Below are 72,089 nucleotides of genomic sequence, written 5' to 3' on the forward strand. Positions count from 1 at the left end.
TAAGAAAACAGACAAGATGGCTACCCGAATATCCATATACCCATCTTTACATGTAATCTGTATGAAGGCTTTTATAATATTGATTCCTTTTCTGCTCAATATATCCGACAATTCAATTTTTTTCTCACTCCCATTAATAGAAGGGGCTATAGGACCTGGAGTGATACTCAAGGATCAGGCGCATAGACAGTGAAAAAATGGGGCATATGCTCTTTGACTTGTATGGCTCTGTTATATCTGTAAAAAAATTAAAATAATATATATATATATATATTCCGATGTAGTAGAGTTAACACTCACGCTTTCTGAGATGTGTTATCTAAACTAAGAAAACATCTTCAATTGCTTTTCAGTGGCTTTTGTTTCAAGATAACACAATGATTTAAGAAATTTGAGTTAAGAGTTTGAGTGCTATCCCTGCTACATCTGTATATATATATATATATATATATATATATATATGTTTGTTGCTAACCCATCTGCACCTAACAATCTGAACGCTGTAAAGATAATGCAGCTCTCATGTGCCGTTAGGTTGCCATGTAGCTGTCAGTGAATGAGAACATTCTGATTCTGTGACAATGCAGATGATATTATTATGTACAAAAGCAAACACAAGGCAACAGCACCCTGCAAATACTGAGTAATGCTGTATTCACTATATAAATATATGAGGTATTAGACAATATATTTTCATCAAAATCATTTGTGCCCATCCAACACGGTAAGGTGACTCCTTTCAGATGGGACTCTTCTCTACTGTATCCATCTACCACAGTAAGGTGACCACTTTCAGATATATAGTACCCATTCACGAGGGCAATTTGACATCTTATAGATGGGATTCTACTCTATAACAGCTCCCCCTTTTGTGCTGAATGGCCTCCAATGAATTTAGGCTCCAGCTACACACTGCACTAATTAAAAACAGCCTGTGGGAAGGAAGCATTTGTTAGGAGTGCAGAACCAAGATGGAGGCAGTCACATCTTCAAATGCATACTGTACTGCAAAAACAAGAGACAAAGTTAGTCAGCAAATCCTGTAAAATGAAACAAGTGCGCAGGTGTGTGTTACGCAAGATTAAAGCGCTCTATGTGACGCTGGAGAAGCATGGAGGAGATTCTGAGGATGTGAGGTGGTGCTGTGCTCTTTCACAGTGGGTGTGGCTGGGCTCCTGAAATGTTGGTAACAGCCCCTTGGGCTTATACAGTCAGGTCCATAAATATTGGGACATCGACACAAATCTAACATTTTTGGCTCTATACACCACCACAATTGATTTGAAACAAACTAGATGCGCTTTACCTGCAGACTGTCAGCTTTAATTTGAGGGTATTTGCATCCAAATCAGGTGAACGGTGCAGGAATTACAACAGTTTGCATCTGTGCCTCCCACTTGTTAAGAGACCAAAAGTAATGGGACAATTGGCTTCTCAGCTCTTCCGTGGCCCGGTGTGTGTTATACAGATAAAAGGTCCAGAGGTCATTTCCAGTCTGCTATTTGCATTTGGAATCTGTTGCTGTCAACTCTCAAGATGAGATCCAAAGAGCTGTCACTATCAGTGAAGCCATCATTAGGCTGAAAAAACACAACAAACCCATCAGAGAGATAGCAAAAACATTAGGCGCGGCCAAAACAACTGTTTGGAACATTCTTAAAAAGAAGGAACGCACCGGTGATCTCAGCAACACCAAAAGACCCGGGAGACCACGGAAAATAACTGTGGTGGATGACCGAAGAATTCTTTCCCTGGTGAAGAAAACACCCTTCACAACAGTTGGCCAGATCAAGAACACTCTCCAGGAGGTAGGTGTATGTGTGTCAAAGTCAACAATCAAGAGAAGACTTCACCAGAGTGAATGCAGAGGGTTCACCACAAGATGTAAACCATTGGTGAGCCTCAAAAACAGGAAGGCCAGATTAGAGTTTGCCAAACAACATCTAAAAAAGCGCTCACAGTTCTGGAACAACATCCTATGGACAGATGAGACCAAAATCAACTTGTACCAGAGTGATGGGAAGAGAAGAGTATGGAGAAGGAAAGGAACTGCTCATGACCCTAAGCATACCACCTCGTCAGTGAAGCATGGTGGTGGTAGTGTCATGGCGTGGGCATGTATGGCTGCCAATGGAACTGCTTCTCTTGTATTTATTGATGATGTGACTGCTGACAAAAGCAGCAGGATGAATTCTGAAGTGTTTCGGGCAATATTATCTGCTCATATTCAGCCAAATGCTTCAGAACTCATTGGACGGCGCTTCACAGTGCAAATGGACAATGACCCAAAGTATACTGCAAAAGCAACCAAAGAGTTTTTTAAGGGAAAGAAGTGGAATGTTCTGCAATGGCCGAGTCAATCATCTGACCTGAATCCGATTGAGCTGCATTTCACTTGCTGAAGACAAAACTGAAGGGAAAATGCTCCAAGAACAATCAGGAACTGAAGACCGTTGCAGTAGAGGCCGGGCAGAGCATCACCAGGGATGAAACCCAGCGTCTGGTGATGTCTATGCGTTCCAGGCTTCAGGCTGTAATTGACTGCAAAGGATTTGCAACCAAGTATTAAAAAGTGAAAGTTTGATTTATGATTATTATTCTGTCCCATTACTTTTGGTCCCTTAACAAGTGGGAGGCACATATGCAAACTGTTGTAATTCCTGCACCAATCACCTGATTTGGATGTAAATGCCATCAAATTAAAGCTGACAGTCTGCAGGTAAAGCACATCTTGTTAGTTTCATTTCAAATCCATTGTGGCGTGTCGATGTCCCAAAATGTATGGACCTGACTGTATATATAATTTTTTGACAGAATAAAAGCACTCAGAGCTATAGAAAATGTATATTGTGGAAGTGCTAGTGGCCATCTAGCAGCACATGTCCTCAGCTCTATAGACTAAACCTAGCTGATAGAATCCCTTTAAGTGCAACCTCCGGCAGCACAGGGCGATATCAAGATTGGCCTTTGATAAAAGACCCCCATAGTGTTTTTAAGAAAACATCTGCTCAATCAATAGGAAATTATGAAGCGTGATACAAACATGGGTCCATGTCTCTGTGAAGGTTCTCATTCTAAGGGCTCATGCACACAACCGTATGTATTTTGCGGCCCGCAAAACACGGATCCGCAAAAAATACGGATGACATCCGTGTGCATTCCGTATTTTGCGGAACGGTACAGCTGGCCCCTAATAGAACAGTACTACCCTTGTCCGTTATGCGGACAAAAATATGACATGTTCTATTTTTTTGCGGAAAGGGCATGCGGACATACGAAAATTAAATGCACATGGGGTAACGTTCATTTTTTTGTGGACCCATTGAAATGAATGGTTCCACATACGGTCCGCAAAAAAAAACAACAGAACAGACTCGGAAAGAAAATACGTTCGTGTGCATGAGCCCTGAGTCAAAACTGGACTTTTTCTTAACCACTTCCCGACCGCCCATTGACTATAAACGTCCTGGGCGGTCGGGTGTATCTCTGATCGGACATTTTTAAACGTCCTTTCAGAGATGGCAGCTGCACGCTAATCGTGCAGCTGCTGAGCAGGGGCCTGGATTCAGTGACAGCAGGGCACCCCAGAGAGAAGGCAGCGACCATTCCTGGGTGTCCTAGCTGCGTAGATCGCTGTATACACAACGCTGAATGAGCGCTGTGTATACAGCAAGGAAGCGATGTGCTGCTTCCTGTCCTGGATCGGTGGTCATGTGACCGCCGAGGGAGTGCAGGAGCTGCAGGGTCTTTCACAGATCTCGATCAGCCCTCTGGGTTACAGGATAAATCAATAGTGTTCCCCAGAGGTCTTGTATGACATTATGGGGACAGAAAGTGTAAAAAAAAAAAAAAAAACCTAGATAAATAAAAAATAAATTGTGTTTATAGTTAAAATAAAAGTGTTTAAAAAAAAAAAAGTTTCACATGTAAAAAAATAAAATTTCCCCAATTAAGTAATAATTTTTTTTTAAATAGAAAAAATAAAATAAAATAGACAAAAATATTGCATGATCTACTCTATCAAGTGAACGGTGTAAAAAAAATATAGAAAATGACATCAAACAGCTTTTTTTGTGAGTTCACCTCCCAAAAAATGAGATAAAAATCTACCATAAAGCCAAATGTACCCCAATGGCGCCAATAAAAACTACAGCTTGTCCTGCAAAAAATAAGCCCCCACACAGCTCAGTGAACAGAAAAATTGAAAAGTTATCGCTCTTAAAAACCATGACAAAAAATTTGATGTTAGAAAATCCAGATGCCGCTCCCTCCCGGGCCCTGGCGTATCCCCAAATAACAGTTTACGACCACAATTGGGGTGTCACTGTATTCAGGAAAAAATGGGTAGCAAATTGTGGATGGATATTCTCCTGTTATCTTTTGTAAAAAAAAAAAAAGTATTCTTAATTTTTACAGCCAAGGGTTATAAATTCTATGAAACGCCTGTTGGGTCAAAGTGCTAACTACACTCCTTAAAAATTCCTTGGGTGGTGTAGTTTACAAAATGTAGTCACTTTTTGGGGGTTTTCACTGTGGGGGTGCCCCAGGGTCTCTTCAAATGCAACATGGCGCCCTAATACCATTCCAGCAAAATCTGCCCTCCAAAAATCATATGGCGCTCCTTGCCGTCTGAACCCTGATATGTGCCAATACAGTGGATTACTGTGACATATGGGGTGTTTCTGCAAACTGCAGAATCAAGGCAATAAATATTGAGGTTTGTTTAGTTGTTAACCTTTGATGTGTTACATGAAAAAACATTTTTACAATGGCAAATCTGCAAAAAAATGTGAAATTTTGAAATTTCACCTCTATTTTGCTCTACTTCCTGTGGAATACTTAAAGGGTTAACAACATTTCTAAAACCAGTTTTGAATAGTTTGAGGCGTGTCATTTCTAAAATGGAGTATTTTGGGTTGAGAAATTTTCTTAAAAATTTAAAAAGTTGCTTCTAAAATCCTAAACCTTCTAATGTCCTAAACAAAGCATGCGACAAAAAATGCATGTGACAAAAAATACCGAAAAGGCTTGTAAAAAAAAATGTTAAATAAATTTCAGGCCGCCCGCAGGATTATTGTCCTGCACTCATAATATCATATAAGTGCAGGACAATAGTCCCGCGGGCGGCCCGATGCGCACAGCATCGTAGCAACCTATGATACGGTGCGCTCCCGTCCCGTGCACGATGTATGCCGCACCGGGACATATGGCCCGCTAAGGGACCGTATGTCTCGGAGGGCATACGGTCGTGTGCATAAGCCCTTAAGAGCACAGAAATGCAAATTTCAAAAATTGCTAATTTTTCCAAATCTTCCATAAATGTTGGATTCTTTTATAAATAAAGGTAAAACATATCGACTCAAATTTACCATTAACATGAAGTACAATGCGTCACCAGAAAACAGTCTCAGAATCGGTTGGATAAGTAAAAGCGTTCCAGGCGGCTCTGTGAGGTAAAACCAGAAGCTCACCGCCTGTACACATCCTGGTTTATGCCGCAAAGCCAAACCACACAGTTTTACGGCAAATCGCTGCGATTTTCAGCCATGCGTTATGTACATGTGAAGCAACTGGATTAACTGCACAAACCGCTGCGTGTTAAGGCAGCGGAAACGGTGGAAAATATTAGACATTTCTATTCTTTAATATGACTTTAGCGCCAGATTCTCCTCAGGGCTTTACTATTGATTCCGTATTTCAGTGGGCGCCGCAGGGCTGCTGCCTGCTTCTCCCTGGTGATATCGGTCAGTACATCGCTGCGTTGTCAGGGGAAACCGCCACAAACCGGTTACCCACAGCAACCAGAGTGCTGCTTTCATTTTACCTCAGGCCCTAGAGCTGGAAGCTGATTGGTTGTTTGAGTCAGGTCTGAACCAGTGTTTAGAGCTCACAATGTGGGCCGTTGTCCACAGCAACCAATCGGCTCATTTCTTTCACAACGTACCGTTCTGTGGTGAAACGAAAGCTGCGCTCTGATTGGCTAGCATGGGCTTTGCATTACCTTTTATAGGCGGCCTGCTATGTTACAAAGTCCTGTCTAGACTCGGACACGCTCTGCCTATCTGATCTCCCGCCCACACATCACGTGACCGTCTGACACCCCCCCCTCCTGCTGTGTCATGTGACTGCTGACACTATTTAACCCTTGCGCGTCTTCTCTTCCGTGGTCAGAGGGAAGGACGATGGCGAAGCTGTGGTCGCTGCTGGTGGTTGCGCTCCTGGCTGTCTGGAGCCGGCCTGGGGCCTCTGACACCCCGGCCAACTGCTCCTTCCCAGACCTGGAAGGCACCTGGGAGTTCCAAGTGAGCCCTAGTAAAGGAGGGCGCCGCTGCCGGGACATTGACTGCTCCCAGCTGGGTGAGAAGGGGCTGGGTGCCGCCTGACCTGGGCCAGGAGGTTGGGGTGCCGCCTGACCTGGGCCAGGAGGTTGGGGTGCTGCTTTATAGTGGCTCATGTGTAGAAGTAGTAGCCCAAACTCCTGCCAATCTGTGCACTAGATTGTAAGCTCTGTGTTCTAGCCTGTCATGTGATCACATAGAATGGCATGCACTAGATTGCAAGCTCTGTGGTCCATGCTGCTGCTGTGTCAGGTGATTACTTCCTTGCCCATGTGTTATCCCTACTTGCTTTGATAGATTGCTATCCCTGTGGGCATGATCCTTGTGTGATCAAAGTCATTGTGGTTGCTGAAGATGTTCTGCAGCAGCTGCTCCATGCAGTGAGGTGCTGATCTGCTCCCATAGTAGCTAATAAGGTGCTATAGGTTGTGAGCTCTTTGGGTGAGGCTGTTACTTCAGAGTCATGTGATTGCCTGCCTGCTCATGTATAATGGCATGCAATAGATTGTAAGCTCTGCAGTCCGATCACATGTAATTGTCTGCACTAGATTGTTAGCTCTGTGGTCCGGCCTGGTGTGTCGTCATGCGAGTCCTTCCTTGCCCTTTCTCATCTGCTATGATAGATTGCATGCTCTGCAGCCCAGGGATCCTGCATCCCGTGATCACTGTTTCTTGTGCAATCTCTGTCTTGTGATGAGGGAAGTCCCTTCCGTCTTCCTCAAGTCTCAGCGGTAGAAACTGACTTGGTGCTGAAGATGTTCTGCAGCAGCTCTGCTGGGGTGCTGCTCAGTTGCTTCCTCCCATAGTAACTAATTGGCTGCTATAGATTGTCAGCTCTGCTATCCTGAAAAGCTTGGTGACCCCCCCCCCTCCCCCCCCCCCCCCCTTGACCCAGCTGTAATTCCAATGGATGTGCTTGCTCTCTGAGGCTGTGTTGCTAAAGATGTTCTGCAGCAGCTATGGACAAGGCAGCGAGGGTGGCTGGGTGCTCTGCCTGAGCGGGTAGTGTGCTGGGGCCTCGTACTTTCGGTTTGGGATCTGCTGCTACTCTCCGTGTCGTGTTACAGGACATGGCTGCAATGTGGATATTCAGTTGCAGGGATGGGTTACGCTGCAGCCTGTGTACTGCCGGGAAATGGTTAATCCTGCAGCGTTTAACAGCTTCCGGTATGGTGCAATGGGCTTCCAGTAAACTGCAGGGACTGGTTATACTGGTGGGACACTGATCGCTGTGTGGGAGGATGGCTATAGGTGATCTGTGTGAGGTCAGGTGGCTGCTGTAAAGCCTCATCCGCACACCGGCTGTAGACGCCCCGTTCTTCTTCCTCATACCACCCGTTGGCGAATCTTGCTTCCGTCTGACAATGGTTTGGACCTAAGGCTACTTTCACACTTGCGTTATTCTTTTCCGGTGTTGAGTTCCGTCACAGGGGCTCAATACCGGAAAAGAACTGATCAGAATGGAGAGCAATCCATTCAGGATGCATCAGTTCAGTCCCTCTTATGTTTTTTGGACGGAGAAAATACCGCAGCATGCTTCAGTTCTCTCCGGCCAAAAATCCTGAACACTCGCTGGCATTAATTTACATTGAAGTGTATAAGTGCCGGATCCGGCGTTGTGTTCTGGCAAAACAGAACCGGCTCTCCGGTCTGCTCATGCACAGACCTTTAAAAATGCAAAAAAATTAATACCGGATCTGTTTTTCCGGATGACACTGGAGAGACGGATCCGGTATTGCAATGCGTTTGTGAGACAGTTCCGGAACTGTCTCACAAATGCATCCGTTTGCGTCCAGATTGCCGGATCGGGGAGGCAGTTCCGGCTATAGAATCCTCTGCTGCAAGTGTGAAAGTGCCCTTAGTCAACATTCTCCTTGTGTTGCAAACCGGTTGTCGCTTGCTATCCGTCAAAATGCGGGTGCCAGTCCGGTTGTCGCTCCTACCAGATTTTTAGCCATGGCTCTGGCTTCTGCTTTACTAACAAGCCAGCATAGGGGCTCTGTCATGATTCTGTCTCTTGACCTGTTAAAGGGGTATTTCTGTCTCCTCTGGATAGGTCATCAGTATCAGATGAGTGGGGGTCCGACTCCCGGGACCCCTGACTATCAGCTGCTTGAGAAGGAATCGGCGCTCGCAGCCTTCTCACAGCTCACCAAGCACAGCGCCGTAGATTGTATAGTGGCTGTGCTTGGTATTGCACTCAGCCCCATTCACTTCCTCCAGACCTCACTGGCCTAGAAAAGCTGTGAGGAGCCTGCGGCCCAACTGCGAGCACCAGTGCCTTCTCAAACAGCTGATCGGTAGGGGTCCAATACCCAGGACCTCAATCGGTCAGATACTGATGACCTATCCAGATGATGGATCGTGTGTGTAAAAAAAAAAATATAAAAAAAAAATTGGGGAGAACCCCTTAAAAAAAAAAATATTGATGGTCTTTAATAGGAGATTGGTGGGGGTCCGACAGTCCAATTGAATGGGGCTGAGCTTTAATACCAAGTACAGCCGCTATCCAGCATATGGCGCTGTGCATCGTGGGCTGTGAGGAGTGCCGTGGTCTCCTCAAGCAGCTCAATGGTGGAGGTGGCAGGAGTCTATTCCCCCAGTGATCACATACTGATGACCCATCCGGAGGCCTCATGCATATGACACTATGTATCTTGCGGTTCAGATTGTCCACATCAAAAATACAGGTCCTGTCTGAGTTGCCTCTGTATTTTTTGCCGACCCATTGACTCCAATGGGTCCGTGGTCTTGCAGTCAAGTATAGGATATTCTATCTTTGTGGAACGGACATGTGTATGTGGAAAGTACACGGATAAGGCCTCATGCACGTGACTATTTTTAACGGTCCGCAAAACAGGGTTCTGTTGTACCGTGATCCATGCCCGTATTTTGTTCCGTGTGTCTTCCTTGAGTTTTGGAGGATCACCAGACCAGAAAAGTGAAAAATCTAAGTCAAGTTTGCCTTGAAAATGATAGAAAAAACAGACACAGACGCGGATGACAATCTTGTGTGCCTCCGTGTTTTTTCATGGACCCATTGACTTGAATGGGTCTGCGAACCATTGTCCGTCCCAAAAAATAGGACAGGTCCTATTTTTTTGACAGACAGGAAACACTGATCACGGACGCGGATAACATACGGTGCATTTTCAGAGTTTTCAACGGACCCATTGAAAGTCAATGGGTCCGCAGAAAATCATGGAAAACAGAACGGACACGGATGCACACAACGGTCGTGTGCATGAGGCCTAATCCTTGTGCTTCCACATCAGTTTTTCTGCTCCACAAAAAGATAGCGCATGTCCTATGCTTGGCTGTAAAATGCAGACCACGGACCCATTTGAAGTCAACGGGTCTGCCCCAAAAAAGGTTATGGCCTCATGTACACAACCATATCTGAACTTTGAGATGGGAATTGCGTTTGACATAAACATTTATTACATGGCCGTGCATTGACTTCAGTGGGTGCCATGATGGTGTAGGACAAAGATGGGGAGCAGCACCTGTCACCCAGCACCCGCACACCACAGTCCTCTCGCTATGTGCCGATGCTGCCACAAGACGTCTTTAGATAGACAACCCCCTTTGTGTTGGGTGAAGTAAACAATGGATGTTCCTGTAGAAGTGTCTGACACCGGAGGGTTTAGATTTCCAATGATCTCTAGGATGAAGCTGCTGTAGTGCCCAGTGCAATTCCAAAGACAATATGGTGCCACCTAGACTTCCACTGTTGGTCTTTGTTATTGAATGTCCTCCTTTAAGGGGTTTGCCCAATAACATGTATGGCCTTTGCTCAGGATAAGGCCTTGTGCACGCAACCGTGTCAATGGTTATTGCATATTGTACAGACTGCACTGAGATGTTATCGGCAGACGTCCTATTGTCTGTATTGCAGATGGTCATCTCTACTGGAGTGAGGTAAATGCACATGGAAGGTATCCGGAACTTACAGACTGCGATTCATAAACGGTTGTGTGCGTGACCACTGAGTGATCAATGTATGATGGCTGAGCACTGTACTTGCCCATCCTGTAGACAAAGCAACAATGGTCACACATGCACGCTACCACTCCATTCACACAGAAGACTCTGGCACCATATTTATGTTTTTGTATTTTTTTGATTCTCGGGTAAATCTACAGATGCCTTCCTTGTGCTAACATCTCTCGGAGGTGAAGGGAGCGGTGGTCATGCATGTATACATTGGCCACCCCCAAGAATTGGTCCATGGTTCCTTGGGTCATGTTCTGGTATAAAGGGACGGACTGAGTGCAAGGTGGCCCTGGAAAAGATAACCTATAAGTGGCCCTATGTTGTAGACTAAGGAGCAGAAGTAGATTGGGCCAACAGTACCACAACACAAAATACCGCCCCAGCAGAACCTAATGCCACAGTGCAGCACACAATCTCACCCTTGCCATAGTATTCAACTGTAGGGTCTATCACCAGTTTGCCTCGGCTGGTATGTGGTTGAGCAAGAAGTTACATTGGGACTTCTTTTTTTCTATTTTCTCTAGGACCGGTGGAAAAGACTGTAAAGTTCACCATCAAACAGCTTGACGTTGCCGAGGATGCCTGGGGAAACGTTGGCTATGCTACCATAATCTACAATCAAGGCTTTGAAATCGTAGTGAATGGTTACAAGTGGTTTGCCTTCTTCAAGGTAGGTGTGGACTGTCCCGGCTCTGGCTTTATATTAGAGAAGGCTCTGAGTGGGGAGAACCTCTATTAGCCGGAAGCCACTTCCAGTGCTGCTCCTTGTGCCCATGGTTTGCAGGAAGGTGTTCCTACCATGAATGGAATGTAATCTGTTGCCACCACCACCATGTTGGCTGACCTGGAGTAGTAAGAGCCTGTGGTAGGTTGGATTCACACACCGCGTACTTACTGCAATATCCAAATCCCATTCACTCGCAGCATAAACAAATCTGCTGTGGCTCCTCAGATGCATGTCCTCTGGGAAAGTCTTGCAGGTTTTCACCTCTTAAACTTCTTTCATTGTGATGCAGTGAGTAACATCTACACAGGTAGCTTATGGATTTCTCTGCACATTCTGGTGCAGGTTTCTAGGCCGGACAGCGTAGGTTTGTTTGATGTATTCACATACCCGTAGGGGGACCTGCAATATAAAACAAGACTGCCCAATCTGGGCAACCTACGGCCACGCAACGGACACCGCAGATCTGACACCACCTTTCCGTACCGGCAAAGGGGATGACATTTTAGGAAATGCCATTCTCGCGGTGCAGCATAAATTGACCTGAGTGTCAGTGTCCACTGCGGCTTTTACACTTTACAATGCAGAAGGAGAAACCCACAACAGCTCTGCAAGTAGCTTGAGCAGATTTTTCCACTGCAAATTATGATTGTTGTAGACAAGCCCTACTGGTTTATTCCACTGTTTTTATGCATCTGAAATCTGCTTTATTAAAAATCTATTTTGTCTTCTTGGTAACAGACTACAAACAAACCTTGTGTAGTCTAAGGCGTCATGCACAGGGATCTGTATTTTGTGGATCTGCAGTTTCCACGAAATGCATGGTTGTGTGCTTGTACCCTCAAGCTTATTTCATGCATCATGTTCGATCTTCTGTTTCCATTTCATCCACCATGACGGCCCACATTGACATTGAGATTGACCCTTGACCTCTGTAGGGGCAGGAACACATAGAGAGTTTAAGAACCCCCCACCCCTCCACCTCCTCAGTCATACCGCGATGTCTGAGACACCTGCTCCCCGCCAGGAAGGTCCCGATCCTTCTGCCTCCAGCACAGTGAGTCCCCTTCGGGGGGGTATATATTTCAGTTTCTTGTAAACCTGATTTACTGATGCTGGGTTATCTGGTTGCTTCCTTCTGCAGGGCAGCAAGGAATTAAAATCTAAAACAAAGCCCTTAAAATGCTGTGCTTGTTCCAAGCGTCTCCCCGAAAATTATAAAAAGCGACTATGCAAACCTTGCACTTCGGAGATTTGGAAAGAGGAGCAACCAGATATACTCTCGGAGATGAAGTCCTTTATTTCTGACGAGATTAAGTCCTCTTTAGCCTCCTTATCTACTCCTGCCAGCGACCCCATCCCTTCTAAGAAGCGCAAAATATCCGTTATTTCTTCCTCTGAGGGTGAAGAGGTTGAAGTGGCCTCTGCCTCGTCCAGACAATTTCCTAATGAGGAACCCTTGTCGGACGGAGAGATTCTGGAGGAGGATAAAAGATACTTCTTTTCCGCTAAAGAAATGGAAGAGCTGCTCCGAGCAGTCAGGTCCACTATGGGTATTGAAGATATTCCTAAACCCCGTACGGTTCAGGATGAGATGTTTGGGGGCCTTAGAGCTAGGTCTCCCATTGTTTTCCCCATCAATGAAAATATAAAGGAAATGATATTAGAGGAATGGTCAGATCCAGAGAAGAGACTTGGCGTTCCTAAAGAATTCAGGAATAGGCTCTGCTTTGACCCGTCTGAAAGTAAAATATATAACCAGACGCCTAAGGTCGATTTACAAGTATCCAAGGTAGCAAAAAAGACCGCCCTACCCTTTGAGGATTCATCTCAACTAAGTGATCCTATGGATAGAAAGGCAGATGGCCTTCTTAAGAAATCCTGGGAAGCGGCGATGTTTGGGGTAAAAACTAACATCTCCGCTACATCCGTTGCCAGAGCAATGTATATATGGCTTGGAGAACTAGACGAACATCTGAAGAACAAGACTCCAAGAGAAGAGATCAGGGAATCTCTCCCCCTTCTCCGCTCCGCCACGGCATTTTTAGCCGATGCGTCGGCAGAGTCAATCAGATTTTCCGCCAAGGATGCTGCCCTTTCTAATGCTGCCCGTCGGGCTTTATGGATGAAAGCCTGGTCCGGAGACAAGGCATCCAAGGCCAAGCTTTGTTCTATCCCCTTTTCAGGGGAATTTGTCTTCGGCCCCACTCTGGATAAAATCCTAGAGGGCGCAGCAGACAAGAAGAAGGGTTTTCCAGAGGACAAAGAACCAAAAAAGAAGCCCTTTCGGCAGTATCAGCCCCAGCAGAGATCCTACAGGGGGAAAGGGAAGTCTGGCCGATGGAGTTATCCAAAAGGGGGGAGAGGAAGAGGCTTTATCCTCAATCCCCAGAATAGGCAACCGAAGCAGCAATGACGCCAGGGTAGGGGGGCGACTGATGGGTTTTCTATCCTCCTGGAGTCTGGTAACTTCAAATCCCTGGGTGCTAAATATAATCTCCCAGGGCTACAGGATAGAGTTCACATCAGTCCCCCCAAAAAGATACTGCATTACATCTCAGAGCAGATCAGATCTCCCGAAAATCTGGCAGGGAGTCCAAGACCTCTTAGAGCTAGGGGTAATACGAAAGGTTCCTATCCCGGAGGAAAGAAGAGGATTCTATTCCAGTCTTTTTTTAGTAAAAAAACCAGATCAGTCCTTTCGCACGATAATAAACTTAAAACCCCTAAACAGGTCTATCTTATACAGGAGGTTCAGGATGGAGACCATCCCATCCACAATCCCTCTGATTCCAAAAGGGGCATTCATGTCGTCAATCGATCTGAAGGACGCTTACTACCACGTCCCCATCCATCATCTTTCCCAAAAGTATTTAAGATTCGCTCTAAGAGGACCAGACAGGTCTATACATCACTTCCAATATGTCGCCCTCCCTTTTGGTATCTCCTCGGCCCCCAGGGTCTTCACAAAGATCGTAGTAGAGATGGTGGCCTGCCTTCGTCAAGAAGGAATCACAATTATACCTTATCTCGACGACTTTCTGATCCTGGGCAAGACAAAATCCGAAAACCTTTCGGCGACCCAAAGATTCTCGGAACTCTTAAGGAGCCTCGGATGGATTATAAATATAAAAAAATCCACCCTAACCCCGTCCACGAGAATAAAGTTCCTGGGCGTGGAATTAGACTCGTCTCGACTGATGACCTTCCTCCCTCAGGACAAAGCTACGGCCCTGATAGAGAAAGTCAGAACATTCCAGAAGGCTCGCAACTGCTCCATCAGAAAGGCCATGAGTCTCCTAGGAAGCCTAACTGCCTGCATCCCCTCGGTGGCTTGGTGCCAAAGCCACACAAGAATAATCCAAAATTGGATCCTAACTATCTGGGACGGAAAACAGTTAAGCCTGGACAGGGTCTTTCGGATCCCTCAGTCTGTAAAAACAGATTTGGACTGGTGGAAAGTAAAAAGAAAGCTGCTAGGGGGCCTTCAGTGGCGGAATCATCCCGTCATTCAGGTAATTACGGACGCAAGCCTCGGAGGCTGGGGAGCAAAGATAGGAGATCATCTTCTACAGGGTACCTGGCCTGCCGAAATAAGAGACAGATCTTCCAACTTCCGAGAGCTTTACGCAGTCCTGGAAGCTTTATTAAAAGGAGAGTGCCTTCTAAAAGGACAACATCTAAGAGTAATGTCAGACAACACTACAACGGTGGCCTATCTGCGTCACCAGGGGGGAACAAGATCACGGCCTCTTGGCGAGATAGCAAAAAGAATTTTCTCCTGGGCAGAAGTAAACACTTTATCTCTGTCCGCCATCCACCTAAGGGGCTGCGAAAACACAGTAGCAGACTTTCTGAGCAGAGAGACAGTAGACCCAGGAGAATGGTCTCTGAACAGGAAGATCTTCCAAAAGATCTCAGAAAGGTGGGGCTGTCCAGAGGTAGACCTATTCGCCACCAGGAAAAATGCGCAGGTAGACTGTTTCTGCTCCCTAAACCCAGGAGACAATCCATGGGCAATAGATGCTCTATCAATACATTGGAATTGGAGACTAGCCTACGCCTTTCCCCCAATACCACTGTTACCTCGGATTGTCCAGAAGCTTCTGGAGGAACCGACTACTCTCATCCTGATAGCCCCTTTGTGGCCAAAGAGAAGTTGGTTCTCCACTCTAAGACAGTTATCGCTGGAGGATCCGTGGGAGATTCCCTTCCAGAGGGACATTCTGGTCCAGGGCCCTCTTCTTCACCCAGACCCAGGCATGTTCAGGCTGTCAGCCTGGATCCTGAGAGCGAGACTCTAAGAAGCAGAGGACTTTCGGAAAAGGTGATATGTACTCTGAGGGCAAGTAGGAAAAAGGTGACCTCCTCCATCTACCTCAAGATCTGGAAGAAATACTGTTCCTGGTTAGGAGTTGAGCGCCCAGACACCACCTCTCCTCCCATCAACAGAATTTTGGACTTTCTACAGTGCGGCCTTGAGTTAGGCCTTAGACCTAGTACTTTGAAGGTCCAAATTTCTGCCCTAAGCTCCTTTTATGACTGTAGCCTGGCCAACCACAGATGGATCAGGAGGTTCTTCAGGGCGGTTGCTAGGTTGAGACCCTCCCTGAGATCCAGAATTCCGACCTGGGATCTTAACACCGTACTAGAGGGCTTAACAAAACCTCCATTTGTACCTTCATCGGAGATCTCGTTAAAACACCTTTCCTTTAAGACTGCCTTTCTGATCGCCATCACCTCAGCCAGACGCATCGGGGAGATCCAGGCTTTATCATGTAGAGAGCCCTACCTCCAAATCAACAAGGATCACATCCGTTTAACTCTCGACCCAGGCTTTCTCCCCAAAGTAGTCTCTCCTTTCCATCTAGAGCAGGAGATCTTCCTACCCTCTATCCCTAGGTCCGATCAGGCAGGGTCTAGTGATAGGTTACATCTCCTGGACGTCAGGGACATAGTTATCCGTTACCTGGATTCTACCAGAGATTTTAGGGTGGATGACAATCTCCTTATTCAGTTTTCAGGGAAGAATAAAGGAAAGAAGTTAGCCAGGTCTTCCATAGCTAGATGGATCAAATCCACTATTGAATGTTGCTACAAGATCCAGAACAAACCCTGTCCTGGTAATGTTAAAGCCCATTCTACTAGGGCCACATCCTCCTCTTGGGCCGAGAAAGGAGGGGTCTCGCTGGACCAGATTTGTAAAGCCGCAACCTGGTCTAGTGCTAATACTTTCGTAAGACACTATCGTCTTAATCTTCCGGACGCAAATGAAGCTCTTTTCGGCCGGAAGGTTCTACAGGCGATATCCCCACCCATTTAGTTATCTGATATGTCTCAATGTGGGCCGTCATGGTGGATGAAATGGAAAAACCGCAATTAGACTTACCGGTAATTCCGTTTCCTTGAATCCACCATGACGGCCCATACTATTCCCCGTCCCTAAAAAAAAAAAAAAAAAAAAAAATATATATATATAAAATATATAAAAAAAAAAAAAAAAAAAAGAGATTTTGGAATTTATGTTGCATATTCATGCAGGAGTTTAAGGGTATGGATCAATATCCTTTTACTTTTGTTCCACCTTTTCGGGTAATTGTAAAGCACTGAGGAGGTGGAGGGGTGGGGGGTTCTTAAACTCTCTATGTGTTCCTGCCCCTACAGAGGTCAAGGGTCAATCTCAATGTCAATGTGGGCCGTCATGGTGGATTCAAGGAAACGGAATTACCGGTAAGTCTAATTGCGGTTTTTTTCACACTGGACTGGTCAATTTAAGTCAGTGGGGGGGGGGGGCAGCACATGCATGGCATCTGGATGCAACTCGCTTTTCACTGAAGGATGCCGTGTAGTATTCAGTTTTTCTTCCCACCCATAAACGGATGCAATCCAGATGGAAGAACTAACGCTGAACACCATATAATATATATTTTTATTTATTTGTTCCACATATTAAATAATTTTAATTTTTCCCCCCAAATAACCACATAAATTTTTTTTTTAAAAAAATCACACTTGTACATGGCAGATCGTGGTTGTATTTATTGTGGATTTCAGAACGTGTGAACGCCGTCCCTCTATCTGCTCCTTACTACGTCCAAATCTACACTATGTAGGTTTGGAGAAGTAGCGGACAGATGGTAGGAGGTGTGACTGTAGGTTCAGACTCCTGGTCCCTTGTGTGGTTCATGATTCATAAATGGGAAGTTTGGTAAAATTTGCAGTTGTAGCTTTTCTGTAAAGCGCGTCAGGTTAGCTTGTGGTTAGCTGTGCTCATCAGCCTTCTTTCCATTTTCAGTATGAGCAACATGAAGGAAACGTCACCAGTTACTGTCATGAGACCTTCCCTGGCTGGGTGCATGATGTGTTGGGGCGTAACTGGGCCTGCTTCGTCGGAAAGAAAGTCTCATCCAGCTCGGGAGAAAAAGTAAACCCTTCCCCTTTTCCGAAAGGAGGATGGTGAGTATTGTAGTGTATGAAGACCTTTTGGAAATGAACTGGCCTCCATGTCTCATCTGGACACTACTAGGCTGAAAATGTAGTTTCCAGAACATCTCCTACCAGTGGTCCATAAAAACCACTGACCAAACACTGGTGGTCTTCAAGGATCTGTAATCTGTCAAAAAAGGCATGCTTCTGTGGTGTCACCCACTGTCAGTGAATGGATACAATGGACAGCACAGGTCTACGATTTAGGCTACTTTCACACTAGCGTTCGTCGGTCCGCTCGTGAGCTCCGTTTGAAGGAGCTCGCGAGCGGACCCGAACGCCTCCGTCCAGCCCTGGTGCAGTCTGAATGGAGCAGATCCGCTCAGACTGCATCAGTCTGGCGGCGTTCAGCCTCCGCTCCGCTCGCCTCCGCACGGACAGCTGAACGCTGCTTGCAGCGTTCGGGTGTCCGCCTGGCCGTGCGGATCCGTCCAGACTTACAATGTAAGTCAATGGGGACGGATCCGTTTGAAGATGCCACAATATGGCTCAATCTTCAAGCGGATCCGTCCCCCATTGACTTTACATTGAAAGTCTGGACGGATCCGTCCGAGGCTATTTTCACACTTAGCTTTTATATGCCAAAATAATGCAGACGGATCCGTTCTGAACGGAGCCTCCATCTGCATTATTATGATCGGATTCGTTCAGAACGGATCCGATCGAACGCTAGTGTGAAAGTAGCCTTAGGCCTCATGCACACGACCGTTTTGGTGGCTCAGATGCGGATCCATTCACTTTAATAGGGCTGCAAAACATGCGGACAGCACTGTGTGCTGTCCGCATCTGTTGCTCTGTTCTATGGTCAGCAAAATAATAAAACATGTCTTATTCTTGTCTGCATTTTGGGGACAAGAATATGTAGTTATATTAATGGCTGTCCTTGATATTTCACAAATTGCAGAATGCACACAGACGCAATCCATGTTTTTGCGGATCCGTGGTTTGCACATCTAAGAATGAAAACTGTCCAGCTCAGACCCCTGCACATTAAGACTTTGAGCTATGGAAACTTAAATCCACGTTTAAGGAGTTTGGCTGAATTGCTGAACGCTGGTGACCTTACTTCGTGGACTATTTGAAAAGATGGTATAATATAAGGGGCATTTGTCTCAGGCTGGTTTTAGGTCTTGTTTGGGCAGGGAGAAACTGTCTGGGATGTCTACATGCCCTGGACAGACCATGGCTCGGCTGACCTGAACCTTCTGTCTCCTTGGGAGTTCCAGCCCAGACTGCAGGTCAACTGTCCTATGATTCTGTGAGTTCCTGCTGAGTACAGATTGCAGTAATGCGGTGGTCAGTCCTGAAACTGTGGCTGTCACATGGCCATCTAAAACTGACCTTGAGTGTGACTCTGTTCATGCAGAAAACTTGATGTCGTTGCTGGTGGGGAGAATATTAACAGATAAAAACAGTTTGTCAGCATATGCTGTACAATGAAATGAGCGGATCGCCATGGCTGAAAATGCAAAAGCAGTATGCCCATTGCATACTGTAAAAACAAGACAGCCGGCACATCCTGTACAATGAAATGCATGTGACGGTGCACATCGCCTTGAGCAAAATATAGTATATAGTGACTAACACTTGTTTGTTTTTGTTTTGTTCAGTGTTTGCTGTTACATTGTTTGCTTTATTATTAAACAGATTTTCCACCTGACTGAAGAGGAAAACTAGTCGGTGACTTCAGTTGCCTTTGAGACTGCCAGTCGGGGCAGAATTGTATTGCATAATGTACATTGGAGGGGATTTCTCAGGAGCTTTACATAGATGGGACTGTCATCAATATCATCTGATACCAAACCCACTGCCAATCAGCTGCTCCCATGCTGGGACCACACAGCTCCGCCCTCCACACAGCTCTGAGCTGTGTAGTTTGGTGCCTGAGCCTTTTGGGAACAGCTGATCAGCGGGGGTCTGACCCCTGCCAATCTGGTATTTATGATCTACCCTGAGGACTGGCCATGGATATAAAAATCCTGGAAAAGCCCTTTTAAGGGTGGGGGCATGGCCTCTGTGGATTTTGGGTCAGAGTTAATTCCACAGCAGCAAAGTCTGGACCAAATGTAGAATAGGTGCAGGTCCCACCTCTGCGACTCACACCTATACTTAGAACTGAGCCTGAAAAGTGACAGAGGGCGCACCACCCATGTGCGGCCGCCCTCCATTTATTCCTAAGGGAGTGCCAATAATGGCTAAGCAGCATGCTTGGCTATTTTTCGAAGTCTAATGGGAAGGCGCACCTTGCGAGCACAGTCACTGCTTTTATTCACTTCTATGGGGCCAAACAGAAATAGCGGAGCCAGAGTTTGGCTATTTTCGGCACTCATATAGGAATGAATTGAGGGCAGCTGTGCATGCGTGGTGTGCCCTCCATCACTTTGCAGACTTTTTTTTTTTTTTTTGATAGGTCTGGGTCCCACCTCTGCTATCAGCCAAGATAAGACTATCCGTTAATGGATGTCTTCATGGATGAACCACTGACCATCTTTTCACAGAAGTCAGCATGGACACGCGAAGAAGGCCTTATGATGGGGTAGGGTCTGGCCCCAGGCCCTCTTCCATCTTGCCATGCAGGGGAATGGCATCACAGTTCTACTTGAGTTAATAGGGCCAGGAGCTCCGCTCTGAATTGGGGATGTGACCCATTAATTCGCCTGATGGGGTGAGACAGGGTCCATCTGGATACTGGCCACATGCGTTCTGCATTTTGCGGCTCATTACGTCCTGCCTTCTGTTAGAAATGCCTATTGACCAACACTGAATAAGGCATATTGGTGCTCCTTTAGGGTTTGTTGTGAATGGTCTGAAAAGATACAGCCCTAGTATCCCAACAACCAAAAGCCGCACTGCTTACTACATTGTTCTTATGATGTGACTGGTCCTGATCTAACCTGATGCCACAATTTCCTTTTAAAAAGGCAAAGAATGCCTTTTTAGCACTTGCTGTGCAACCAGGACATTCGGGGGACTTCAGCATGTTTTGGCCAGATATACATAGCTCTTATCTGTATCAATGAGAAATCTCTTCCTGACCCCGGTGATGGTCAGACTAGATTACATTAACTTGATCTTGCCCCATTCCTCCTTCAGGCTCTCAAGCACACCCTTCAAAAGCAACCTTGGACTAGTGCAACAGATCAACTCTGTTCAGAAATCGTGGACTGCAGGCGCCTACCTGGAACTGGATGGACTGTCAATGGAGGATCTTCTGAGAAGGGCTGGTGGACGTAAATCTAAAATTCCAAGGTACATTGTCTGACTGTAGACCTTGATGCTGTGGTGCAGTGTTATTGCTTGTAATGGCCACCAAATGTGTGTAATCTACCCACATATTCAGATACTAAAATCCAAGGACTCTGCAAAAAAGTCTAGTCTACTGATATAATGTGGTCAACTGGGTTGCTAATCACTAGTGAGACCGGACATGGTACAGCGGGGGTGAATTCAGGGGTGGCAAACGGGGCTCTTCAACATAGGAAGGCACCATGCTGGAATGCACTACTAAGGAATCATTGAGCAAGTTGCATATGGGTCCTTCAAAGGAACACTTCCATCAGAAAGGCTTACTTACCATTCATGGCAAGTGTCATTGAGCATGGTAATGCTCTAATGGAGTTCCTACAGAAGTGCTCTCTGGCCATAGTGATGGTCTGCCCGAGTCTGAACACCGAGGAGGTTAAAAACCCAAGACAGGAAGTGGAATACATGGAGTGACCGAAGGAGGACCTTTCATGGGTTTTTGTATCGCAAACTGGTATACTTACCCCCTAGTGTGGCCCCTGTAGTTTCAAACCCTTCTTGAAAGGGGGGGGGGGGGGAATACTCTACGCTTCTGTGCCCCTGCTGTTTTTGGTATACTAATGCAGACCATCGGTACAGGGAGACATCTGACTTCCTCAGTGGGTGTCTTATTCTTCCTAGCTGTGACGGTGTCCAGCCGCAGCGCGCCACTTCATGTACACAGCAAATGCTGTTAAGGACTTATCAGCTCCCTTCTGCTGTTGCACCATTTGACTCCAAACTGTGTGAAATGGGAGTCAGTATCTCTATAGATTCCTATGAGATGGTCAGGGTGAGTGTCCTAGCGATGTATACATGAGCCTTTATAATTCCGTCTCGTGGTCAAACAGTAGAAGTCAGCTGATGAGCAACACACTTCTAATCGTGACTATCTCATGTCTGTTACAAACGGACACAATAACATTTTCTTCTTTGACTGATTTCTAAAACTTGTAATTTAACCGTGAACCAAATCATACAGAAACGGCTAAAGAGTCACGGTAAAACTGCAGGATTGACCATTTCACAGTAAGTGGTTGACTGCAAATGAATGATTAAACCTGGGCTTAGTCTGCTGCATTTTCCAGACTGACCTCAACTCATCTGCAGCGAGTTTGGCCGTCGCACAGAGCACACTTCACAGACCACACACGGTCGTGTTAAAGCGATGTTAATCTGACTGACATATTTGAAATTGGGAATAATTAACTTTTTTCTCTTCTGACCTTTTAAACCATGTCACCGCACTGGCATATGACTATATACAGGATGCGGAGGTAGCAGTGTCCCGAAGGCACCCATAACCTATTGCCTTTCCATTGGGGCCGAGGAGCTTCACCTTACGCCTCTGTCACTACTTGCACTTAATGTAAATTCACGTCTAGTTATATGGTGGAAATGATCTTTTAACCTCACTTTTCAGGTGTTTTATTGTTGTAGTCCATTAGTTGCCATACCTTGTGGAAGCCAATGCTCTGAATCTGATGTGGACCCAGGAGAATGGATTTCATCACAGCAGCCCGTAGAAGAGCAATAACCACTGGCAAATTCTGCATCTAATGTTCTCTCTATCTTCCAGTATTCCACCTCCAGCGCCTCTGCCCACTGACCAGAAGTATCAAGGTCTCCCTGATGCTTGGGACTGGCGTAATGTTAACGGGTATAACTTCGTCAGCCCTGTTAGAAATCAAGGTACTGTCACAAAGCCTATACTTAATCACTAGAGTAAAGCAATGTCCAAACGTGACTGATTAGCTGCAGGTTTTCTGCCGCAGAGAAATGCACCAAATAGTACAATTTTTGTAGCAGATTTCATTCTTTGCGTTAGAAAGGGTGAAAATACACAGTATAAATTAACGTGGTGCAGATTTAAAGGGGTTATCCAGAAAATAATAATGACCTACCCTCAGGATGAGTTACTATCAGATCGGTGGGGGTCAGAGTTCTAGCACCCCCGCTGTTCAAGGGAGCCTTCGTGCTCTGAGCGCAAAAGGCTCCTGGCAACTCGCCAATCAGTGTCTTACATCACGTAGAAGATAAGTTAAACAAATTTGAACAAAATTGCAACTCATTTAGAAAGTAACCCCCCCCTCCTCTCTCAGGTACAAAACTGTACGTTGTATAATGGCAGTGCTTGGTATTGCAGCTCAGCCCTATTGAAGTGAAACTAGGCCACATGACCGATAGTTAGCCTCAAGGATTTTTTTTTTGCCAAATGTGGATGAAAATTGCTAAAAAAAAAATAAAAAAAAAATCTGAAGATACTGTAAAACTCTGCAGATTTACTGCACAAACAGCTGTAACAGCAATTGTGGACATAACCTTAAACTTGGGAGAAGACTTACACGTGCTTTGTCTTTAGGTTCTTGTGGTAGCTGCTACTCCTTTGCAACCATGGGAATGCTGGAATCCCGTATCCGTGTTCAGACCAGACTTCAGCAGACGCCCGTCCTGAGTCCCCAACAGGTGGTCTCCTGCAGTAATTACTCCCAAGGTGAGTAACCCTCCTGCAGCTCCTGGGCATGAGAAGCTTGCCATCCCTGTATTAAAGTCACCTATTGGCAGTGTTGTGCCCTGCAAAACTGATTTAGCCCCTATATTTTCAGTTATGTTGCTGTAGAAGCCTAGGTTTATGCGGGAGAAAATGCATTTTTGTGGTGCTGTATGACATATAAAGAAGTATTCTATGCTGTACATTTGTTACATTTCACTTTGTCTTTACTGTAAGTATTTCTCACTGAATAAATGTTAAGTAATCTTATGTGGGTTAAAGGGAATCTGTCACCTGCTTTTACCATTTTTAAGCTGGCACCATCGCTATGTTGACTAAAGTACCTTATTTCCAGCAGTCTTTTACTTTATTTCGTTTTGATATTTATTTTATGCTAATGAGGGTCCAAGGTGCCCAGAGGGGCGTTTTTTCATTCTCCGGTGCCCAGTGACGCCCCCCTGCAGTGCCCAAGAACGCCTCCTGATCATCAAATAACCTCCGACAGCCCGGCAAACGGTTCCGCCCCCTCCCCACATCAAATGCCCCATCCTTCCTGTCTGAGGCCAGAAAACTCGTGCAGGTGCAGTACCACCTGCGGCCTGCGCGATCATCAACCTCCTGAGGGCAACAGCCTCAAAAGTCTTACTGGGCATGCGCCGAGCCCAGTGATGTGACCTGAGCGCTGTTGCCCTCAGGACGTTGAAGTTTTCTGGCCGCAGACAGGAAGGACGGGGCATTTCTAGAAGGTAGACTATGACGTGGGGAGGGGGCGGAACAGTTTGCCGGGCTGTGGGAGGTTATTTGATGATCAGGAGGCGTTCTTGGGCACTGCAGGGGGGTGTCACTGGGCACCAGAGTGAAAAAATGCCCCTCTGGGCACCTTGGACCCTCATTAGCATAACATAAAAGCGCTTTTATATCAAAACTACAAAACGAAATACAGTATAAAGACTGCTGGAAATAAGGTACTTTAGTCAACATAATGAGATAGATAATACTGGGCACTCTCTCTATAAGTAGAACCATGCAAAGGACAGATGTATAGGGTGATAAATAATTTATTATCATATACAATTTATATAAAGATTACATTAAATTTATTTGTAAAAATATAGATGTATAAAATATTAGCTAAAATATGTAATACCCAATTAATACATATAAGACAGATGGTGGAACAGCCTAAAAATTAAGACCATAAATAGACATCAGTGCAACAATATATTACATATGCATATGAGAATAAATAATTGAATGTCAGTGCAACATAAGGTGTTCTCCACTCTGCAGCTTGTAGCAGTTAGGTCCCAATAATGACTAGACTAGTGGGAAAAAATTGGGAGTGTTCTTGGGGTCTGATTATATCCTCTGTATTCACTTCCCAAGTGTATCCCAATCTCTTGTTAAAAGCAAAGTTCCTGGATCTTTAGTCAACATAGCGATGGTGACCGCTTAAAATGGTAAAAGCAGGTGACAGATTCCCTTTAAGTGTGTAGTTTTTTTTGCAGAGTGCTTTTCTCTGCGATGGAGTCTCACTTCTGAGTTAGACCCTGTCAGAAGCTATATTACAGCGTGGTCTCATGAAGACCCAGTTTTGGAGATCACACTGAATCAGGAGGCTGTCTGAAAGAGAACGTCAGTGGGGAGAAGCCTCCCCAAGCAAATGTTTCTAGCCGCACCTCTGGCTAGTCACTTCAGATTGACTGCCAAAATTGGTGCTAAAAATCTGGAATTACAGCAGAACTGGAGTGTGCATATTCAGAGATGAAGTATGCCATGCTCATGGAAGCGTGGCATGCAAAAGTTTGGGCACCCCTGGTCAAATTGCTGTGAGCAGTTAAAGTTGAAGAAATGATCCCCAAAAGGCATAACGTTAGAGATGACCTATTCCCTTTGTATTAGGAAAAACATATTTTATTTTTTACCTTTTTAAGCTTATTAAAATGCCAAAAAAGGAAGTCACCCTGCCTGGTTAGTACCTAGTAGCACCCCCTTTGGCAAGTACCACACTTCTAAAACCAGCCAAGAGTCTTTCTATTCTTGTTTGAGGGATTGTCATCCATTCTTCCTTGCAGATGTCTTCCAGCTCTGAAATTCCTGGGCCGTCTTGCATGCTCTGCTCCTTTTGAGGTCTAGCCACAGATTTCCAATGATCAGATCAGGGGACTATTAGAGCCATGGTAATACCTTCAGCTTGTGCCTTTTGAGGTGGTCTATTGGTCAGAGTCCAAACTGGAACATGCATGAGATTATCTAGTAAAGGGGTTTTCCAGGATTACTCACATTGGATAAAATGGCCGTAGTTGGCTATGTTTAGCATACACTGGATTCATCAAAATGGAACTTTAAGAAGAAATTAAATAAAAAATTAGCTCCATCTTACTCTGGGGCATTTAAAAAAAAAATAAAAAATGGAGTAGCATCTCCTAGACTAATGTAATCTTTGTAAAGATGCAGGGAATGATTAAATGTCTAATAAATTTGAATTATCATCACCCCGTGATGATAAATTCCCACCTTTTCGAGTGAAATCCCAACAGGCAGAGGGTTTCATAATCTCGATGCTTTGACAGCAGATGTCATAGAACCTTCCCTCCCTTTAGATGTAGTGGATGCCCCCTTGGTACATGAAATGGAATACAATTTGAGATGAAAGAGCTTTGGGCTATCTGGGCATGATGGGAGTTGTAATTTTTGCAACCTCGGAAGAGCCACAGGCTGAAGATCGCTGGTCTAGAGAGGTATAGCTATAGATTTCTGTGAATTTTTAAGTGTGGATGAATGGTATCTCGGCCGCTTCCCTATGAGATCACTGCACCAGCACTGAGCAGAGAAGCTACTAGTGTCCATCCACATCAGAATGCACGAGCTGTACCAGAATTTCGGCCACTACAGAAACAGCAGGGGGCACTACCAAAGACAAATATACATTAAAAAAAACATTACATGGTAATATTTTTTTTGTGGGAAACAATTAAGGGTCCGCTTTATGTAGGTAGTCAATGCATTCCCCTGTGTTACCAACTGTGCTCATGTTTGAGGGGTCATCATTCAGACACCTCCTCCCAGTCCAGAAGCTGATATTTTTCCCTGAAGACATTTTAACACTTGGCATCTGTCACTTGCTAATTATCTTCTCTTCAGAACACATCCTGTGTATTAACAGAGCGCCGGCCACTAATAGACCAGATCCACATAATTTAAAGGCTATCTATACCTTGGAGGGTGTGGTTGTTTGTTTTTTTTTTATAGAATTTTTTTTTTTACTCATTTTGGTCTTAAAAATATTTAGCTGTTCTGGCACAAAGGTGAAAAACTTTTCTAGCTGTGTGACTGGCACTTTCACTTTGACAGTCATCTAATAACCCTCATCTCTTATTTTACTAAATTTAAGCCACATTTTATCCGTAAGATAAGAACTGAGCTATAACGAGTGTTTATAATGTCAGAGACAAGGAGTCTGTCTGCTCCTTGCCATTTGCCACCAAATGTGCACATATCCTCTTAAGAGGATCAGTGCTGTAGTGATTCACCCAAGCCCATACATTGTGTACAACTAGGAGACATAATGTTCTGTACCATATCATGGGGTTGAGTCAAAAATATGGTGAGGGCTCAAAAAAGCAAGATAATTCACAACCAAAGCAAATACTGTAAGTCATTTTAAAGTAAAAATCATAAGACTGAGGATTCAGCCTCCACTCTGCAGAATTAAATGCAGGAGATGTCCAATAATCCTAAAAATGTTAGTAAGACTGTGTACACGGCAGAGCAAGTTTAGTCTTGTTTAGATTAACTTGAGTATGCCGCCCTAGAATGCTGCTAATACACTGCTTCAGCTCCACTAGTCCTCTGGCAAAATCAACACTGACCACAGCATTTAAAGGGAGAGACTTTGGGGCAGGGGCCTTCTGATCACATGGGGATCCCAGTGATTTGGATCAGGGCCCATACCCTGTATGAGCAAATGGCCTGGGGTCCACTTGAAGTCAAACTTGATGTGTGTGTGGATATATAGAGATACAGTGATGATGGCTCCTCCTTGTGTAGACGGCTGAGATTCATAGCTTGCTTCCCTCTTCATTGCAGGTTGTGATGGAGGCTTCCCTTACCTGATCTCCGGCAAGTACATCCAAGACTTTGGTATCGTAGAAGAGTCTGATTTCCCGTACACTGCCAGTGACTCTCCCTGTACCCTGAAGGACAGCTCCTACAGATACTACTCCTCAGAATATCACTACGTGGGCGGCTTCTACGGAGGCTGCAACGAAGCCTACATGAAATACGAATTGATTTTGGGGGGTCCTTTGGCCGTAGCCTTCGAAGTGTATGATGATTTTATGTATTATAAGGGAGGAATCTACCACCACACCGGGCTACAAGATAGATTCAACCCGTTTCAGATAACCAACCATGCCGTCCTGTTGGTGGGGTACGGAGTAGACTCCAACAGCGGTGAAAAATATTGGATTGTGAAGAACAGCTGGGGAGAGTCTTGGGGTGAGAAGGGTTACTTCAAGATACGTAGGGGCACCAATGAGTGCGCTATCGAAAGTATAGCCGTAGCTGCAACACCTATTCCAAAATTGTAGAGGGTCTGAGAGGGAAATCCTCCTGTACGTATAGATTGAGGTGCGATTGCTCATTGCTGGAAATACAAAAGTTTACCTTTGCAGCCATACCGCCCGGCAGATTTCTAAGTACATTTTGATATGTGGTCATTATTTTGCATCGGTATAGTGGAAGTGTATGGCTTCTGGTGAATTCATTATACAGGGTTTCCCCTCCTTTCTGATATACAGCAGTTCTCTTTGGGGTATTATTGGGTATAGACTGCTTTGCCGTCAACGGAAAATCTGAAAGCACTTAAATGGCAGTCAGATCTATATATGTGCACTTGGAGCATTCTCTCCTTAAAGGGATTTTATGTGCCTTAATGAGATGTAATCAGGGACTTTTTGTGTGTTTTCTCGTTTTGTGAATTTTATTGATTTTTGAATAAAGGTTTTCTATAAATCAATATGGTCCATGTTCCATCTCTGTGCAGACATAGGTTTGATTGCATCTCTGTACAGTAATTTTACATTCACACATAGCTGATCCACCACCATGGATTGGAGTTTGGCAAATCTGCAGCATTTTCCAGTAACAGCAGTGTGGATGAAGTTTTAAAGGGCATCTGTCAGCAGTTTTGTACCTATGACACTGGCTGACCTGTTACATGTGCCCTTGGCAGCTGAAGGCATCTGTGTTGGTCCTATGTCCATATGTGCCGCATTGCTGAGAAATAAGGTTTTAATATATGCAAATGAGACGCAGGTCTTTTCCCGGATTTTATTAGATAAGTACCTGTACTTGTGGGGTTCCCCCCCCCCCCCGCTAATGCTGCCACCCTGCTCCCTGCTTGTTCCTGTTAAAATGACGCTCGTACGCTGCGCTGTGCCCCCTGGTATCTTCCCTGCTGAGTATGCAAATATTGAGCATCAGTACAGGGAGGAGGAGACGCCAGAGAGGCTTCTCAATGGGTGTCTTCTCCCTGGCTGTAGCGCTGTCCAATCATAGCGGAGAGCGTCACAGCCAGGGAGAAAAAAAAACTTCTGGCTGTGACAGATGCGATTGGCCAGGGAGAAGGAGACTTCCACAGAGACTCGGTCTCCTCCTCATTCTTCCGATGCTCCGTATTTGCATACTAAGCCAGGAAAATACTGGGGGGTGCAGGGTGGCAGCATCAGTGGGGGGGTACGCCACAAGTACAGGTACTTATCTCAAATTAATAAAATCTTTAAAGGGGTTTTGCCACTTCAGCAAATGGCATTTATTATGCAGAGTTTCCATGGTTACGACCACTTTGCAGTCAAGCAGCATGGCTGTGCTTGTACGCTATACAAAAAAAGCACCAGCCTATGTGTGCTCCCACGACAGTCCCAGCCCCCTGAGAGGCTTTTTTTTTTTTTTTTTTTTTTTTTTTTTTTCTTTATGGATTACAGGGTGGTCGTAACCATGGAAAAGAGCTATGTATATTGTGATGGAAAAATGAACCAAGCCCGCAAAGGAAGCCATATGGAGAATCACAATACGTTAGTAAGTGCCTTGTATTAACTTTCTCTACATTATAAATGCCACTTGCTGAAGTGAGACAACCCCTTTAACCGCCTCCCGACCATGTAACGCACAGATGCGTCCGGGAGGCGGTTGATTCATTCCTCCTGGACGCATCCGTGCGTCATCTCGCAAGAGGCGAGATTTCCTGTGAACGCGCGTTCACAGGAACGGAAGGTAAGCGAGTGGATCTCCAGCCTGCCAGTGGCGATCGTTCGCTGGCAGGCTGGAGATGCGATTTTTTTTTTAACCCCTAACAGGTATATTAGACGCTGTTTTGATAACGGCGTCTAATATACCTGGTCCTCTAGTGGTCCATTTTGCTTGGATCGACCACCAGAGGACACAGGTAGCTCAGTAAAGTACCACCAAACACCACTACACTACACCCCCCCCCGTCACTTATTAACCCTTTATGAACCCCTGATCACCCCATATAGACTCCCTGATCACCCCCCCTGTCATTGATCACCCCCCTGTGATTCAGACATTTTTATTTTTTTTTGGCCAAAGTTAGTGGAAAAATAACTAAAATTCTGCTAAGTCTCATTCCACTAACTTGTGTCAAAAAATAAAATCTTACATGAACTCGCCATACACCTCACGGAATCCAAATGCGTAAAAATTTTTAGACATTTATATTCCAGACTTCTTCTCACGCTTTAGGGCCCCTAAAATGCCAGGGCAGTATAAATACCACACATGTGACCCCATTTCGGAAAGGAGACACCCCAAGGTATTCCGTGAGGGGCATATTGAGTCCATGAAAGATTTAACTTTTTGTCCCAAGTTAGTGGAAAGGGAGACTTTGTGAGGGAAAAAAAACAATTTCCGCTAACTTGTGCCCAAAAAAAAAATTATATGAACTTGCCATGCCCCTCATTGAATACCTTGGAGTGTCTTCTTTCCAAAATGGGGTCACATGTGGGGTATTTATACTGCCCTGGCTTTTTAGGGGCCCTAAAGCGTGAAGTCTGGGATCCAAATGTCTAAAAATGCCCTCCTAAAAGGAATTTGGGCCGCTTTCCGCATCTAGGCAGCAAAAAAGTGTCACATGTGGTATCGCCGTACTCAGGAGAAGTTGGGGAATGTGTTTTGGGGTGTCATCTTACATATACCCATGCTGGGTGAGATAAATATCTCGGCAAAAGACAACTTTGTATAAAAAAAAAAAAATAGGAAAAGTTGTCTTTTGCCAAGATTTCTCTCACCCAGCATGGGTATATGAAAAAAATGACACCCCAAAACACATTGCCCAACTTCTCCTGAATACGGCGATACCACATGTGACACTTTTTTGCCGCCTAGGTGGGCAAAGGGGCACATATTCCAAAGAGCACCTTTCGGATTTCACCGGTCATTTTTTTACAGATTTTGATTTCAAACTACTTTGTATGCATTTGGGCCCCTAAAATGCCAGGGCAGTATAACTACCCCACAAGTGACCCCATTTTGGAAAGAAGACACCCCAAGGTATTTCGTGATGGGCATAGTGAGTTCATGGAAGCTTTTATTTTTTTTGTCACAAGTTAGTGGAATATGAGACTTTGTAAGAAAAAATAAAAAAATTTTTTTCCGCTAACTTGTGACAAAAAATAAAAAGTTCTATGAACTCACTATGCCCATCAGTGAATACCTTAGGGTGTCTACTTTCCGAAATGGGGTCATTTGTGGGGTGTTTGTACTGTCTGGGCATTGTAGAACCTCAGGAAACATGACAGGTGCTCAGAAAGTCAGAGCTGCTTCAAAAAGCGGAAATTCACATTTTTGTACCATAGTTTGTAAACGCTATAACTTTTACCCAAACCATTTTTTACCCAAACTTTTTTTTATTTTTATCAAAGACATGTAGAACAATAAATTTTGCGAAAAATTTATATATGGATGTCGTTTTTTTGCTACATTTTACAACAAAGTGAAAAATGTTACTTTTTTTGCAAAAAAATCGTAATTTCGATTAACAAAAAAAGTTAAAATGTCAGCAGCAATAAAATACCACCAAATGAAAGCTCTATTAGTGAGAAGAAAAGGAGGTAAAATTCATTTGGGGGGTAAGTTGCATGACCGAGCAATAAACGGTGAAAGTAGTGTAGTGCAGAAGTGTAAAGTGGCCTGGTCATTAAGGGTGTTTCAGCTAGGGGGGTTGAAGTGGTTAATTCAGAGATATAGCCACTCCCCTGCCCACCTGCTGCTGATTCATATGGAAAATAACTGTCATTCAGCAGCAGGTGGGCGGGGAGAGTCAGGAGCTCATAAATATTTATGACTCATCATTATCAGCTGGAGCTCTTCCATACAAGATGTTGGCAGATTGACTGGGTCAATTAAAGAAAGTGACCCAGCATTTTGCTAAGAGAATCGGTCACTTATTTATGTTGCCCTTAGTTAGGACACCATAAAACTGGTGACAGGTTCCCTTTAAGGGAAAGAAAAGCCCTGGCCCAGATGGCTTTACTGCTATCCTGTTTAAGCGATATCATGAACTACTACTCCCTTTCCTCACTAAAGTTTTTTTAATAGTATATCTCCAAAGTGTCCATTCCTGAAACAATCTCTTGAAGCCCACATATAAAATTCTGGCAAATAGAATAAGCATGGTCCTACCTTGTAAGCAAAGACCAAGTGCCCAAAAGCAGCAAACTCCCATGTGCCTGATGTCTGTGGATGCTGAAAAAGCATTCAACAGAGTCCACTGGTAATTCATGTTGGCTTTACTAAAACAAATCGGGGTAGGTGGCAGATATATAGAGATGGTGACAGCTCTGTATACTCAACCGTCAGCGTGGGTGCGAACCAATGGAATTTTAGCCCCGGCTTTTGACATCCATAATGGCATACGACAGGGGTGTCCTCTATGTCCTCTTCGTTTTGACGATTGAACATTTAGCAATGGCAATTAGGAACAACCCTGATATTAAAGGCATACAAACCCAAAATTCTCACCATAAACTTGCACTTTATGCTAACGATCTCCTTCTCTGTGACTTCCCCCCCCCCCCCCATATTTCCTTACCATCACTGCTCCAGGAATTCAACAGATTTAGTCATCTTAGTAATTTTAAGGTAAACCTTACTAAGACCGAACTATTAAACATCTCTCTCCACCAAACAGAAATATCAACTATCCTAAATAATTTCCCCTTCAAATGGAAAGATCAAAGTTTGACATACCTGGGTATCCAAATCCCTACACAACTACACTTACTATTCCCCTTGAACTACTTGCCACTGCAGAGAAGAACCATTGAAGACCTTCGATTGTATAAGCTGAAACACCTGGTTTGGTCGCATGAATACTGTCAAAATGGATATCCTCCTGAGGTTTTTATATCTATTCCAAACTATACCTATTCATGCTCCGAAGAAGTATTTTCTGGACATGCAAAGAGCTCTAACTAGGTTTATTTGGAATACAAATAAGCCTAGGTCGAATAAAAAGGTCCTAATCAAACATAAAGCCTTCTGGATATACATATTTATCACAACGCTGCAGTGCTTACCAGACTCTTAGACTGGATGCACAAGAACCCAAAGAGGCTGTGGGTCACTTTAGAACAGTCTCTGTCCCCGCTTCCCTTAAAAGCCGTACCCTGGATCACCTTAGCAGATAGACCTCCTAGAGAAGACTGGCCATTTCTTGTATGACACGCACTGTCAGTCTGGGACGACTGGATTGCTAAATCACAGATTACATTTAGATCAGGCCCCATGACTCCATTACATGGTAATCCAGCATTTACTCCGGGACTGACCATCGTCCTTCCTCATTAGAACGTTGCACAATAGTTTCTTAAGAATAAAAGATGTTCTGACTTCAGGGAAACTGACCTAATTTGCTGTCTTACGCCAAAACGCTACCTTTAATAGGTTAGGGTACGCTCAGTTAAACTTATTTTTTTTAGGGCTACGTTCTCCAAAGAGGTGACAGTTCCTCTGACAGACTTTGATAAAATTTACCTACAATCAGGGAGCGATAGAGGTGTCCTGTCCACGCTATATGAGGTTCTTTTAGATCTCCACAGTGGGAATACAGCACCAGTCTTTGACAAATGGGAATTGGACCTACAGGTTAAGTTCACGAAGGAGGAGGTGAAGATGTGTACGTTCTCCCATGGAATATTGATGGCGGCGCAGGTTAAAGAAAAAAATTAAAAAATTATCTCCAGATGGTATTACTGTCTAACCACACTACACCACATGTTTCCCTCAGTCCCAGAGACGTCCTGGAGAGGTGAAAAAGATGGAGGCTCCCTATTACATGTATGGTGGAGTTGTCCGGCAATACGCTCGTTCTGGGATCAAGTCTTGCAGATATACGGCAAGTTTTCTGGAAAGCTCATTCGTAATACTCCTCAAATAACACTATTATCTCTTGTACCTGGTTTCTTGGCCCAAGTCAAGAAAGGAGTCCTAAGATATTTCCTGTCGGCTGCGCGAATGGTAATTCCAATGCACTGGAAATCCAGGTCTCCACCTACTATGCATGAGTGGTCCAAGGAACTGAGATACATTCTAAGAATTGAAGAGCTGATAGCAGACCAACAGGGAAGGTCAGATATTTGTAAACAGATGTCACTCTCTACTCACTTTCTTAGACTCTCCAGAATTTATACATATGCTAAGACCTACTTTGGCATCTAACCCTGTGCTGGGGACCTTCGTAAGCTAAACTAAATTCGACTTTCCCCTATGCTTCCCTTCCTTTTCCCTCCTTCTTTCCTCCCCGCCCCCCTTTTTTTTTTTGTGTGTGATTTCAGTTACTTAATCGCTCAAGTACCCGAGCCTAGGTTCAGAAGTAATGTTGTAACGCATAGACTACATAAGATGGCGTTCATATCTTTATTGCACATTTATTGTTGTATGATACCATACGCATAAGCATATATTTCAATATTAAACAATGGGTGCGGGAACCGCGCTATATGTCAGTGATCTAGGTCAGTCATTTAAATGGAATCCTATACAGATGGGGAACTAAAAATCGCATCCAGCTTTCAGAAGCAACAGTCACAGGTACGTATTTCTCATACAGGGAAACTGTTATACGCCTCCTGCTGGTCCTCAGATCCCATATATTTCAATATTTACAGTGATATAAATTCTTGTGTATAATCAACATAACTCTGTTAGACGTTTTCATCTGTAACACTGCACTTCGGATCCTGCGTGATCCTATGATTGGATTGTCTACGAATTTTTGTCCATCTATTGTGACAATGTTAAAATTTTTAAAACAGAGTAAACAAACAAATGTGTGTATGTTTGCATATATTACACATACAAATTCCACTATACTATTGCTAAAACGAATAAATCATTTATATATATATTTTTTTTTTATGAACGAAAAAGGGCGGGATGTTTGTATGGGTGTGTACGTAGTCAACTTACTATTGCTAATACTAGTAACTATTGCTACATCTTACTTTTTTTGTATTTTATTATATTTTTCTTTATTATTAACTTTAAAAAAAAAGTATATTAACCCCTTTCTGCCACAGTCAAGGCAGGAAGGGGTTAATTCCCATCCTGAAGGCTGACATTTTTTTATTTTAAAGCCAGAAGGTAGCGCTCTTGCATAAGAAAAAGCGCTCCCTGCTAGCTTTCAGCTTCTTCAATGCAATACACGCTTGTAGCAGAGTGATACAAGCGTGTACTACAACCACACCACTCCAGCACGGTCACAGCGATCTGCAGCGACATGGGCCGCCAGCAGATCGCGATGTAACCCCACGTTTTTATACGTCGGGTTACCGATAAGAGCATACCGTGGCGACGTAGAAAGTCGTGTGGCAGTAGGCAAGTGGTTAAAGTACACGTTCTATACAGATGAGAACTAAAGGTTTATTTAGTATCTGTTGTTGACATTTTTCAAGAGTGGTAAGATGCACTTTAACCCTTTCAGGACCAAGCCATTTTTCACCGTTCTGCCCAGGCCATTTTTTATGTGGTAATAATTTAAAAGCGCTTTGACTTATCCGGGCCATTCTGAGATTTTCTCATTACATATTGTACTTCATGACACTGGTAAAATTGAGTCAAAAAATTTCATTAAAAAAAAATAAAAAATTTACCAAAAATCTGGAAAAATTAGCAAATTTCAATTTCTCTACTCTTAAATAGATAGTAATAACTCTAAAAATAGTTGCTACTTTACATTCCCCATATGTCTACTTCATGTGTGGATAATTTTGTGAATGGCATTTTATTTTTTGGGGACGTTAGAAGGCTTAGAAGCAAATCTTGAAATTTTTCACAAAATTTCCAAAACCGACTTTAAGGACCAGTTCTGGTCTGAAGTCACTTTCTGAAGTTTACATAATAGAAACCACCCATAAACGACCCAATTTTAGAAACTACACCTCTCAAGGTATTCAAAACTGATTTTACAAACTTTGTTGACCCTTTAGGTGTTCTACAAGAATTAATAGAAAATGGAGATGAAATTTCACAATTTAACTTTTTTTGAAGATTTTTTATTTTAATCATTTTTTTCCCACTAACAAAGCAAGGGTTAACAGGCAAACAAAACTCAATATTTATTGCTCTGATTCTGTAGTTTACAGAAACACCCCATATGTGGTCGTAAACTGCTGTACGGGCGCACGGCAGGGCACAGAAGGAAAGAAACGCCATATGGTTTTTTGGAACCTGGGATAATTTTAAGTTGCCATGTCACATTTGAAGACCCCCTGATGAACCCCTAGAGTAGAAACTCCAAAACAAGACCACATTTTGGAAACTACGGAATAAGGCGGCAGTTTTGTTGGTACTATTTTAGGGTACATATGATATTTGGTTGCTCTATATTACACTTTTTGTGAGGCAAGATAAAAAAAAATAGCTGTTTTGGCACAGTTTTTATTTTTTGTTATTTACAATGTTCATCTGACAGGTTAGATCAAGTGGTATTTTTATAGAGCAGGCAGTTAACGACACGGCGATACCCAATATGTATGCTTTTTTTTATTTATGTAAGTTTTACACAGTGATATTTTTCAAACAAAAAAAAATAAATCACGTTTTTGTGTCTCCATAGTCTGAGAGCCATTGTTTTTTTTTATTTTTTGGGCGATTGTCTTAGGTAGGAGCTCATTTTTTGTGGGATAAGGTGACGGTTATATTGGTACTATTTTGGGGGGCATATGCCTTTTTGATTGCTTGGTGTTGTACTTTTAGCGATGTAAGGTGACAATTTTTTTTTTATTTAGCAGTTTTTATTTCATTTTTTTGACGGTGTTCACCTGAGGCATTAGGTCTTGTAATATTTTTATAGAGCCGGTCAATACGGAAGCGGCAATACCTAATATTTTCTACTTTATTTTGGGAAAAGGACGCTTTTTTTTGTTTACTGGACTTGGCTGCAGGGGAACTACCAGGCCACTACCTTCTGGAGTAGTCTCTCATCAAGTGATTGCTGGGCCACAGGAGCCAAGAGACACCAGTGCGGAGCACCAAGGGATCAGGCAAAACCGTAGTCTGGGGACAGGCTGCGGTCAGGCAGAGTACATGCAATCTGATAAACTGTCTGATATCAGGGCAAGCAGCTAAGAGTCAGAACAGAGATCAGCAAAGGATAAATACCAGAAGTCAGTACATGGAACAAGCAAACAAATGGCACACCTTAGCAGGAAATTAAACTAAAACCTAATTGATAGGAACCTCCCTATGGGGAAGGAGCCTTAAATACCCTGAGGTGGCTAGCCTTAGGGAAGAGTGTGCATGGTGGCCCTTTAAGAGCTGGAAGGAGCAACCAATCCACAAGTAGTGAGAGGAAAACCCATCCCAGCCTGTGCATGGAAATGCAGTGCTACTCTGGGGCTGGGCCTGGGACAACAGAGCAAAGTGAAGGAGCAGTGGTGGTCACAGACCACCACCATAAGAGGTCAATGTGGTGTACACCCAAGTAACAGCCAACTACAGTCTTTCAAAATCGGTGAGTAGCTAAACAATTGCAAAAGGTCTCAAAGTCTGGTGCAAAAATAGCATGGAAGCCAAAAATTTCAATTTGAAAAGGAAAACTGATGCAAATCAAGTAAACTCCCAGAGAACCTGGATGCTTTTTTAGAGCGTAATTATCTTACAAGGATCATTGATCAAGGGAGTTATTCTGATTGCCAGATTTGAAGTCTGGAAAAACCTCCTCCACCAAGATAAACGAGAACTAGCTTTCATCTTCCCCATGTTGCTCTACTTTAGATTTATCTTAAGCAAACACATACGCAGTCACTCTTACCAGATCTGTTAAACTTCGGGGAAGGGGGGGTCATTTACAAACAGATATTCACCACTCTGGTGGCGTATATCAGGCGCAGATTCTGTCGCACACCTTGGTACAGCCAGTTAATACAGCTGAATAAAAATCTTCATCAAGTTCAACCGAGGGATAGGTGGGGCCCCAAATCCCAGAAGGAAGTGACTCCGATTTCTACACATTTTCATAAGCATCAATGTCATTTACTTTTAAGAATTCATCTAAGCCCTTTATAAAACAGTCCACTGTTCCTGCTGTGACCACGTCCAGAGGTGACTATTCCACAGGTTCAAAGTTCTTACAATAAAGAAGATGACGCTTCTGGAGACTAAACTTTTTCTTCTCCAGTCGGAGGCAGTGCCCCCTTGTCTTTTGAGGGCGTTTTTCATGGAACAGTTTCACTGTATTTTTTTGTATAGCCCATTTATATACTTGTACAGGTTAATCATGTCTCCCCTTAGAAGTCAATTTAAATCTAAATAAATGTCATTTTAATCTTTCCTCATAACAAAGACCCTCCATGCCCCTTATCAGTTTAGTCGCTCTCCTCTGTACTTTTTCCAGCTGCAGTGCGTCCCTTCTATGGACTGGTGCCCAGAACTGAACTGCATATTCCAGATGAGGCCGCACCAACGCTTTGTAAAGTGGTAATACATCCCTGCCCCGCGTGTCCATGCCTCGAATAATGTATGACAATATCCTGGTGGCCTTGGAAGAAGCTGACATTGTGTGGTTATTAAATCTACGATCTACAAGGACACCCAAATCTATCTACAAGTTACTCTCCCAGTGTTACATCCCCTAGGACATATGATGCAGAGATTAGACTACTTTCACACTAGCATTAATATTTCTCGGTATTGAGATCCGGCATAGTATTCATTGTCAATGGGGACAAAACATAACTGAACAGAACGGAATGCTCCAAAATCCATTCCATTCAGTTGCACTCATACCGGGGAGCAGCATGCTGCAGTTTTCTTTCAGTCATGAGATGCAGAGCAAGACAAATCAGTCATGACCCACAATGCAAGTCAATGGGGACGGATCCGTTTTCTGACAATAGAAAACAGATCCGTCCCCCATTGACTTTCAATGGAGTTCAAGACAAATCCATCTTGGCTATGTTAGAGAATACAACCAGATCCGTTCATAACAGATGCAGATGGTTGTATGGAAGAGTTTTTGCTGGACCCTGCAGACCCAGTGTGAAAGTAGCCTCATTACTACCAAGATGCATAACTTTACATTTATCTATATTGGGTATAAACTTGGCAAATGAGAGTGAATCGCTCATGGTGCAGCAGAATCTGTAACTTCTTCCTGCTCACGCCAGGTTAAAAAAGGGGACTTGACGTGGGAGGGGACAGGCCTGTCTCATTCATTTTCTACGCCTGGTTTAGGTGTAGAGAATGCTTCCTTTCTGTCTTACATTTAGAATCTGTGACGGCGCAGGGCCTTAAAGGGGTTTTGCCACTTCAGCAAATGTAATTTTTCATGCAGAGAAAGTTTCCATGGTTACGACCACCCTGCAGTACAGCAGTATCTGTGCTTGTACACGAGAGGGGAGAAAAAAAAAAAAGAAAAAGCCTACATGAGCTCCCATGGTCTGGGCAACCAGAGAGGCCTTTTCCTATAGTGTGCAAGCACGACCACCACTGATTGATTTCTGGGTGTCTAACCATGGAAATGAGCAGTGTATAATGATGGAAAAATGAATCCAGCCAGCAAAGGAAGCAATATGGATAATACATTAGTAAGTGCCTTGTATCAACTTTCTCTATATGATAAATTGATGCGGACAGCACATATAACATTAGTGTTCTTTCCACAATGCATTTGAGCCATAAAAATGCAAACCGAAAATACGTTAGCGTGCATGATGCCCAAATGTGTATACATATGTACATAGCTCCCAGTCACTGATAGTTGAAGGGGGGGCGGTCTTAAATAAACGCTGGACTCAATGACATCATTCTGGACTCAAATCAGCTTATTAGCATGCGGCATCTTTGTGTGTATATTATGAGGTAACCATCTGTCACACCAGTAAGTGAATACATCTAAGGTACTTTTTAGTAGTTAATGATTGTATATATTTAGTTAGATTATAATCAAATATCCACATGACAGGTTCCCTTTAAGTGAGGAGTCAACTGCCCGAACTTCTGATTCTGTGAAAGGCTGGTCTAATTCTGCACTCTGTTCTATTGAGACCTCAGGCAAAGCCGTCTCATTAACATAAGAGGAAATTCGGTCCTCGAGATCGTGCTAGGGCATATCTGCAAACTGTCCTTTGATATTATAGAAGGAGTAGTAATATATTCTAAAAACTTCTGCAATGTGGGAGGGGTGATGTACTGCCTGTCCCCTGTGATCTTTGATTTCTGGGATATAAGTTTGCGTTAGCCGTGGGTGTAACAATCTAGCCAGCGCGCAACTGCACTTACTAGCGTTGTCATATAGAAAACTGCAGAAACGTTCCCTGGCTAGATTGGATCTCTCGTTTATGGCTGCTTTTAACTTGTCCATCACTTCGGTTAGCTCAGTCAAAATAACTGGGGTTAGGACCTGTTTGTGTAGGGATTCTAATCCGTGCAAACGCTCCGAGAGTCTTTTAATATGTATTTCCCGTTCCCTTTTCAATCTGGACCCGTATTGTATAAGCGTGCCTCTAATCACACATTTTAGTGCTTCCCACTGCAGAGGAGCAGCCGTAGTATCAGAAGAGTGGGTCACCATGAAATCTTTAATAGCTTTCTCTATCGCCTGGCTACAAACCATATCTCTCAGCAGGGACTCGCCAAGTCCAATCTTTAGCCAGCTTCTCTGGCAATTCAAGAGAGAGAAAAATGGGTGCGTAGTCTGACCATAAAGCTGTACCAATAGTAGCCTTAGGATGGTAAGATAGAGCATGGTGGGAAATTGCAAACAAGTCAAACCTACTGTATGAGTCGGCTAGTAGAAAGTATAGTCCCGTTCACCAGGATAAAATATTCGCCATACATCTACTAGTTGTCTACTGTGTAGGACCACTCGTACCCTGGAAGGGGTTGAGATTGGGATTAATGACCTATCTGCGGAAGTGTAAAGTTTTGGATTCAACATTATCGGGTATCTATAACAGAACAAGAAAAGGATTTGTGTAAAGCAATGGAGACTCCTTTGGATTTTGCTTCCGGATTTGTGCTATGAAACCAAGTGGTATAGTTTTTAGATCTAAAATGTGGGACATGGTGTGTTTTAAAGTGCGTTTCTTGCAATAGTATAATCTGGGTTTTTTCCTTTTGAAGTTCTGACAAAATCTTTTATCTTTTCTCTGGAATGTTAAATCCCCTAACGTTTAAGGAGACAACCTTGATAGCCTGTGGCGGCCATGACGAGAATTTACAACTTGTAACTATGGTCTAACGGATAGGGGAAGGGAGGGAAGAGAAAAGAAAACAAGAAAAAAAAGGGGGGGGGGATAACGCAAAACTGGGGACCGAAAATAAAAGTTAACTAGTGTATGAACACTAAAAGGTGTATAGAATAATATACCCTCAATATAACCTCAGTGAAGAGGGCTTAAAGTAAAACGTTTTACCTAACTGTGGTCGGTCTTCCAAAGGCAGGTGAGGAGACCACCATGAAATTACAGACGTGGACAAAATTGTTGGTACCCTTTGGTCAATGAAAGAAAAAGTCACAATGGTCACAGAAATAACTTTAATCTGACAAAAGTAATAATAAATTAAAATTCTATAAATGTTAACCAATGAAAGTCAGACATTGTTTTTCAACCATGCTTCAACAGAATTATGTAAAAAAATAAACTCATGAAACAGGCATGGACAAAAATGATGGTACCCCTAACTTAATATTTTGTTGCGCAACCTTTTGAGGCAATCACTGCAATCAAACGCTTCCTGTAACTGTCAATGAGACATCTGCACCTCTCAGCAGGTATTTTGGCCCACTCCTCATGAGCAAACTGCTCCAGTTGTGTCCGGTTTGAAGGGTGCCTTTTCCAGACTGCATGTTTCAGCTCCTTCCAAAGATGCTCAATAGGATTGAGGTCAGGGCTCATAGAAGGCCACTTTAGAATAGTCCAATTTTTTCCTCTTAGCCATTCTTGGGTGTTTTTAGCGGTGTGTTTTGGGTCATTGTCCTGTTGCAAGACCCATGACCTGCGACTGAGACCAAGCTTTCTGACACTGGCTAGTACATTTCTCTCTAGAATTCCTTGATAGTCTTGAGATTTCATTGTACCCTGCACAGATTCAAGACACCCTGTGCCAGACGCAGCAAAGCAGCCCCAGAACATAACAGAGCCTCCTCCATGTTTCACAGTAGGGACAGTGTTCTTTTCTTGATATGCTTCATTTTTTCGTCTGTGAACATACAGCTGATGTGCCTTGGCAAAAACTTCGATTTTTGTCTCATCTGTCCACAGGACATTCTCCCAGAAGCTTTGTGGCTTGTCAACATGTAGTTTGGCATATTCCAGTCTTGCTTTTTTATGATTCGTTTTCAACAATGGTGTCCTCCTTGGTCGTCTCCCATGTAGTCCACTTTGGCTCAAACAACGACGGATGGTGCGATCTGACACTGATGTTCCTTGAGCATGAAGTTCACCTTGAATCTCTTTAGAAGTCTTTCTAGGCTCTTTTGTTACCATTCGGATTATCCGTCTCTTAGATTTGTCATCAATTTTCCTCCTGCGGCCACGTCCAGGGAGGTTGGCTACAGTCCCATGGATCTTAAACTTATGAATAATATGTGCAACTGTACTCACAGGAACATCTAGTTGCTTGGAGATGGTCTTATAGCCTTTACCTTTAACATGCTTGTCTATAATTTTCTTTCTGATCTCTTGAGACAGCTCTTTCCTTTGCTTCCTCTGGTCCATGTCGAGTGTGGTACACACCATATCACCAAACAACACAGTGATTACCTGGAGCCATATATATAGGCCCAATGGCTGATTACAAGGTTGTAGACACCTGTGATGCTAATTAGTGGACACACCTTGAATTAACATGTCCCTTTGGTCACATTATGTTCTGTGTTTTCTAGGGGTACCATCATTTTTGTCCATGCCTGTTTCATGAGTTTATTTTTTTACATAATTCTGTTGAAGCATGGTTGAAAAACAATGTCTGACTTTCATTGGTTAACATTTATAGAATTTTAATTTATTATTACTTTTGTCAGATTAAAGTTATTTCTGTGACCATTGTGACTTTTTCTTTCATTGACCAAAGGGTACCAACAATTTTGTCCACGTCTGTATATAATGAGAAAGCTAATCTAATACCATTCCTCCTCTTAGTTAAACCGAATAGGCTAATTATTCTGGCCGGACAATAACTAGCCTAACTAAACTAAATAAGGGTCCATTAAAGAGCAGCCAGCAATCTGCCGATGACTGTTGTAAGCCTCAACTTCCTTCCCGGTCTTTAATGCTTAGTATAAAATTAAAGATTATAACAGGAGAACTGAAGAAAGGGCACCCTGTGTGCAAAGACATAATCAAAAAGAGGCACTCCCAACATCTACATACAGTAGAGTTAATATATAGAAGCCAACAATACGACGGAATCCATGTACTCGCCTGGACTTAAAGCCTTTTTAGGACTTGTGTTGATCACGTCGGAGGCATCTGGGAGTTGGGGATCTTCCTTGGCTCAGGTTTGTTTGCCTTCCAGACCGAGAATCAGAGCGGTAACGGGGGAGTAGCATGCCACTAAGGAAGGGTCATTTCAGGGAGACCCAGAGCCGCCAAAAAGTCCTCCCATTCAGAAGGATCTCTTAACTCAAAGCGTCTTCCGTTGTGTCAGACTATTAGCTGATAGGGATATCCCCATATATATGGTATCTCTCTTTCTCTCAAGCATTCCAGTAGAGGACGTAACGCTCTCTGTTGTAGTAAGGTGGAACGGGATAGATCCTGTAGCAAAGAAATGTGAGCACCGTTGAACTCAATAGTAGGTTGATTCCGCCTTTTCCTCATAATTTTCTCTTTCACAGTATAGTAATGCATGTGACCTATAACGTTCCTTGGCTTGGAGGGATCCGGGTTAGGGGGTGCCAGTTCCCTATGAGCCCTGTCAAGTTCCAAATCATCTGAGATAGATCTATCCAGGATTTTCTTGAAAATGTCCCGTAAGGTGGGCACTAAATCTACTGTAGTTATAGACTCCGGGAGATCCCTGATCCTAATGTTGTTTCTTCGATTTCTGTTTTCAGAAGTGTCATGTAGACGGTAAGGTTGACTAATGTGTTGATCCCTAGTGTCTCCCCTCTTTTCCAGATCATTGATTCTGGATGTTAATTCATCCTGGTGGGATGCCACTGCCTCCACCCTCTCTTAAATGATTTGTAGATTGTTAGAAATGGAGTAGAACTCTTTCTTGTAGGTGGTTTCTAGGCGCACAATAAATTGCTCCATTTCTTGCCTGGTCGGTAGTTGTTTTACATGCTCCCTCCAATCCCAGGTTAATTCATCTTGTTGTGGAGATGTTGGGGTGGTGTCTGAGGCTGGGGGAGACTACTCTGAGCGTTGTGGACTAGAAACTTGGTGTTCTGTGGCCGGTGTGTAAGATGGCGGCTGCCGCGTGGCAGTTTGAGAGGAGGGAAGGGCCTCTGGATTCAGCAAGAGTCCCCTCTGTTCTTCCTCCGCTGCTCCCGCTCCCTGCATCTCGGCACTGCAAGCGGTTACCTGTGGTAGGTATGGCAGTTGGGGCTTGTGCGGCTGTATCTGTGCTGCAGCGTTTGTTTTGTGCGCCATGGGAGAGAAGGCAGCGTGGGGATTGTGGCCTGTTACCGTCTGCCCTTCTGGGGCGAAGAAGTGCTGGATGCCGCCTCGTGCTGCGTCTGATGCCGGGGCTGTTGGGCGGGCCGTGGAGCCCTTTCTTGTCTGGACCATTGAGGCACCGCTAGGAGCGGTAGGTGCTGGAGGAATCGCCTGCTTGTAGGATCGTGGCGGGAGCTCACCGCAGGTGCGTGTTCACTCCACCATTGTCAGGACATGCCCCCCACACATTTGTTTATTTTAAAAATCTAGGTATTTGTTTTAGCTATATTTTGTATAGCAGGGTTTTTTTCTGCGTAAAATATACAAACGCACGCAAAAGTGTAAAAAAAATACCTTAAACTGTCCAAATTTCCCCAAGATGAAAACCTTAGGCAAATAACATAAAAAAATCACTTTGAAAGGGCTGGAAAAGATTTTTGTGGCAGTAAGGTGCCATAGAACCAGCAATAGAAAAATAGGCGGGCCCAGCCAATTAATACATTACATAACTAGCATCCATTTTCAGGGTACAAGTGTACGGGAATGGTTTTAGAAATGTTTTGTCTTTAAGCCTTTAAACCTTTTGTAATAGAAAAAAATTTATAAGAAAGGAAAATGTTTTTTTTTTTAGAATTTCCACAGTTTTTCCTTAAATATTTTTTTTATGCATATGCATCATCTAAAGGCACAAAAGGAAGGTCTAAGGTGTCCCGAGACACCTTAGACCTTGAAAAGAGTCAAATCTACTTTAGAAGAGTCCTGGTTATTCATAATCTCCTGCACTCTCGCCCATCTGCTGATGGTTGGCAGTTCTCTCCTAGAGAGAAAGGGAGAAAACTAGGTAGAAGACTGTCAGTCATCAGCAGATGGGGAGGAGAGCAGGAAGTCAGGAATTAGGCTACTTTCACACTTGCGGCAGAGTGATCCGGCAAGCAGTTCTGTCGCCAGAACTGCCTGCCGCATCCGGCAAAACTGATGGCATTTGTAAGACTGATCAGGATCCTGATCAATCAGAAAAATGCATTGAAATGCCGGATCCGTCTTTCCGGTGTTATTTGGCAAAACAAATTTGGCATTTATTTTTTTCACCTTTTTTTCGATCTGCGCATGTGCATGTTTCGGTATTCCGGTAGTTAGAATGCTGGATCCGGCACTAATACATTCCTATGGAAAAAAATGACGGCATTCAGGCAAGTCTTCACTTTTTTTGGTCCGGAGATAAAACCGTAGCATGCTACAGTTTTATCTTTTGCCTGATCAGTCAAAATGACTGAACTGAAGACATCCTGATGCATCCTGAACGGATTTCTTTCTCCACTTTCTAGAGCAGGGGTCAGCAACTTTTGGCACTCTAGATGTGGTGAACCTACAACTCCCAGCATGCTCCATTCACTTCTAACGGAGTTCTGAAAACAGCTAAGCAAGTGTGCCTGCTGAGAGTCGAAGTTTCGCCACAGCTGGAGAACCTAGCCATATTTTTATTCCATGTATATTTCAGGAGGTAACCCTTTGTTTAGGGATGAGTGAATCGATTCATCTCATTAGCAAGAGTTCTTCACCTGTGAGGGGGGGGGGGGCTGTCCCGACAGGTGAAGAAGTGCACACCTGCCTCTGACAGGTCAAGACATCTCATCGCTCATCCCTAGTTCTCTTTATTTAGGCTATAAATAATTAATGTCTGAGGGCTAATTCTTCCTGTTCTGTGTGATCATTCAGATGTCTCATGCCCTGATATGTCAAATAGGGCTCTGCCCTGTCAAGACGCTGACTTCCCTGAAGACCTTTAACAGCTGGCATCTGTCACTTGCTAATTATCATCTCCGCAGAACACATCCTGTGTATTAATGGTCCTCAAAGGGCTCAGACCCTTTGTTTTGTTGAGTTGCTCTACATGATGTGAGGGGATGAGCATTGCATTGTTTCACTCAAGTGCTTACATTGTGGACAACTAGAGGGAGACATAAGACACTGTACATTTTACACAGTATGTTACATGGTAAGGAAAAAACACAAATCACCACAAGCATAGCATAAAAATCAAGTAAAATGAGAATCATAAGGATGGTGATTGAGCCGCCACCCTGCAGAATACTGTACAGGAGATGTAGAATAGCCTATATGTACATGGTAGAGCTCCCCGCGCTCTGTGTGGTGGTTTATTAAAATATAGGGAGCTCCTAGACTGGAGCATAGACGACAGATACAAAAGGAAGTATGTAAACTGCAAGGAGGAGCGCTGAAGTCGTGTTGTGGGGCACTCTGTATATTATACACAAATTTGCTGATGTTTTAGATGGCTGTGTTATGGGGAACAGCTGGCGCTGTCGTTGGCTGTGTTATGGGGAACAGCTGGCGCTGTGGTTGGCTGTGTTATGGGGAACAGCTGGCGCTGTGGTTGGCTGTGTTATGGGGAACAGTTGGTGCTGTCGTTGGCTGTGTTATGGGGAACAGCTGGTGCTGGTTGTGTTATGAGGAACAACTGGCACCGTGGTTGGTTGTGTTATGGGGAACAGCTGGCACCGTGGTTGGTTGTGTTATGGGGAAACAGCTGGCGCTGTGGTTGGTTGTGTCATGGGGGAACAGCTGGCGGTGTGGTTGGCTGTGTTATGGGGAACAGCTGGCGCTGTCGTTGGCTGTGTTATGGGGAACAGCTGGCGCTGTGGTTGGCTGTGTTATGGGGAACAGATGGTGCTGTGGTTGGCTGTGTTATGGGGAGCAGCTGGCGCGGTGGTTGGTTGTGTTACAGAGAAAAGCTGGCGCTGTGGTTGGTTGTGTTATGAGGAACAGCTGGCACCGTGGTTGGTTGTGTTATGGGGAACAGCTGGCGCTGTGGTTAGTAGTGTCATGGGGAAACAGCTGGCGCTGTGGTTGGTTGTATCATGGGGGAACAGCTGGCGCTGTGGTTGGCTGTGTTATGGGGAACAGCTGGCGCTGTGGTTGGTTGTGTCATGGGGAAATAGCTGGCGCTGTGCTTGGTTGTGTCATGGGGGAACAACTGGCACTGTGGTTGGCTGTGTTATGGGGAATAGCTGGCGCTGTGGTTGGTTGTGTCATGGGGAACAGCTGGCGCTGTGGTTGGCTTTGTTATGGGAGAACAGCTGGCGCTGTGGTTGGCTGTGTTATGGAGGAAAAGCTGGCACTGTGTTTGGTTGTGTTATGTGGGAACATCCGGTGCTGTGGTTGGCTGTGTTATATGGGAACAGCTGGCGCTGTGGTTGGCTGTGTTACAGGGAACAGCTGGTGCTGTGTTATGGGGACATCTGGCGCTGTGGTTGGCTGTGTTACAGGGAACAGCTGCGCTGTGGTTGGCTGTGTTACAGGGAACAGCTGGCGCTGTGGTTGGTTGTATCATGGGGGAACAGCTGGCGCTGTGGTTGGCTGTGTTATGGGGAACAGCTGGCGCTGTGGTTGGTTGTGTCATGGGGAAATAGCTGGCGCTGTGCTTGGTTGTGTCATGGGGGAACAACTGGCACTGTGGTTGGCTGTGTTATGGGGAATAGCTGGCGCTGTGGTTGGTTGTGTCATGGGGAAACAGCTGGCGCTGTGGTTGGTTGTGTCATGGGGGAACAGCTGGCGCTGTGGTTGACTCTGTTATGGAGAAACAGCTGGAGCTGTGGTTGACTGTTATGGAGGAACAGCTGGCACTGTGGTTGGCTGCGTTACAAGGAACAGCTGGCGCTGTGTTATGGGGAACAGCCGGCACTGTGGTTGGTTCTGTTACAGAAAACAGCTGGCGCTGTGGTTGGCTTTGTTATGGGAGAACAGCTGGCACTGTGGTTGGCTGTGTTACAGGGAACAGCTGGCGCTGTGGTTGGCTGTGTTATGGGAGAACAGCTGACGCTGTGGTTGGCTGTGTTATGGGGAACAGCTGGTGCTGTGTTATGGGGACATCTGGCACTGTGGTTGGCTGTGTTACAGGGAACAGCTGGCGCTGTGGTTGGCTGTGTCATGAGGAACAACGGGCGCTGTGGTTGGCTGTGTTATGGGGGAACAGCTGGCGCTGTGGTTGGCTGTGTTATGGGGGAACAAAACTGCAAGGAAGAGCGCTGAAGTCGTGTTGTGGGGCACTCTGTATATTATACACAAATTTGCTGATGTTTTAGATGGCTGTGTTATGGGGAACAGCTGGCGCTGTCGTTGGCTGTGTTATGGGGAACAGCTGGCGCTGTGGTTGGCTGTGTTATGGGGAACAGCTGGCGCTGTGGTTGGCTGTGTTATGGGGAACAGTTGGTGCTGTCGTTGGCTGTGTTATGGGGAACAGCTGGTGCTGTCGTTGGCTGTGTTATGGGGAACAGCTGGCGCTGTCGTTGGCTGTGTTATGGGGAACAGCTGGCGCTGTGGTTGGCTGTGTTATGGGGAACAGCTGGTGCTGTGGTTCGCTGTGTTATGGGGAACAGCTGGCGCTGTGGTTGGTTGTGTTACAGAGAACAGCTGGCGCTGTGCTTGGTTGTGTTATGAGGAACAACTGGCACCGTGGTTGGTTGTGTTATGGGGAACAGCTGGCACCGTGGTTGGTTGTGTTATGGGGAAACAGCTGGCGCTGTGGTTGGTTGTGTCATGGGGGAACAGCTGGCGGTGTGGTTGGCTGTGTTATGGGGAACAGCTGGCGCTGTCGTTGGCTGTGTTATGGGGAACAGCTGGCGCTGTGGTTGGCTGTGTTATGGGGAACAGCTGGTGCTGTGGTTGGCTGTGTTATGGGGAGCAGCTGGCGCAGTGGTTGGTTGTGTTACAGAGAAAAGCTGGCGCTGTGGTTGGTTGTGTTATGAGGAACAACTGGCACCGTGGTTGGTTGTGTTATGGGGAACAGCTGGCGCTGTGGTTAGTAGTGTCATGGGGAAACAGCTGGCGCTGTGGTTGGTTGTGTCATGGGGAACAGCTGGCGCTGTGGTTGGCTGTGTTATGGGGAACAGCTGGCGCTGTGGTTGGTTGTGTCATGGGGAAATAGCTGGCGCTGTGCTTGGTTGTGTCATGGGGGAACAACTGGCACTGTGGTTGGCTGTGTTATGGGGAATAGCTGGCGCTGTGGTTGGTTGTGTCATGGGGAAACAGCTGGCGCTGTGGTTGGTTGTGTCATGGGGGAACAGCTGGCGCTGTGGTTGACTCTGTTATGGAGAAACAGCTGGAGCTGTGGTTGACTGTTATGGAGGAACAGCTGGCACTGTGGTTGGCTGCGTTACAAGGAACAGCTGGCGCTGTGTTATGGGGAACAGCTGGCGCTGTGGTTGGTTCAGTTACAGGAAACAGCTGGCGCTATGGTTGGCTTTGTTATGGGAGAACAGCTGGCGCTGTGGTTGGCTATGTTATGGGGAACAGCTGGCGCTGTCGTTGGCTGTGTTATGGTGAACAGCTGGCGCTGTCGTTGGCTGTGTTATGGGGAACAGCTGGCGCTGTCGTTGGCTGTGTTATGGGGAACAGCTGGCGCTGTCGTTGGCTGTGTTATGGGGAACAGCTGGTGCTGTGGTTGGCTTTGTTATGGGGAACAGCTGGTGCTGTGGTTGGCTGTGTTATGGGGAACAGCTGGCGCTGTGGTTGGTTGTGTTACAGAGAACAGCTGGCGTTGTTGTTGGTTGTGTTATGGGGAACAACTGGCACCGTGGTTGGTTGTGTTATGGGGAACAGCTGGCGCTGTAATTGGTTGTGTCATGGGGAGCTGGAGCTGTGGTTGACTGTTATGAAGGAACAGCTGGCGCTGTGGTTGGCTGTATTACAAGGAACAGCTGGCGCTGTGTTATGGGGAACAGCCGGCACTGTGGTTGGTTCTGTTACAGAAAACAGCTGGCGCTGTGGTTGGCTTTGTTATGGGAGAACAGCTGGCGCTGTGGTTGGCTGTGTTACAGGGAACAGCTGGCACTGTGGTTGGCTTTGTTATGGGAGAACAGCTGGCGCTGTCGCTGTGTTATGGGGAACAGCTGGCGCTGTGGTTGGCTTTGTTATGGGGAACAGCTGGCGCTGTGGTTGGCTGTGTTACAGGGAACAGCTGGCGCTGTGGTTGGCTTTGTTATGGGAGAACAGCTGGCGCTGTGGTTGGCTGTGTTATGGAGGAAAAGCTGGCACTGTGTTTGGTTGTGTTATGTGGGAACATCTGGTGCTGTGGTTGGCTGTGTTATATGGGAACAGCTGGCGCTGTGGTTGGCTGTGTTACAGGGAACAGCTGGTGCTGTGTTATGGGGACATCTGGCGCTGTGGTTGGCTGTGTTACAGGGAACAGCTGGCGCTGTGGTTGGCTGTGTTATGGGAGAACAGCTGACGCTGTGGTTGGCTGTGTTATGGGGAACAGCTGGTGCTGTGTTATGGGGACATCTGGCACTGTGGTTGGCTGTGTTACAGGGAACAGCTGGCGCTGTGGTTGGCTGTGTCATGAGGAACAACGGGCGCTGTGGTTGGCTGTGTTATGGGGGAACAGCTGGCGCTGTGGTTGGCTGTGTTATGGGGGAACAACTGGCACTGTGTTATGGGGGAACAGCTGGCACTGTGGTTGGTTGTGTTATGAGGAACAACTGTCACCGTGGTTAGCTGTGTTATGGGGGAACAGCTGGCGCTGTGGTTGGGTGGTTGGCTGTGTTATGGGCAAACAGCTGGCGCTGTGGTTGGCTGTGTTATGGGGGAACAACTGGCACCGTGGTTGGCTGTGTTATGGGGCACTGACTGTTCTAACTTGATTTTGGGAAAACCTTGGTAATGTAGGTAACTTTGTTAAGGGAGTAATAGAGTGGTAATTTGGCTGGCACTGTTATGGGGCACTGGCTGACATTATGGCTCCCCACCTTATGAGACATCGGTTTGCATTGTAGGTGGCAGTGTTAAGAGGACAGCTGTTGGTATTGTGGCGGACTGTGTTGTGAGGCACAAGATGGCATTGTAGGTGGCTTTATTATGGGGCTTATATTGTGGCTGACTATGTTATGGGGTACTGGATGTTATTGCAGTTGGTAGTGATATTAGGATAACTGCCGGCATGGTTGCTGGTTGTGTGGTGGGGCACTAACTGGCATTGTAGGATACCAAATTATGTGGCTAACAGCTGGTACTATGGCTGTTTTGTGGCTATGGATGACATTGTGTGTAGTAGTAGTATTATGGGGACATTGGCATTGCAGCTATGTGTGTTATGGGTCACAAGTTGACACTGTAAGCAACATTTATGGAGGTAACCGATGGCACTGTGGTTGACTGTTATGGGCAGGGGTGTTGCTAGGTTAAAACATTTGGGGCTTGGGCCCCTGATGTTTTCTCCCAGGCCCCGAATGTACTGCCTGCCAGCTAGATACAACTGTAATGCTGTCCTCACAACAATACAATTGAATCAAATGCACTGGAAACGTTGAAGGACCAGTATCATGTGACCAGTGAAACATGCAGTGGACCATCGATGATGTCACCATCATGTGACCACTGCTGGAGAGGACGGCAGTGAAGAGGAGAAGTCCTGGGAGAAGAAGCTGTGGTAATGTCTGGTACATGGGGAGAGGTAAGTGAAGGGGGTGGCAGAGCAATGCTGGGAGTTGTGGTCATTTAACTGGGACTGTATGTTAGGGCTGAAGGGTGGGATGTTATTTACATGGTGGCTGTGGAAGGGGGGGGGGGAGGTTTATTTAAAGGGAACCTGTCACCAGGATTTTGCGCATAGAGCTGGGGACATGGGCTGCTAGATGGCTGCTAGCACATCTGCAATACCCAGGTCCCATAGCTCTCTGCGCTTTTATTGTGTTAAAAAACAGTTTTGATCCATAAATGACCTGATATGAGTCCTGTATCCGGAGATGAGTCAAGCGGAAAGGAGCCCAGCACCGCCCCGCGTCCTCCGAATCTCCTCCTTGCTGGCTGACGTCACAGAGCTGGAGCGCCGAAATCTCGCGATGCGCGAGCTAGCGCATTCGCAGTGTCGGCATCATGTTCATTCCCTGTACTGGCATCAGCACAGGGAACGAACTACGCATGCGCTAGCTCGCGCATCGCGAGATTTCGGCGCTCCAGCTCTGTGACGTCAGCCAGCAAGGAGGAGATTTGGAGGACGCGGGGCGGTGCTGGGCTCCTTTCCGCTTGACTCATCTCCGGATACAGGACTCATATCAGGTAATTTGCATATGGATCAAAACTGTTTTTTAACACAATAAAAGCGCAGAGAGCTATGGGGACTGGGTACTGCAGATGTGCTAGTGGCCATCTAGCAGCCCATGTCCCCAGCTCTATGGCCAAATTCCTGGTGACAGGTTCCCTTTAAATGGGACTGTATATTGGAGGGGGCTGGAGAGATGGTGTGATGTTATTTACATGGGACTCTACGGCGGAGGGAAATAGTGTTATTTACATGGGACTGTATTTTGGAGGGGGCAGGAGAGATGGTGTGATGTTATTTACATGGGACTCTACGGCGGAGGGAAATAGTGTTATTTACATGGGACTGTATTTTGGAGGGGGCAGGAGAGATGGTGTGATGTTATTTACATGGGACTCTACGGCGGAGGGAAATAGTGTTATTTACATGGGACTGTATTTTGGAGGGGGCAGGAGAGATGGTGTGATGTTATTTACATGAGATTCTATGACGGAGGGAGGGAAATAGTGTTATTTACATGGGACTGTATGGTGGAGGGAGGAAAATAACTACAGGGGGCATTATAAATACTGTGGCACTTCAGGGAGAGCATTATAACAGTAGGGGGCAGAATAAATACTGGGGGGACATTAGGCATCCTATTACTACTGGGGGCTCTATAGGAGGGACTTATAGATCCGCCTTATTACTACTAAGGGGTCTGTAGATAGCTTTATTACCACTGGGGAACAATAGGGGGCCTTATTTCTACTGGGGGCTCTGTTAGGGCATTATTAATACTGGAGGGCTCTTCTACTATGGGGGCACTGTAGGGGGCAGTATTACTAATAAGGGTATTTTCGAACGGAATTACTATTAGTGGGACTATGAGGAGCACTATTACTATGGGGGCACTGTAGGGGGCCGTATTACTAATAAGGGTATTCTAGAGGCCTCAGATCAGAGTCTTGGGCCTCAGATCTTCTGAGACCCTAGCAACGCCCCTGGTTATGGGAGAGTATTTATGGTGGCACCGCCTGGCTGTGTTATGGAGGCACTTTTAACACTTTTATAGAAGTACTGTCTTTGTGTTTTCTCTAAGGAATTTTTTTTTTTTCAATATTTTTTTCCTTGAGATACAGAGAATAAAGAAAATTCCCAATTTTGCCTTTCGTTATCTACGCCATATGCGCTCACCATCATCCCATCCCAAGGTAATTAAAATGCACCATCTCACTCAAAGCCATGTAAATGAGCATATTAAATGCGTCATCTAATGTCTTCAATCCATTTTTAATAACTGCGTAGCTTGGGTTGAAACAAACACGTCCATCACTCGCGGCGTTCCTGGAATTTTAACTACTTGAAGTGGCCCAGCTGTCATTTCAATGGCCCAGGGACTCCAAAATAAATATGCATAGTATTAATGTTCTTATGAAGACGTTTCATGTCACAAGCCGTGACACGTGTGACTCATATCAATGTCCTATAGATTCAAAAATAAATCTGCATAGTGTTAATGTTCATATAGTTTGTACAGTTAAAAATACATAAAACCATCAAGGTCAACCACAGAATTGGTGGGGACATGAATCCCAGAAGGAAGTGAGACTCAGATTTCTACACATTTATATAAACACTAGCAGAAGGACCCGGCTTTGCACGGGTATATTTCATTTGATGTTTGTGTGTGTTCATTTGATATCCACAGTGTCCACTATAACAGTGACCTCTACAGTGCCCTCCTCTTTAACAGTGACCTCCACAGCGGCCGTCCCTTTATTAGTGACCTCCACAGTAGCCCGTCTCGTTAACAGTGATTGCCACAATAACAAGCCCCCTTAACAGTTACCTCCACAGAGCTCTGTACCCTTGAAAATGTGACCTCCACAGCACCCGCCCCCTTAACAGTGACCTCTACAGTACCCCACCCCTTAACACTGACCTCCATAGCTGACCGTCTCCTTAACTTTGACCTCCACCGTTCCCTGCCCCCTTAACAGAGACCTCCACAGTATCCCGCCCCCTTAACAGTGACCTCCACAGCAGCCTGCCCCTTTAACAGTGACCTCCACAGTGGCCGAACTTTTATTTGTGACCTTCACAGTACTCCATCTCCTTAACAGGGATTTCCACAACACTCCATCCCATTAACAGTGGCCTCTACAGCAATCTGCCCCTTAACACTGACCTCCATAACGGACCGTCCCCTTAACTGTGACCTCCACAGCAGCCTGCCCCTAGGGTGGCCAGAGGTCAAGTTTTAGCCCGGACAGTCCGGCTTTTAGATTCCCTGTTCTCCGTCCGGCGCAAGGCCTTGATGGGCACAGGGATGTCCTTTTGAAAAGCTCACTCTCAGACAGCAGCACAGTGCTGTCTGAGCATGAGCTGCAGGGAAAAAGTCATCCTCCCTCCCACCCCTGCAGCTGACAGAAGTTGATTTTTGCCTTCATTTTTTCAATCCCCGTCGGCTGCTGAGTGTGAGGGGGCGTGGCTGAACCTAGTCAGGGACGTGGCTTAGCGGGCCTAAGGGTGGGGTTTTTAAGTCTGTCTTTTAAGGGTGGCCTAAATGGCCACCCTACCTTCCCCCTAAACTGTGACCTCCACAGCACTCCATTCCCTTAACAGTATCATCCACAGCGCCCTGCCCCTTTAAAGCTGACCTACAGCAGTGAAGAAAAATGGCTGGGTTGTTATGGAAACCTGGTGTAAAACTGTGTATGTGGAGAATAAGGGCCTGCGAGATTCTATTGGCTGATAAGGGTCATGTGACCAAGCTTCTATTGGCTAATGCATTTTTTGGGAATATCTCAGGAACAGTACGTCCTAGAGAGCTGAGACGCAGTCTAAAATCTTCCCGGACACCTGATGTACGTGTGTGCCAAATTTTGTGATTTTAAATGCGACGGTGCAGATTCCTTTAGCGGACATACACACACTCATCTTTATATATTAGATTAATCTCATTTAGTTCTAAGAATTCATCTAAGACTTTTTTTTTTTTTTTTTAAAACCATTCCTGCTGTGACCACGTCCTGAGGAAGTCTATTCCACAGATTCACAGTTCTTATAGTAAAGAAACTTTGATGCTTCTGGAGACTGAACTTTTGAGGGCATTTTACATAGAACAGCTTTTCACCATATTTTTGTATGGCCCATTTATATATTTTTATAGGTTAATCATGTTCCCCCTTAGATGGCTCTTCTCAAGTAATACATTTAATTATTTAAAATATTTTAATCTTTCTTCATAACTAAGACCCTACATGCCCCTTATCAGTTTAGTCGCTCTCCTCTGTAATTTTTCCAGCTGTAGTTATCACGATCGGCGTGACTATCACATACGTGACACAGAGGGAGGGAAAGAGGAAGGCCCTGCCCAAGTGAGAGGGAAGGTGGTGACCCCTGACTCACCTTGCGGCTGGCACCTGGCTGCCCTGACGTCCCTAGACGGGTTCCTCACCCGTACGCCGATCACGTGCCTAAAACCCTGGCTTTCCCTAAGATGAGCCCTAGATAGTGAACAGGGCGGTGGGAACACTAGTCCGCACCACTAGCTCTAAAGGAAAACACCAAGGGGAGGACAGACAATACAGACTAAACATATAATCCCAGGTGGGCGACAACAGGAGACAACAAAAAGCCCAACAGGGATCCGGAGGGAAGCACTCTGGAACAACAACCAGGATTCACAGCTCCAGTGGGTCAGTATAGATGTCCAGGCAGGAAGCTCTATAACTGGCAACTAGAGAAGTGTGAGAGGAGAATATAAGGAGGTTGGGAGTGGCAGACAAGAAACAGCTGAGGAGGAGAAGCTACGGATCCCTGAGTGAGACAAAAAGGATTGCAAGGCAAACACAGAAAACAATCACTAAGAAACAACGTGATCTTTAGACATAGAGCGCGCAGCCACCCGCTGCGACTTCCTGACCCCGGGTATAACGGAGTCAGACATGGCTCTTGACACCCTCGTGACAGTAGTGCGTCCTTTCTATGGACTGGTGCCCAGAAATGAACTGCATATTCCAGATGAGGCCGCACCAACGCTTTGTAAAGTGGTAATATTACATCCCTGCCCCGCGAGTCCATGCCTCGTTTAATGCATGACAATATCCTGGTGGCCTTAGAAGCATCTTATTGACATTGTGCTGTTATTCAATCTACCATCTACAAGGACACCCAAATCCTTCTCTATAAGTGACTCTCCCAGTGTTGCATCCCCTAGGACATACAGGAAGTGCAGAATTATTAGGCAAATGAGTATTTTGACCACATCATCCTCTTTATGCATGTTGTCTTACTCCAAGCTGTATAGGCTCGAAAGCCTACTACCAATTAAGCATATTAGGTGATGTGCATCTCTGTAATGAGAAGGGGTGTGGTCTAATGACATCAACACCCTATATCAGGTGTGCATAATTATTAGGCAACTTCCTTTCCTTTGGCAAAATGGGTCAAAAGAAGGACTTGACAGGCTCAGAAAAGTCAAAAATAGTGAGATATCTTGCAGAGGGATGCAGCACTCTTAAAATTGCAAAGCTTCTGAAGCGTGATCATCGAACAATCAAGCGTTTCATTCAAAATAGTCAACAGGGTCGCAAGAAGCGTGTGGAAAAACCAAGGCACAAAATAACTGCCCATGAACTGAGAAAAGTCAAGCGTGCAGCTGCCAAAATGCCACTTGCCACCAGTTTGGCCATATTTCAGAGCTGCAACATCACTGGAGTGCCCAAAAGCACAAGGTGTGCAATACTCAGAGACATGGCCAAGGTAAGAAAGGCTGAAAGACGACCACCACTGAACAAGACACACAAGCTGAAACGTCAAGACTGGGCCAAGAAATATCTCAAGACTGATTTTTCTAAGGTTTTATGGACTGATGAAATGAGAGTGAGTCTTGATGGACCAGATGGATGGGCCCGTGGCTGGATTGGTAAAGGGCAGAGAGCTCCAGTCCGACTCAGACGCCAGCAAGGTGGAGGTGGAGTACTGGTTTGGGCTGGTATCATCAAAGATGAGCTTGTGGGGCCTTTTCGGGTTGAGGATGGAGTCAAGCTCAACTCCCAGTCCTACTGCCAGTTTCTGGAAGACACCTTCTTCAAGCAGTGGTACAGGAAGAAGTCTGCATCCTTCAAGAAAAACATGATTTTCATGCAGGACAATGCTCCATCACACGCGTCCAAGTACTCCACAGCGTGGCTGGCAAGAAAGGGTATAAAAGAAGAAAATCTAATGACATGGCCTCCTTGTTCACCTGATCTGAACCCCATTGAGAACCTGTGGTCCATCATCAAATGTGAGATTTACAAGGAGGGAAAACAGTACACCTCTCTGAACAGTGTCTGGGAGGCTGTGGTTGCTGCTGCACGCAATGTTGATGGTGAACAGATCAAAACACTGACAGAATCCATGGATGGCAGGCTTTTGAGTGTCCTTGCAAAGAAAGGTGGCTATATTGGTCACTGATTTGTTTTTGTTTTGTTTTTGAATGTCAGAAATGTATATTTGTGAATGTTGAGATGTTATATTGGTTTCACTGGTAAAAATAAATAATTGAAATGGGTATATATTTGTTTTTTGTTAAGTTGCCTAATAATTATGCACCGTAATAGTCACCTGCACACACAGATATCGCCCTAAAATAGCTAAAACTAAAAACTACTTCCAAAAATATTCAGCTTTGATATTAATGAGTTTTTTGGGTTCATTGAGAACATGGTTGTTGTTCAATAATAAAATTAATCCTCAAAAATACAACTTGCCTAATAATTCTGCACTCCCTGTATGAAGCACAGAGATTACTACCAAAATGCATAACTTTACATTTAACCACATTGAACCTCATTGGCCAAGTTGATGCTCAATCACTCAGAGTGTCTAAGTCAGCTTGTAGTTTACTGCTGGGAAGACTGTGGGGGCTTTAATACAACTGGGGGCATTATGGTGTGTTTATAAGTACTGAAGGACACTGGTGGGCTTTATTACTACTGGAGGAACTACTGGCAAGCATGACTACTTATGGGGACATGATTACTACTAGGGGGATTATGGTGAGCTCTACTACTACCATGGGCAGTATAGAAGGAATTGTTACAATTGATGGGCTCTATGGTTGGGTTTATCACTAATAGGGGCACTATGGTGGGCTTTACTATGACCGGGGGCTCTATAGGCAAGTATTTTTTAGGGGGCATTATGGTGGCATTCTCCTTTACTACTGGGAACACTATAGAAAGTATTATGACTTCTGGAGTAGAATGGGGACAATATTGCTATTGGGACCACTATTACTACCAAGGCCAGTCTGGGAGAAAATTAATCCTTTTGGTGGGACTTTGGGAGCACTGTTATTGTTGATGGCACCCTGGCACAATATCAGCTTAGCACAATTATTTTTGGGGGACACTATGTGGACAGCACTATTACTATCTGGTTGGTACTAGTATTTTCAGGGAGATTATCGGTTTCTGCAGAGCAGTATTGGGGAGCACAGTGGGCACAGTATTGGGGGTGGCAGGATGGGGTCTTAACCCCTTCCCAACTGCAATCCGTTTATATACGTGATATTTGCACATACCCCGTGCAGCTATCACGTCTATAAACGTCAAACCAGCTCTTTAATCCAAGTGCTGCAAAGCGCTTGGATTAAAGCTTCTGCCTCTGCCCTGCTGCTGTCATGGACAGCATACAGTGCAGTAATGCCGGCAAAGGACCAATCAGAGTGGCCCCTTGCCGACAATCGATCCGATTGGTTAGTCTGTGCAGATCGGATCGCGGCAGTGAAAAAATGCCAGTTTCAGGCTCTGATCTGCAGGTAGTGTCCTCGTAATACCCCCCCCCAATCTGTGCCCCCCCATCTATGCCCCCCAAGCCCCCCTTGTGTCCGCCTGCAGCTCATCTGCTCCTGCGCTCATCTCCTAGAGGCAGCTGCCCTGAAGCGGTCCGCCCCCTCCCCGCCCCATGCATTCTCACCCACCCCTCCTGCCCCAGCCTCCATGAATGTTGGCGGCCGTACCCCCCCTTTCCATTGCTGCCCCCGATCCCCCTGCTGTGTGTGATGACGACGGCTCCATTCCTTAACCGCCGCCATCAGCAGAGTGTCAGCTCTATGCTGGCACTCTCCTGTAACCCCATAGATGCCGCGGTTGCCGGCATCCATGGGGTTAATAGAGGGAGGGAGCTCCCTCTCTCAACCATCGGGGCTGCAGCTGTGATTGCAGCACCTGATGGTTGCCATGGCAACCGGACGCTTTGCAAAAGCGCCCGCTGTTGCCACCTACAGGGCATCTAATAGTATTATACTTTGCAATGCAAGAGCATTGCAAAGTATAGTACAGCCATCAGCCCCACTGGATCTTCAAGATCCAAGAGGGACTTTATAAAAAAAGAAAGTGAAAACAATAAAAATGAAAAATAGAAAAAAATACAAATTTAAATAAAAAAAAGAAATTGCCTTTTCCTATAAAAAAATGAAAAAATGAAATAAAACACACATATTAGGTGTCACCGCGTCCGTAACGACCGTCTCTATAAATATATCACATGATAGACCCTGTCCGATAAACACCATAAAAAATAAAATAAAAACCAGTGCCAAAAAGCTATTTTTGTCACAAAAGTGCAACAGCAAGCAATCAAAAAGGCTTATAACCCCAAAATAGTACCAATCAAACCGTCACCTCATCCCGCAAAAAATAATACCCTATTTAAGACAATCGCCCAAAAAATAAAAAAAGCTATGGTTCTCAGACTATAGAGATACTAAAACATCATTTTTTTGGTTTCAGAAATGCTATTATTGTGTAAAACGTAAATAAATAAGAGAAAGTATACATATTAGGTATTGCCACATTTGTAACGATCTGCTCTATAAAACTATCACATGACCTAACTCCTCAGATGAACGTTGTAAAAATAAATAAATTAAAACTGTTCCAAAACAGCCAATTTTTGGGTCACCTTGCCCCATAAAGTGTAATAATGAATGATCAAAAAATCCTATATACCCAAAAATGTTACCAATAAAAACCTCAACACTTTCTGCAAAAAACGAGCCCCTGCACAAGACGGTTGGCAGAAAAATAAAGAAAACATATGGCGTTCAGAAAACCAATCCAGCAAAATCTGCCTTCCAAAAACTGTATGGCATTCCTTTCCTTCTACACCCTGCCGTGTGCCCGTACAGCAGTTTACGACCACATGTGGGTGTTTCTGTAAACCGCAGAATCAGGGTAATAAATATTTAGTTTTGTTTGGCTGTTAACCCTCAATGTGTTAAAGATTATTTTTTTATAAAAATGGAAAATCTGCCAAAAAAGTGAAATTGAGAAATTTCATCTCCATTTTCCTTTAATTCTTGTGGAACGGGTTAACAAAGTTAGTAAAATCCGTTTTGAGTAACTTGAGGGGTGTAGTTTCTACAATGGGGTCGTTTATGGGGGTATCCACTATGTAAGCCCAACAAAGTGACTTCAGACCTGAACTGGTCCTTAAAAAGTGGGTTTTGGAAATTTTCTTAAAAATTTTAAGAATCGCTTCTAAACTTCTAAGCCTTCTAACGTCCTAAAAAAATAAAATGACATTTCCAAAATGATGCCAACATAAAGTAGACATATAGGGAATGTTAAGTAATAAATATTTTATTAGGTATCACTTTCTGTTTTAGAAGCAGAGAAATTGAAATTTGGAAAATTGTGAATTTTTCAAAATTTTTGGTAAATTTGGGATTTTTTCATAAATAAAGGTGAAATACAGAACAGACCAAAAGTTTGGACACACATTCTCATTCAAAGAGTTTTCTTTATTTTCATGACTATGAAAATTGTAGATTCACACTGAAGGCATCAAAACGATGAATTAACACATGTGGAATTATATACATAACAAAAAAGTGTGAAACAACTGAAAATATATCATATTCTAGGTTCTTCAAAGTAGCCACCTTTTGCTTTGATTACTGCTTTGCACACTCTTTGCATTCTCTTGATGAGATATCTCCATTGATATGTCACCAGACAGAACCTCTACAGCAGCACAAGGAGACCATGTGGCTTAAAGGGGGGCTATCCAAGATTAATACATACCTCACTGAGTGTATGGTGGTGGTCATACTTACTTGGGCCCACCACGGAGCTTGGGTTCTGTCGCTCCCTGGCTGGCTCTTCTGCTGCCTGCAGTGCTGAAAACAACATCTCTTGACAAGGGGCCATGTAACCGCTGCAGCCAATCGTAAGCTGCAACGATGACCTTCTCCTCTTGTGTGATGACAACACAGAACCACAGATTAGACCCCAAAATGAATACAGACCTGAACATTAATACAAACCCCAAAATTAATACCAACCTACAGACTAGACCATAAAAGTTAATAGAGACCCCAAAATTTAATACATACTTCCAGACAAACCCCACAATTAATACATATTCACAGATTAGACCACAAAACTAATAAAGGCCTCTTCCAGACCTCCAGCCTGGATCCCAAAATGAACACAGAGCCCAGATCAGCCCTCAAATTCATGCAATGGATATGGAAAACCAGCACTCACTCAGGTGCACGCTGCCCGGGAGAGGACGTCACTCCACAGCAATATAAGAAAGGAATCCCAGCAGTCGTGTCTTGATGCAAATCAGATATCTTTTATTCCATAAACGAATGTGCCTTCATCAACAGCTATATCCAAATAAATTTTTTAACAAACTATATATACCCTATAGTCACTACCCACAGGGGCAGGAGGTCCATCCCATAAGGGGAATGGCCACAAAAACAAAAAAAATTTATGTCACCCGCCTCCGTGGTCATTATCTTATTAAATGCCCTTGTGGTCTGCTGTACATTGGTGAGACAATGCAGGCAGCGAGGGACAGAATTAAAAAACACAAATCAACTATCAGAACCAAAAATCTGTTATTACCCATACCAAGCCATTTTGAAAAATGTAGACACTCTATTGCCCAGCTGAAATTTCAGTTTATAGAGCAGGTGACCAGACCACGGGGGGGGGGGGGGGGGGGGGGGGGGGTGACATCAAAAAAATGTTGCTACAGAGGGAAGCCTTTTGGATTCACATGTTGGACACCTTGCACCCTAGAGGCCTCAATAGGGAATATGAGGTCATGCATTTATAGAGGAACTATTTTGTTTAGTGTTTACAATACATTTATTATTTATCTTTCAGACGTTGAATATCTGAACATTGCACAAGAAAATTGTCTAGAAATGTAAGATAGAATATCTATCTAGATGATTTTTGCTTTTCTGGTTTGTTCACTATTATATTGATTACACCTATCTTTTTGTGGCCATTCCCCTTATGGGATGGACCTCCTGCCCCTGTGGGTGGTGACTGTAGAGTACAAACCGGATTCCAAAAAAGTTGGGACACTATACAAATCGTGAATAAATACTGAATGCAATGATGTGGAGGTGCCAACTTCAAATATTTTATTCAGAATAGAACATAAATCACGGAACAAAAGTTTAAACTGAGAAAATGTACCATTTTAAGGGAAAATATGTTGAATCAGAATTTCATGGTGTCAACAAATCCCCAAAAAGTTGGGACAAGGCCATTTTCACCACTGTGTGGCATCTCCCCTTCTTCTTACAACACTCAACAGACGTCTGGGGACCGAGGAGACCAGTTTCTCAAGTTTAGAAATAGGAATGCTCTCCCATTCTTGTCTAATACAGGCCTCTAACTGTTCAATCGTCTTGGGCCTTCTTTGTTGCACCTTCCTCTTTATGATGCGCCAAATGTTCTCTATAGGTGAAAGATCTGGACTGCAGACTGGCCATTTCAGTACCCGGATCCTTCTCCTACGCAGCCATGATGTTGTGATTGATGCAGAATGTGGTCTGGCATTATCTTGTATGATACATTTACTCGGATTAAACGTTTGATCTGTCATCTACGTTCTATTACAAATAAAATATTGACATTTGCCATCTCCACTTCATTGCATTCAGTTTTTATTCACAATTTGTTTAGTGTCCAAACTTTTTTGGAATCCGGTTTGTATATATAGTTTGTTAAAAAATTTATTTGGATATACCTGTTGATGAAGGCACATCGCCAAAACGCGTCCTGGTTATAGGACTATTTTCGTTTATGGAATAAAGATATCTGATTTGGATCAAGACACGACTGCTGGGATTCCTCTCAAATTCATGCAGACCCCACATTTATAAGAACCCAAATCAGTCTGTAAATTTGTGCAGACCCCAAATCAGAACCAAAATTCATACAAACCCCTGATTGGGTCCTAAATTCATTGAGAACTCTGTCACTGACTATCACCCACTAAATGCAGGCCTCAGACCAGACAAAAAAATACCTCTCCTACTGGCACCACCGCCGCTGCCACTGCTTTCTTGGTGTAGCACAGTCCTGTACTGCATCCTGACATTGCACAGCATCATGTCATAGTGCACGCCTATGCACACGAGGTCCTAAAGCTGTATGATGTCAGGACCCACTGCAGCGCCGACACCTGGACCAGGGAATGATGAGTAATGCCAGCACTATCGGCGTTATACTCACTGCTCCCTGGGCCTTTTGCACTAATGAGCAGTTCCACAAGCACTCATTAGTTGCAATTAAAAAAGTACATTTTTTTGCCCTAAAATAAATTGCACCCTCCTTACGGGTAGTGAGTTGGCGCACTAGGTAGATGTCTACCTGTCATCCGAGCCATGATAAGACTAGAGAAAGCCACCACTTAGGTTTTTTTGGCCCCAAGTGAACCCCTCATTCTCTGGGACCTATAGCAGCTGCTATAACAATTGTCACACCCACGTTGGAGAGCTGCTACAAAGAGCAGTTCTCACTCTGAAGAATCGGCATGTACAGTTAGTGTTAGCTTATTTAATTTGCATGGGGACCCCCATAATCAGGGGCCAAATTAAAGGGGTGACAAACTGGGTAATTGCTCAGGGCTCTTAGTGTGCCCACTGAGGACTGAAACCCATAGTAACCTGAATTTTACATTGACACCTTTACTGCCCTAAATCACCATGGACTTTAAAAATTACAAGAAAAACTACTTAAAATTGCCCTACTTTCCTGGCGTAGCGGCATGACGTGAAGACGCTCACGTGCCGCGCTCCCTCCTCCCCTCCGTGTACTATGGGCTCCGGCGTGTAGGCGAGAGCGGATCTCCACTGGTTTTCGGCTGCCGGGATGATCTGATGCCGCTCCGCTGAATGAGACAGCTGATACAGTCCTGATTCACCCGGACGGGAGTGGGATTGAGTGAGTACCGGCTCTGGTGCTGGGTCGGCACATACCGGACTCGGAGTCACCGCATGTGCTTTTGGCTGTTCCCCTATGAGAAGATTGGCGCCGTGGAAGCAAGGGGACCCCTCTCAGTTGGAGGATGAGGATGACGGTATGGTGGTGATCTGCAGGTACCTTTCTTCAGCTTTTATAGCCTAAATGAACTGGCAGGGTACTGTTGATTAAAAGGACCTGTACACCAGTAAGTCCGTTGAGAGCATTAAAGGGGTCTGAAGCTTTATTTAAAAGGGTTTTGTGAAATGAGATACCCTTGGTTCCGAATCTGGAGTGGTTAAAGTTGCTGGCGGCCTGAGGAGGCGAGAAGGAGAAGAAGAGGAGAAGGAAAGGGGGAAGGAAAAGAAAAGTTAACTGGCAAAAAAGCACTGTATGAATAGCTGGGACTTTTTACTAAGAATAGAGGGGTATGTGTCTACCCTAAAGTATAATGGAAGAAGATTTCAATCAGATGGGGAGCTAAATGTGCCTATACCTGGGGCTATAATCTCCGACAGTAAATTTAGATTGCAAGATTTAGAGACTGGCTCATAAATAGTGCATAGCCCAGAATCAATTGTCTTATTCCACGGCCCTATTAACGGTTCTGGACATTACTTTCTATTGTTGGAGTAAAAGTTATCTGGCTCCAGTGGCTTTGTGCTTGAAAGACCGGAACTCTGTTTTTTTTTTTGGTTTTTTTTGTAACCTCGGACAATACGGGACTTGGAAGACGAGAAAAAAAGAGAAAGAGTTCGTAAACGGAGAAGTCTGATCTGAACCAGTATAGAAGCACTATTGATCTACCGTTTTTGCAGGGATTGTCTGCATGGGATTAGAGATTTTTATCTTTTTTTTGTGGAAAATTTAAGTGTGGGGTTTTCTCTCTTCTTTCTTTTTCCTCTGCTTTCTTTTTTTTTTTTTTTCCCTCCTTTGCTTTTTTTTTTTTTCTTTATTTTTTCTCCCTCTGGTGTTCTTTTCTTTTTCTCCCTTTCCCTTTCCTACAGTTTTTTTTTTTTTTTTAGTTTTCTCTCTCTTCCTTCTTGGTGTAAATATGCCTCCAAAGTCATATAATTGAAAGTCCATAGGTACCTCCTCACCAAGTGGGGGAAAGGGAAATGGTATAATAACTGGATTAGATAAATATCTTAAATCCCCCCCCCCCCCCCAAAAAAAAAAAAAATAAGAGCTCACTGAGGGGAAAGTCAGAGAGAGGGTGGGGATCTACTTGTCTCAGAGGAATGTGGAGGGGGTGAAAAGAGTATAGGTAGTGGAGAAGGTATGGAGGAAAGAATAAACTCAGTAGATAAAAAACTAATGGAAATTTTAGGTGCGGTACAACAATCTAACCATAGTCTGGAGGAGCTGACTACGAAGATTGCCTCAGCACAGGTGGATCTCACTCTTATTAACCACTCCAGGACCGCCTTACGCAGGATTGCGTCCTGCCGGCGGCCCTGCTCTTCTGGGTGGACGCATATACGCGTCCTCCCGCGAGAGCCGAGATTTCCTGTGAACGCGCGCACACAGGCGCGCGCGCTCACAGGAACGGAAGGTAAGAGAGTGGATCTCCAGCCTGCCAGCGGCGATCGCTCGCTGGCAGGCTGGAGATGTGATTTTTTTAACCCCTAACAGGTATATTAGACGCTGTTTTGATAACAGCGTCTAATATACCTGCTATCTGGTCCTCTGGTGGTCCCTTTTGTTTGGATCGACCACCAGAGGACTCAGGCAGCTCACTAAAGTAGCACCAAACACCACTACACTACACCCCCCCTGTCACTTATTAACCCTTTATGAACCACTGATCACCCCATATAGATTCCCTGATCACCCCCCTGTCATTGATCACCCCCCTGTCATTGATCACCCCCCTGTAAGGCTCCATTCAGACGTCCGTATGATTTTTACGGATCCACGGATACATGGATCGGATCCGCAAAACGCATACGGACGTCTGAATGGAGCCTTACAGGGGGGTGATCAATGACAAGGGCGTGATCACCCATATAGACTTCCTGATCACTTCCCTGTCATTGATCACCCCCCCTGTCATTGATCACCCCCCTGTAAGGCTCCATTCAGACGTCCGCATGATTTTTACGAATCCATGGATACAAGGATCAGATCCGCAAAACACATGCGGACGTCTGAATGGAGCCTTACAGGGGGGTGATCAATGACAGAGGGGTGATCACCCATATACACTCCCTGATCACCCCCTGTCATTGATCACCCCCTGTAAGGCTCCATTCAGACGTCCGCATGATTTTTACGGATCCATAGATACATGGATCGGATCCGCAAAACACATGCGGACGTCTGAATGGAGCCTTACAGGGGAATGATCAATGACAGAGGGGTGATCACCCATATACACTCCCTGATCACCCCCTGTCATTGATCACCCCCTGTAAGGCTCCATTCAGACGTCCGCATGATTTTTACGGATCCATGGATACATGGATCGGATCCGCAAAACACATGCGGACGTCTGAATGGAGCCTTACAGGGGGGTGATCAATGACAGACGGGTGATCACCCATATACACTCCCTGATCACCCCCTGTCATTGATCACCCCCTGTAAGGCTCCATTCAGACGTCCGCATGATTTTTACGGATCCATGGATACATGGATCGGATCCGCAAAACACATGCGGACGTCTGAATAGAGCCTTACAGGGGGGTGATCAATGACAGAGGGGTGATCACCCATATACACTCCCTGATCACCCCCTGTCATTGATCACCCCCTGTAAGGCTCCATTCAGACGTCCGTATGATTTTTACGGATCCATGGATACATGGATCGGATCCGCAAAACACATGCGGACGTCTGAATGGAGCCTTACAGGGGGGTGATCAATGACAGAGGGGTGATCACCCATATACACTCCCTGATCACCCCCTGTCATTGATCACCCCCCTATAAGGCTCCATTCAGACGTCCGCATGATTTTTACGGATCCATGGATCGGATCCGCAAAACACATGCGGACGTCTGAATGGAGCCTTACAGGGGGGTGATCAATGACAGAGGGGTGATCACCCATATACACTCCCTGATCACCCCCTGTCATTGATCACCCCCTGTAAGGCTCCATTCAGACGTCCGCATGATTTTTACGGATCCATGGATACATGGATCGGATCCGCAAAACACATGCCAATGTCTGAATGGAGCCTTACAGGGGGGTGATCAATGACAGAGGGGTGATCACCCATATACACTCCCTGATCACCCCCTGTCATTGATCACCCCCTGTAAGGCTCCATTCAGACGTCCGCATGATTTTTACGGATCCATGGATACATGGATCGGATCCGCAAAACACATGCGGACGTCTGAATGGAGCCTTACAGGGGGGTGATCAATGACAGAGAGGTGATCACCCATATACACTCCCTGATCACCCCCTGTCATTGATCACCCCCCTGTAAGGCTCCATTCAGACGTCCGCATGTGTTTTGCGGATCCGATCCATGTATCCGTAAAAATCATACAGACGTCTGAATGGAGCCTTACAGGGGGGTGATCAATGACAGGGGGTGATCAGGGAGTCTATATGGGTGATCACCCCCCTGTCATTGATCACCCCCCTGTCATTGATCACCCCCCTGTAAGGCTCCATTCAGACGTCCGAATGTGTTTTGCGGATCCGATCCGTGGATCCGTAAAAATCATACGGACGTCTGAATGGAGCCTTACCAGGGGGGTGATCAATGACAGGGGGGTGATCAGGGAGTCTATATGACAGGGAGGTTGATCACCCCCCTGTCATTGATCACCCCCCCCCCCCCCCCGGTAAGGCTCCATTCAGACATTTTTTTGGCCCAAGTTAGCGGAAATATATATATATATTTTTTTGTTTGTTTTTTCTTACAAAGTCTCATATTCCACTAACTTGTGTCAAAAAATAAAATCTCACATGAACTCACCATACCCCTCACGGAATCCAAATGCGTAAACATTTTTAGACATTTATATTCCAGACTTCTTCTCACGCTTTAGGGCCCCTAAAAAGCCAGGGCAGTATAAATACCCCACATGTGACCCCATTTTGGAAAGAAGACACCCCAAGGTATTCGCTGAGGGGCATATTGAGTCCATGAAATATTGAAATTTTTGTCCTAAGTTAGCGGAAAGTGAGACTTTGTGAGAAAAAAAACAAAAAAAAAAATCAATTTCCGCTAACTTATGCAAAAAAAAAAAATTCAATGAACTCGCCAGGCCCCTCAGCGAATACCTTGGGGTGTCTTCTTTCCAAAGTGGGGTCACATGTGGGGTATTTATACTGCCCTGGCTTTTTAGGGGCCCTAAAGCGTGAGAAGAAGTCTGGGATCCAAATGTCAAAAAATGCCCTCCTAAAAGGAATTTGGGTTGCTTTGCGCATCTAGGCTGCAAAAAAGTGTCACACATGTAGTATCGCCGTACTCAGGAGAAGTTGGGGAATGTGTTTTGGGGTGTCATTTTACATATACCCATGCTGGGTGAGAGAAATATCTTGGTCAAATGCCAACTTTGTATAAAAAAATTGGAAAAGTTGTCTTTTGCCAAGATATTTCTCTCACCCAGCATGGGTATATGTAAAATGACACCCCAAAACACATTCCCCAACTTCTCCTGAGTACGGCGATACCAGATGTGTGACACTTTTTTGCAGCCAAGGTGGGCAAAGGGGCACACATTCCAAAGAGCACCTTTCGGATTTCGCAGGCCATTTTTTACACATTTTGATTGCAAAGTACTTCTCACGCATTTGGGCCCCTAAATTGCCAGGGCAGTATAACTACCCCACAAGTGACCCCATTTTGGAAAGAAGACACCCAAAGGTATTCCGTGAGGGGCACACCGAGTTCCTAGAATATTTTATTTTTTGTCACAAGTTAGCGGAAAATTATGATTTTTTTATTTTTTCATTTTTTCCTTACAAAGTCTCATATTACACTAACTTGCGACAAAAAATAAAAAATTCTAGGAACTCGCCATGCCCCTCACGGAATACCTTGGGGTGTCTTCTTTCCAAAATGGGGTCACTTGTGGCGTAGTTATACTGCCCTGGCAATTTAGGGGCCCATATGTGTGAGAAGTAGTTTGCAATCAAAATGTGTAAAAAATGGCCTGCGAAATCCGAAAGGTGCACTTTGGAATATGTGCCCCTTTGCCCACCTTGGCTACAAAAAAGTGTCACACATCTGGTATCGCCGTACTCAGGAGAAGTTGGGGAATGTGTTTTGGGGTGTCATTTTACATATACCCATGCTGGGTGAGAGAAATATCTTGGTCAAATGCCAACTTTGTATAAAAAAATTGGAAAAGTTGTCTTTTGCCAATATATTTCTCTCACCCAGCATGGTTATATGTAAAATGACACCCCAAAACACATTCCCCAACTTCTTCTGAGTACGGCGATACCAGATGTGTGACACTTTTTTGCAGCCAAGGTGGGCAAAGGGGCACATATTCCAAAGTGCATCTTTCGGATTTCGCAGGCCATTTTTTACACATTTTGATTGCAAAGTACTTCTCACACATTTGGGCCCCTAGAATGCCAGGGCAGTATAACTACCCCACAAGTGACCCCATTTTGGAAAGAAGACACCCCAAGGTATTCCGTGAGGGGCATGGCGAGTTCCTAGAATTTTTTATTTTTTGTCGCAAGTTAGTGGAATATGAGACTTTGTAAGAAAAAAAAATATATAAAAATAAATCATCATTTTCCGCTAACTTGTGACAAAAATTAAAAAGTTCTATGAACTCACTATGCCCATCAGCGAATACCTTAGGGTGTCTACTTTCCGAAATGGGGTCATTTGTGGGTTTTTCCACTGTTTGGGCATTGTAGAACCTCAGGAAACATGACAGGTGCTCAGAAAGTCAGAGCTGCTTCAAAAAGCGGAAATTCACATTTTTGTACCATAGTTTGTAAACGCTATAACTTTTACCCAAACCTATATTTTTTTTTGGCCCAAACATTTTTTTTTTTATCAAAGACATGTAGAACAATAAATTTAGCGAAAAATTTATATATGGATGTCGTTTTTTTGGCAAAATTTTACAGCTGAAAGTGAAAAATGTCATTTTTTGGCAAAAAAAACGTTAAATTTCGATTAATAACAAAAAAAGTTAAAATGTCAGCAGCAATGAAATACCACCAAATGAAAGCTCTATTAGTGAGAAGAAAAGGAGGTAAAATTCATTTGGGTGGTAAGTTGCATGACCGAGCGATAAACGGTGAAAGTAGTGTAGTGCAGAAGTGTAAAAAGTGGCCTGGTCATGAAGGGGGTTTCAGCTAGCGGGGTTGAAGTGGTTAAAGAGGAGATGAACAAAATTAGGGAAAAAGTTAAAGAGCTGCAGATATCTTCTGGAGGAATGAAAAAGGATATTGAGGGAATAAAAAATAGAGTAGAAGTTATAGATAAGGGGGAAAAAAATCCTCCTAGAGAGAATTACTACAATGGAGGATTTGTCTCGGAGATCTAACATTCGGTTAGTGTGATTCCCAGAGGGAGTGGAAAAGGAGGATACAACTGGGTTCATCCAGCAGTGGCTGAAGGATAGCTTTAATACAGAGGTTTCATCTCAATGGTTTCTAGTTGAGAGAGCCCACAGGATCCCGGGGAGGCCCCCTCCTAAAGGGAGCCCGCCCAGGGCAATTCTAGCTAAAATATTAAGCTCCAAGGATAGAGATGTAATAATAAGATCTAAAAGGAAAAAGCAGACAATAGAGTATAACGGAAGTAATATAGATATATATCCAGATTATTCCAGAGCAACGCAGGCAAAGAGACGCGAGTTTAGAGACGTAAAGAAAAGGCTTGCCGCCGCCCAGATACAATATTCTTTGATATACCCTACTAAGTTGCATGTAATATATCGGGATCAAGTAATCTTTTTTAGCTCCCCAGATGAAACAGTGGAGTGGCTGGATGCTAAAGGGATAGGCTCATGAAATTAAATCGGAGTACACGGGAATGGGAGGTGAAGGGGAGGGAATGGGCGGAGTGTAAGAGGTGGGTGAGATGTTGTGAGGCAAGGGGGGGGAGGAGGGGGGGGGGAACAGGTGGAATGGTTGTCTTGGTGGATCCAGTATATATAGTATGGAAGAAATATGTGAAAAATCAGGTGGGAGGCCCACATGAGTAGGATTGTGACATGGAATGTTCGTGGACTGGGAGATAAGGTTAAGAGGGTTATAGTTTTTTATATTGTTACTAGGCATCTCCTGGCAATTGTAGAACTGATGGAGACACATAATACACAGGATAAGATGAATTTGTTTATGAAGAAGTGGGCTAAGTACCAGTATCATTCGTGTTTCTCTACTT

General features: G+C 44.7%; 1 protein-coding gene across 1 annotated transcript; it reads left to right on the top strand.

Annotated features, from left to right (window-relative positions):
* The first annotated feature begins 6,155 nt into the window (after positions 1-6,155).
* On the top strand, positions 6,156-28,337 carry LOC122930404 (dipeptidyl peptidase 1-like). Its single transcript, XM_044283780.1, has 7 exons — positions 6,156-6,357; positions 10,859-11,004; positions 17,354-17,514; positions 20,638-20,793; positions 22,406-22,518; positions 23,189-23,320; positions 27,407-28,337. The coding sequence occupies exons 1-7, from the start codon at positions 6,183-6,185 to the stop codon at positions 27,907-27,909; spliced, it is 1,386 nt and encodes a 461-aa protein (XP_044139715.1). The 5' UTR covers positions 6,156-6,182; the 3' UTR covers positions 27,910-28,337.
* Positions 28,338-72,089: the final 43,752 nt, after the last annotated feature.

This window comes from Bufo gargarizans, chromosome 3 (genome assembly GCF_014858855.1).
Source record: "Bufo gargarizans isolate SCDJY-AF-19 chromosome 3, ASM1485885v1, whole genome shotgun sequence".
Taxonomy (NCBI): Eukaryota; Metazoa; Chordata; class Amphibia; order Anura; family Bufonidae; genus Bufo; species Bufo gargarizans.

Bases quoted from the DNA above. Each gene is read 5' to 3' on its own strand.
- LOC122930404 (XM_044283780.1), top strand. From the start codon at position 6,183: ATGGCGAAGCTGTGGTCGCTGCTGGTGGTTGCGCTCCTGGCTGTCTGG. The intron at 6,358-10,858 runs GTGAGAAGGGGC...TATTTTCTCTAG, and splicing joins CATTGACTGCTCCCAGCTGG to GACCGGTGGAAAAGACTGTA. The intron at 17,515-20,637 runs GTGAGTATTGTA...TTCCTCCTTCAG, and splicing joins CCTTTTCCGAAAGGAGGATG to GCTCTCAAGCACACCCTTCA.